Raw genomic sequence first — 71565 nt, 5'->3', positions numbered from 1 at the left:
AAATAATTGGACGGAACATGAATTACTATTATATTAAAAAATATATATTTGTCCAATATCATGTATGCGTAAACTGTGTAGTACTCACTCAAGTATTTATTTTACTTATGTGAAATGGTCCTACGGGTACCCAAAAAAATATATAAATATATATTTTCACCTTTGCATCATTCTCATTATGCTATAAGCTGTTTAGTTGAAAAAGTTTACTGCTCCTGTCTTGGTCTCCTCCAAAAATTAACACTGGAACATCTTATCATTGTATGGGCATGAATATATGTGTAGCTATATACATATATATATTGATGTACATACATATATCATTCTTCTCCCAACCCTGTTGTTGCAAATAGGCCTCTTTTGGTTGATTCTTCTATGAACTTTATAAATCTCAACATCTATGATGGGTTCATTCGTTTAGTGAATTTAACAATAAAAATTGTTCTCTCATAGTCCATTGTTTCTAAATTTCTAATCTAAAATGCATTTTAAAATGCTCTGATTTAAGAAAACAAGCTCCATTTTCATATAAAATTGCTAATCTATTGCTTATAGCTTGACTAATATATATATATATATATATATATATATATAATCAGTTGCTTTATTTTATTTGGTAAAATTAACTCTTTTGATATTTTGGTGAGCTGTGCAATTGATTATTGTAATTGTGTCAATTTATTCCTTTGGCGAGATCAAATGCATAACTACAAAGAATGCAGAAGTGTGTGTGTGTATATATATATATATTAAAAGTGTGTGTGTTTGTGTGTGAATTTGCATGATTAGAAAATGAAGTATACTGCTACTTGATATATATGTTAAATACTGCTGTTATGAGATTTTTTTGGCCATGTTATCCTATACTTTTGGTTTTGGAGGGCTTGTTCTCCCTGTCAAGGATCAGGAATTGAAAATTGATTCATTGGGACAATGTCAGAAAAAGATTGGTAGCTCCCGGACAATAGTTAATTAAATCTAAGGGCAAAAATATGAATTCATTAGTCAAAGAGTTTTGACAAATATTTTACCAAACACATAGGAAATTATTTGTCATGCAAAGCTCTTTTAAAACATAGTTCCCAAACAGTACGTTTAAAATAAGTGAAAGTAATAGCTTTCGCTTCTCTTTTTCTTCTACATAAAAGTAAAAGTAAAAACTATGTCAAACGAGACCTAAGAGATTATTTAATATGGATGAAGAGTAGAATATACTTAATATGGATGAAGAGTAGAATATACTGTAATTTTAGAAGTGTGCAACCAATATTTTTTGTGTTCAAAAGTTACCCTTGTAATTTTAAAAATTATTTAAATAAGGACTTCTTACCTTCAAAATTGACATGTGTGAATCATGTGACAAAAATAAGATTTTTAATACTAATAAAGCCCTTTTGAAGTACCCAAACTACCCTTTACTCATTTTCTCTTATATATATATATATATATATATATATATATATATATATATATATATATAATAACTTTATTTAATTAATTTTATTTCTCTAAATACTCTATATATGATACACATATTTTCTATATATATTACTTAGTATATTCATATTTCTCTCTCATATTTATATTATATCCCTCATTTCTATATATAATACTTATATTTCTATTTTTTTTTCTTTCTCTTCATTTTTTTTTTATTAATTTTCTTTCTATAAATAATCTATATATAATATCCCTCGTTTCTCTCCAATTTATATTATATCCCTCATTTCTATATATAATACTCATATTTATCTATTTTATTTATTTTTTCTTTCTCTCCAATGCTTTTCTTCTCATATTTGTATTCTTTATTTATTTAATTCACTCTCAATATATTATAATTTTTCTTTTCTTATTTTTATTCCTTATTTATTTTCTATCTCTCTAAAAATTCTCTCTCTATATATAACTGTTACAATTTTGAGGTTAGAAGTCCTTATTTGAACAATTTTGAAACTATAGTGGTGTTTTTTGAACACCAGTGATATTTAATAATTATGAAGGGTATTGTAAAATAGAAAAAAATATGAATAATAAGATTCACAATTATTTTATATGTCATGCTTGATGGACTCAATCTCAATTTTTTCGCATTAGAAGTAAATTCTTTCTATTACAATTTCCAATTTCTATTCAAAAATTGATATGTAATCCATTTTTTTTTTTTTGTTCAACTGTTTAAACATATTTAAATTTAATTATTAGCTATTGGAATTTATTTTATCATTATATATTTTTTAAATGCGAAATAGTTAGTATCATATTCTAAAAGTATAATTTATTAAAAATTTTAAAATAAAAATAGGTGTTAATATTTGAATGACCTTTTTTTTTATAGAATTTTTAGTTCATTGTGTATCAAAGTCAATGGGAAATCTACACAAGATTTCCTCAATTGAATAAAAAATTGAATTAATTATCCTTCAAATATCTATCTATATCTATATCTATATCTTTCTATATCTATTTCTATTTATATCTATTTCTATATCTATATCTATATCTATATCTATACTATTCTAAAAGTGTAGCTAATTTCTTAACATTTTTAGATTTTTAAAAAATAAAAAATTATTTCATTAAATACTAAAAAAATGTAAAAGGAACTATTCTAAAAGTTTAGCTAATTTCTTAACATTTTTAGATTTTTAAAAAATACAAAATTATTTCATTAAATACTAAACATTAAATCACCTTATGATTCAAACAATTTTCAATTTTTCTTTATAAAAATTCCAATGACGTATCATTAAATCACCTTATTTAACTCTCACAACTAAAAAAAAAAATGTAAAAGGAAAATAAAACACACCTTTTTTGTTTCTAAAATATATACATATCCACTCCTCTTCAAACATTTTTGCTTATTTTAAACTTAGAAAAATAGATTTTTAAAAAATATAAAATTATTTCATTAAATACTAAACATTAAATCACCTTATGATTCAAACAATTTTCAATTTTTCTTTATAAAAATTCCAATGATGTGTCATTAAATCACCTTATTTAACTCTCACAACCAAAAAAAAAAAAAAAAAAAAACGTAAAAAGAAAATAAAACACACCTTTTTTGTTTCTAAAATACACATCCACTCCACTTCAAATAGTTTTGCTTATTTTAAATTTAGAAAAATTGTTAACATATATATTAAATGTATAATGATTCATAATGTCTATATAAATGTTATAGCGCTGTAGTTTTTTCTCATTACGTGTAATGATTATGTCTCTTTAAATTTTATTTATTTTTAATTTATTTACAACCCTTCTAAGTCATATAATTTCCAAATTTTATTTATTAAAAACCTCAATTTTGCGTATCATTAATTCAACTTATTTAACTCTTTCAAATAAATAATACTCCTTAATAAGAAAAAAAAAAAAAAAAAAAAAAAACATAAAAAGAAAAAAAAAACTATAATATTCCCACTATTTAAAAATGAACAGTTCCTTTCCAAAAATTTCCTCCCAAAAATTCTAAAGCCTAATTCGCACTATTCCAAACAAAACAAAAAAAATTGTAGAAGAAAAAAAAAATGTACCCTATTTGTTTAAAAACAAAAACCAAAAAATATTCACGCAACAAAATGAAAAAGAAAAAGAAAAACGTAAAAGAAAAAAAAAATAAATTTTTGTTTTTAAAACGCGTGCCCACCCCACTCCAAACATTTTTGCTTAATTTAAATTTTAAAAAATTATTAACATATATATTAACTACATAACTCATAATGTCTCTATAAAAGTTTACAACCCTTTAATTTTTTGTTATTAAGTGCAATGATTTATTTTTTTAAGAATGTTACGATATAAAGATTACAACCCTTTAGTTTTTTGCCATTACATCTGATTTGGAGTCTCTCCAAATGCACCAAAATTATCTTCTAATTTATTTTCAATTCATTTACAACGTACCCTTATGATTCATATAATTTCCAATTTTTCTATATAAAAATTCTAATGATATGTCATTAAATCACCTTATTTAACTCTCACAAATTAAAAATAAGAAGAAAAAAAACATAAAAGAAAAAAAAAAAAAAAAAAAAAAAAAAAAAAAAAAAAAGACATACATTTTTTAAAAAAAATTATAAAGCCCAATTCACACTATTTCAAAGAAAACAAAAAATTGTAGAAGGAAAAAAAAAATGTACCCTATTTGTTTAAAAAAAAAAAATTGAAAAAGAAAAAGAAAAACGTAAAAGGGCAAAAAAAAAAAAAAAAAAAAAAAAAAAACATACATTTTTGTTTTTAAAACGTATGCCCACCCCACTTCAAACTTTTTTGCTTAATTTAAACTTAAAAAATTTATTAACATATATATTAACCACATAATAATTCATAGTGTCTCTATAAAGGTACAACCCTTTAATTTCTTACTATTAAGTGTAATGATTTATTTCTTTTTAAATGTTACGATATAAATGTTACAACCCTTTAGTTTTTTGCCACTACATCTGATTTTTAGTCTCTCCAAATGCACCAAAATTATCTTCCAATTTATTTTTAATTCATTTACAACCCTTATGATTCATATAATTTCCAAATTTTCTTTATAAAAATTCTAATAATGTGTCATTAAATCACCTTATTTAACTCTCACAAATTAAAAATAAGAACAAAAAACAAATAAAATTATTATAAAAAAAAACTATAATATTTTAACAAGGAACCCGTTCCTGTCTAAAAATTATAAAGTCTAATTCACATTATTCAAAAAAATAAATGTAAAAGGGCAAAAAAAAAGTACCATATTTGTTTAAAAACAAAAATAAGTAAATACACGCAACAAAAAGAAAAAGAAAAAAAAAATACATTTTTTTTAAAATTTCTAAAGCCTAATTCACACTATTCCAAATAGAACGAAAAATTGTAGAAGAAAAAAAAAGTACCCTATTTGGTTTTTAAAAAAAAAAATCACGCAACAAAATGAAAAAGAAAAAGAAAAACGTAAAAGGAAAAGAAAAAAAAAAAAAAAAAAAAACAATACATTTTTGTTTTTAAAATGCATGCCCACCCCACTTCAAACATTTTTGCTTAATTTAAATTTAAAAAAATTATTAACATATATATTAACTACATAATGATTCATAATGTCTCTATAAAAGTTATAACCCTTTAATTTCTTGCTATTAAGTGTAATGATTTATTTCTTTTTAAATATTACAATATAAATGTTACAACCTTTTACATCTGATTTGGAGTCTCTCCAAATGCAACAAAATTATCTTCCAATTTATTTTTAATCCATTTACAACCCTTATGATTCATATAATTTTCAATTTTTCTTTATAAAAATTATAATAATGTGTCATTAAATCACATTATTTAACTCTCACAAATTAAAAATAAGAAAGAAAAAAAACACAAAATGATAAAATAAAAAATAAAAAAACTATAATATTCCCACTATTTAAAAAGGAACTCGTTCCTTTCCAAAAATTCTAAAGCCTAATTCACATTATTAAAAAAAAAAAATGTAAAAGAAAAAAAAAAAAGTACCATATTTGTTTTAAAAAATAAATAAATAAATACACACACAAAAAAATAATAATAATAATAATAATATTCTCACTATTTAAAAAGGAAACCATTCCTTCCTAAAAGTTTTCTCCCTACAAATTCTAGAACCTAATTCACATTATTCCAGACAAATAAAAAAAATGTGAAAGAAAAACAAAAATACAATAGCATTTTTAAATTATGTGACGGATCATTATTCACAAAGTTTCTTAACAGGTATAATTATGTGATGTCTCATTATCACAAGGTATGTCTTGTGAATTACCCTGAATCTAAATAGTTATTTCCACGGTTACCAAGGTGATGAAACACATCTATTTAGATGAGATTACAATCTTGTTAAAACGATACATTACTGCCTTCTATAACAATGGTGGTGAGAGAGTGCACAAGGTGGGCATGACAATGACAAGCAAAGCAACAATGTTTACTATAATGAATTTGGCATCCTCATTCTTATTCCATTTTTCATATTTCAATTCCGACAATTTCTTTATATATATATCTACCAAGTTATTCATTTTTTATTAACTTAATAATATTTGTGCATTTTCATATATTAATACTAAAATAAAATATTTCAGTTTTTTCCTTCTTTCTCTTTTGGCAGAAATAAGTGACCCTCCAATGCAAATTCTTCCTCCATGACTTCCTAAGGTATATGATTTAAATAATACACACATATTCATATGTATCTCCAACTAATTTGTTCCTATCGATAAAATTATTTTATTTAATTATATATAGAAGTTCTGTTACCTGAATTAAAAAATTAAAAAATATAAAATTTTATTTGTTGCAGGAAATTCTTGAAGATAATTGGATATAAAGGCGTCAAGTACTCTGGCAGCAATATTGGGTAAGTTGACTTTCCAACTTTAGCAGCAATATTGGATAACCTTAAGCCAGTTCTTATTTTCTTGTTTGCAATTATTTTCAAGTGAGTAAATTAGTCAATTATAATTAATTGTCAAAAAAAAAAGAAAGTAAGAAGAAATATTAAATACTAAAACTCTTCAAATAAGAAGAAATATTATTTATGGAGAAATATTGACATGCAAGTGATTGGTGTTTGCATTTTTAATTCATGATGGAATTTGTGATAGTTATATGTTACATATTAAATTTTTTTAGAACTGAATAAATTAATTCTTCATTTTTCTCATAAGCATTTAGGAAGTCAGGCTTCATTTAAGGTGAAATATAATCCTTCTCACATTGAATATGAATATAACAACTCAAATCTCTTGTTTTCCCTTAAGTAGATTATGTTGTGATGCAATGGACTTTCCATCATTCGTTTTCAAGAAAGAAAGAAAGAAAAAAATACACAATGTTTTGGCATTTTCGATGGGGTGTTTTTTGTATTAATTTTATTTTTATTTTTATTTTTATTTTTTAGGTTTCAACAATTTGGGGATTGAAATGATTAAGTATTAGAGTTTTTCTAGGATAATTGATGAGGAAATTTGTGAAGAATAAATTACCGAAGAAAATTTGGAAAGAATATGCAAGTTGTGACAATTATATTTTAGACTTATGATTGCAAGCCAAGAATAATTAATATTTTCATAATTGTTGTTTTATTTTTGAGATGTGAACTTATTTGTACAAGTTCAAAAAAGAAATTTTTAAAAGACAAGAAAAAAAAAATAGAATAATTTATGGTGCGTTACAATATTACTATGTCTCTACAAATATATATAAAGTGGTTTATATGATAACACATTATATCATTTTTCATTTCTAAATTTAAATTCTTCAACTTATTATTTTTTATAATTTTAAGAAATTTTAATTGTAATTTTTTTCCAAGAATTTTTTTTATCACGTGCATTATGCACGTGCACTTTTGCTAGTATAATGAAATATTTATTGATTTTCTAAAGTTTAAAATAACATAAAAAATAACTTTTAAAACAAAAAATTCAATTTTTCCCTGGCAAAATTTGTTTTGGGGGGGGGGGGGGGGGGGAGGATTAATTGTAAAGTAACAATGGAATGCTTATTCCAATAATTCATTTGTTTGGTATGTAATTTAAAGTGGGAATGGCTATTCAATTGTAATGAAAATCCATTCTACAACTAAACCTATGGAATGGTCATTCCATTACCAAGTAAATTTTTTGAAAAAAATCAAGTTCCCAAAAAACCCTCATGCTCCAAGTCCAAAAACCACCACCGCCATAACCACCGCCGATTTTTACCATCACCACAACCTCCATTGCCTTCTATCACCGTTACTACCACTGCCACCAACCAACCCACCTCCACAATCTTTAACCACCGCCATCTCCATTATGGCCACCACCATTATTGCCACCGCCTTCCACCACTACTATCGTCACCTTCACTATCATTCACCATCGTCATTGCCACCACCACTACCATTGTCGCCGCCTTTACTATCACGGGCACCTTTGTGATACCCCTCGAATCCGAGACACGGGTTGATCAAGCCCAGGCCTAAACCCGAGGGAATATCAAACAATTAAAGTATTTTAAAACGAATACAGAATAGAAATTTAGGAATTTAAATAAAGAACCAAAAGAAATATAAATAAAATCCTCCAAAACTTTCAAGGTGACAACTTGGGAATCCATCTAGTGGACCCCTAAAGAAAATCTCAACTGAACTGAAACTGAGAATAAATTAAACTGGAATCTTCGAGAGAAGTCCTACATATATAGATGAATATGAGACTGTCCTCAACAAGCACGATCAAGCTCTAAGGCTGGAATTGTCCGATACCTGAAAAGAATAATAAAGGAGTGGGTTAGACCCACGAGCAAGTCCTAATCTAACTGCAATCCATACAGTGACCCGATATGCAGATACACCGCAGACACCTCACAATATCTATCTAGTCCATACATATAAATATAACCATACTAAGGGACATTCACTGGTCTATAATAGGGGTCTCAATCTGAATAGAAGGCAATATACGAAAATGCACCCAAAGGTGGGCATGAGTACCTAGACCTAACAGGGTACACCTCAACCTATTATAACCAGCTACGCATCTACTACATATACGCATCCTAACTAACGAGTCTGAGACTCAAGCTCATCTTGTGGTACCATAAACATATATATAAAGTCCGTCCAAAACCAGGGTATATAGTTCAAATATTTATTAAACTGACATACAAGAAACCAACTAGTTAGTCACTCAACTTATTCAGTTTATGTGACTTAACTACCATCCATTAATCCAAGAAGCCACCCAACTTAGTTGCAGTTGATTTGACTTAACATAAATCGGATTCAATATTTATAAATCCATTCCTTTAATCCATTAGGTTAGGTTTAGACGTTTTGAGTTAAACCATCCCCAGTATGTCACCGTCCCATACCGGTGCATACAATCCTCCATATCCATGTAAATTACTGCACATATATAACAATGTAGCAATTTATAATCCAAAACCAATATCCAAATAATTGCAGAAAGAAGATTACAATCTAGCAATTAAAACCCAGTATTAATCCATGTATTTGCATCAAAGTATTTAATATTCTAACAAATAACATCAAAAGCATGCATAGTTCAAATCTTAAATGTAGAATGACTGTTCATGCATCCAATGAAAGATTTATAATCTTATTATACTCCATGATGTTGCCCAAAATTAAGCTAAGCAAATTTTATCTTTTACAACAGTTAACAGTATGCACAGTTTGTTACTTTCATTCTATTCTATCCTTTAACATAGTGACATAAAACCATCCAACAGAAGCTTAATTAACACTTAACATTTGAATTAAGAACTCCAGTATACTCTCAACTCAGTTCAGAAAAATTAAAACACCCATAATCCGAACAGTAATCCAAAAACAACCCTGTATGCATCGAAATGGAAGAGCCTGCTCTAAAAATTTGGAGCAGGCTCTTTTTAGAGCATGGAGCTGGCTTTAGACATCCTAGAGCTGGCTCTTTTGATGGTAGAGCTGGCTCCTTCCTCTATGGAGCCGGCTCTCCTCTTCTCTAAGAGCCTTCAGTCCCCTGTGTTGCGTTCCAACTTCTCTGCTCCTTCTCCAGCTGATTCCAATCACTTTGTGGTATTTAAAACTGACCTTAGGAGTTTTATTTGAGTCTAAAAGCATCCCCAAGATTGGTTTACAATAATTTGAAAACAATTACAGAGTTTAAACTAAACCATTAAACTAGCACACTTGAAGAGTAACACTGAAACCAATTTGCAATATCAGTTATGATCCAACCCCTCCGTTCCTCTTCACCCCTGCACTTAGGAGTCTTATATCATCCTAATAACATCCCTATGATCCGTTTACAGAAGATAAAAACAGGTACGGTAACTAAAACTACAACAGATTTTAACACGCCTTAACGGATAGAACTGGAAACAAACATGCACAAATTGTAAACATATTTGATTTTAAAGTAAACAGATCATCAACAAAGCATATAATAAACATGTAAGTTTCAATTACCGATTTGTTCAACCCTAGAGATTATCTAGATGCACAGAACACGAGCTAAGGGAAGAAGGAAGATAAGAACTTGCCTGCAGTTTTGGACTCAAAACTTTGTCGCCGTCTTCCTAACTTCCGGCAACCACTGACTACCTTCCAGCCTCCTTTGGTTCTGGTCTAATCCACCAAAATTCTCCCTTGGTACTCACTGTTCTTCTCCTTGACAATTCTCACATTGCCTCCATTCACAACCCTCTGTGTTATGAACTAACTTCACGTTTATTTATTATGAATTATGATTGTAAACCCTAGGCTAAAGCATAATGGTTGTATTTATAGGTTTAACTCTAAAACCCTAATCCTTGTAATTTTAGAGACGGAACCCTAATCTTAATTCTAGTCGGCCCATATAACAAAACCTACGATTAAATTCTATGTCGGCTACACTAGGTGATGTCCAAAAGAACTGTGAGTCAATTAATGTATTTAAAAACTCACGTAACTTAACATTACAAGAATTATAGTAAGTTAATTACCTAAGTTTAAAACATTGAATTACAGATAATACAATTAATAATTTACGAAAATAGACACAATAATTAATAATTTAAATAAACCAAATAATGCACATAAAACCAATTTAATTCAAATTTCAAATAACCAATTAAACACAAAAAAAAAAAAAAAAAAACAATAAAAGAAATAAAAATGCAATACAATAAATATTAAAAATGCCGAAACTATCCTTTTAAAATTAGGGGTATTATAACCTTTCACTACCATTATAGCCTTCCACCACTGTTACTGCCACCACCACCACCGTAGTTGCCTTTTACCGCCATCACACCACTGCCGCCTCCACTGCTTTCCAGCACCACCTCCACAACTACCACCACCGACTTCCATCACCACCACCGCCTCCGCCACCTCCATTTCCATCACTACCACTACTCCCATTGACTCCACCACTACCACCACCTTCAACCGCCACATCCATCTCCACGTCCATCACCACCGACTTCCCATCATCATGACTCCTGACATATAGTAAAGTGCATAATGACCATTTTACCCTTGTGTGTTCCAGAGTCGGGTTAGGATCCGGTTAGCGATCCGGACCCCCGAGTTTGGGTCGTTACAAACCATCTGTGCGTACAGATGATCCTATAGCTTGACATCCTCACTAGAATTACCATATAAACGATATGATGGACCATCTGTGCGCACAGATGGTCTAATATTCACTGCTTGACCCCAGCTTTTCTTATAATTACCTGATTACCCCCAGACTTTGCCCAAAGCATAAAAAAGTCATAGAAAATGATAATTTTACCCCTGATGAGTTTAAAAACTATAATGAATGTACTAAATGACTATTTTATCCTTTTGATGTTTTAAACCATTGTTTAATCACGATAAATCACAGTTATACCCCTATGGACTCTAGAACCATTATAGTGAAGTAAAATGACCATAGTACCACTGTGAGTCCTAAGGTTCGGATAAAGACCCATTAGTGTTCTAGATTTAGGTTGTTATAATTTACGATGTAAACAAGAACTTTGAGCGCCCCTGTGCTAGAGTTTGCCTTGTGTGGGGTATGCCATGTGGAACTTTTGGACTAGATGGACTACGATCATTGCTGACAAGCTCGATCTTAACCAATGCCTTGGGGGTGTGCCACATGGATTTGTGAGATACATATCCTATAACCAGTACCCTGGGGTGTGTCATGTGGATCCGTGGGATACATCCCTTACAATATATATATGGGTCGAGTGCAGAAAATACTCCTATAATATATTTACAATGTGTATTACACCTCTCATGTGCAGAAAATACCCTTAAAGTTTCAATTTGTGCAAATATGTCTCTCTTGACATATTTAAGGTAGAGTTTACCCAAATTTCCCTTATATACACATTTTACATATTATTTAAAAATATATATTTCGTGAAAAGACGAAAATAGATACAAAGCGAAATGACGTTGTTTAGCACATAAGGGATGTGATACGCACCCTAAGCATACTATAGGGGTGTTTTTTGCACTTTATCCTAAAACCTTTTGTTATTTTGAATTCGAACACTCATTTTTTGCTATGTAAAGAATTATATATATATATTTGACCAGTAAAAGAAATACATATATTATAAATTTCTACTTGGCATTAAGTCCTATAAAAATATATAACTCTCAACTCATACAGAGATAATACATTATTAGGGAAAATATGTAGAGATAAATTTTGTATTATTTTTTTTGGAAAGGTGAAAGAAAAATCTTTTAAAGTGGGTTAAATGTGCACATAACACCCATATAGTACGAGATTATTAGCATACACATTGCATTGGATATTTTGGGAAGAGTAAAAATGCAAAAAGTGTATTACATTATTATTTTATGTCATACTTCTGTTTGAGAAGTATTTTCACATAATATTAAAAGTACAAGAGGATTATAAGCAAACGTTTTCAAATGAGGATGAAATAATATGCCGAGTATGCATTAGGTTGTATGAAATATATATATATATATATATATATATATATATATATATGTATATATATCTATTCTATAGTACAGAGTATAAAACATAAAGAAAATATGCAAGGTGTATGAAAATTGAAGATTGATGTATCTTATCTATTGGCAAAATACATGTAAAATATATTAAATAACATTGGACAAAAATCCTCTCATTTGCACCTCTCACTGGAAACTGTCCATTGAGGGGTAAATTGTTGGCAAACGGGTTAAAGGAGTATTTACTATACTGTGTCTTATACATGTAATTTATACAATTCTTTATACATCGTATTATTGCATTTTTCCAAAACCGAATTTGAGTTTCAATTTTCAATTTTTCCCCAAAAGAAAGTTGACTTTACTCCAAAACTTTGCTATATATACTGAGTCTGAAATATCAAATAGGAAATTCATCTCTGAAATTTGAAATATCCAAACTTAACTCATCCAAGATCATTGGTACCGATTTAGACAAGGCAACCAAGAGAGTTTCTTGCACACAAACATAAAGATTTTCAAGAAAAAGCAGAGCAAGTCAGATTATCCGGCAAAGAAGCTGAACTGAGGATGTACAAATAAGCAAAAGGCTCTCCATATTCAAAGAAGGTCCGTTCCTGTTTTGAAACAAACAAAAGGAGATCTAGTTGGAAAAATCACCATACATTCCGGCGAGAAGTTAAAATTTTCGAGAAGGAGAGATTCGACAGTCCGACGAGAAGCTAAAGCTTTGGATCATTTTAAATATTAGATTGTTATTTTGAATTTCTTATAACTTTATTTATAATGATATATCAAAGTTTATCTTATATGGCGGTAATTCGGTGGTAATTATTGGTAATTAAAAATTTTGAAAGCTAGCTTCATCACCGACGTTTTTAAAAAACATACAATACAAAAGTTGGGCAGATTAATTTATTATGCTCATAACTTATTTAAACATTTATTATGTATGAATTATTTATTGTATAAACATATTTTTCTAACACGTTAAAAAAATTAACTTCCACAACTCAATTTCATAATTTCAAACTCTAAAATTTATATAATTAGTCAATTATTTTAAAACTCTAAAATCTCAAATCAATTTACATTTGGAAAGTAAATAAATAATCAATGTTTAAGATTTATAATTTTACTAAAAAGTTAAAATTAAATGAAATATAATATTTATATATATATAATGTATAAGTTTATATTGTATAGAGATATGAGTACATGTGATAAAATATATATATATATATATATATATATTAAAAATTTTGTTGATTAAATTGCTAATTGACGTTGAATTGAAACTAATTAGATTGTGACGTGGCAAATAAACTGAAGTGATTTCACATCAACCCTTCAATTCTTAGGAGTCCGACAACGTTTGCCATGACAGGACATTAGCAACGCGTATAATTATTATTTAGTTTTATGTCATATCTCATTAATTTATTAGTTGCTCTGGGACATATCTCATTAATTGGATAGCTGCTATGTCGGTGGACTCGGTACTCAAATTGATTTTCATCATTACCGCTGCTCTGTCGGTGCTCAAATTGATTTCCATCACTGGGTTTTTTAATTTTTTAATTTTTAATGTTTAGACTAATCGTACCTAGACATGAGATTTGTCAATTTTTTTAAAAATTTATTTGCTCTCATTATTATAATTGTTAAAAATAATCAATATATTCTGAAAATTTTATCCCCTATACTTATCATCACAATTCCTACGCTTCGTCAATTCACTGAGAAATTATTGTATGAACCAAGTCCATCATTTCATTTTGCTAAGTTAGTGGGTTACACCAATCAATTGTTGACGGGTGTAATAAAAAAATTATATTTTTATTTTATTTGCTAGCGCACAGATGAGTGAAGAGATGGAGAGAGACAGATTTTTTTTTCTCTTCTTTGGGTTTCGTTCCCCTGCTTTTGTTGTCGTTGCCGTCGCTCCATCAAAGCCGAGCTTCGAGAAGCTCACAACCGAACCACCATGGACTTTGTCGGCGGTGGCAGAATCGTGGCGGAGAGCTCGAGAATGTAGCGTCACATCGACGACAGTTATGGAGTTGGTCATGGCTGTTCCGGTAGTCGGAACGGAATGACGAGCACTCCATTATCCCCCGCTCGATGTTCCCGCTACCATCGTCGCTTTCACTGGAGTCTTCCCCTATTGTCACTAACACCGATATCTGTTCAATGCCGATCATTGGCTTCGTAGTCTAGCTCCGCCATCGCCCGATCCCAAAATCGACGAAGTGAATCTTCATCGCTGTGTAGGCTTCGAAGATTGCTTGTTTGCCGTCAAATGGGCGAATTTGGAATACGGTGAATTGGAACGGGGAGGGAATCTGCAATTACTTGAGAGGGCTCAGCGGCGATGACGGCTGTGACTTGGAGAGGTGCTGCCTCAATCAAATTTTGTTAGTTTGTTTTATCTTCTTTGTCTGCTAATGGATTTCGATTTTCAGATTTTGCTTATGAAAATCAAATCCAGGATACTAGCAAAAGGCCTGTCCCTCTCTCCCTCCCTCTCTCTCTCTCTCTATATACGCGCGCGCGTAAGTAAACGTGTGTAGATTACAGTTTCTTCCTTCAAAGTTTGGAGATAATTTTTGAGCTTACTCATCACTCTTTTCTAATGTATATTGTCTGTGATTTTCTTTGACGACGTCCATGGTGGTTCGGCTGTGAGCTTCTCGGAGCTCGGCTTTGATGGAGTGCCGGCATCGGCAACGAAAGTAGGGAACGAACCCCAAAGAAGAGCGAAAAAGTTTGTTTCTCTCCGTCTCTTCACTCATTTGTGCCGGCCATTATAACACCAACCAGCAATCGACCATTCCGAGGCTTAAAAATGTTGGTAAAATATATGTTTAATGTGACTTTTAAGATATAACAACCTTTATACTAATATGTCATGAGATAATTAACAATATGCTAATAAATCATTAATTAAATATGCAACTTTATATTTAATTAAATATTCAAAATAAAGTAATAAAATAATAATAATATTCAAGGAATGAACCTGGACCGAGGCTAGTATTGGATACTATGTCCTTAAGACAGATTCGCCCCGCTATGGTGCTAACGGACTCAGTGGCGTCTATCTCCCAGGATACAACGGTCTACATCCACCAGTAGCAGCACTACAAACTCGTGGATACGGCGAACCTCTTCCGTGTAATACTCTCTCTGACTCAAAAATGCATCTATATACTATATAAATGCTGAATTGGGTGTAATCCGAACCAAATGGTTCGGACCAATCTTAATATAGCTCAATGAAATTGGATTAGGATCGAAGTGGCTCGAACCACTTAACCTAAGGTTTGAACCCACTTGGGTTGGGTTCTAGTCTAGAGAGGGAGATAGAAGAAAATGAAAATGAATTAATTGCAAATGATCCAAAGGGGGGTATTTATAGAAACAGAAATGCCTTTTCGAATGGAGTGCGTCTTTTCATCATTGGACACAACCATTGCAATAGGTTGCAATGGTTCACATGGTGTCTATTCACCACTAGACACATCCATTCCAATAGGTTGCAATGGTTCACATGGTATCTGTTCACCAATAGACACATCCATTCCAATAGGTTGCAATGGTTCACATGGTGTCTGTTCACCAATAGACACATCCATTCCAATAGGTTGCAATGTGTCTTTTCGAATGGGTGCAACCATAGGTCATGATGGTTTGAAAAAAGGTGTAACCTTTTGAAAAAACTAAAAAGTGGTTTTTTAATTTAAAAGGTGTAACCCTTTAGAAAAACTAAAATATGGTTTTTTTAATTTAAAAGGTGTAACCTTTTAGAAAAACTAAAAAGTAGTTTTTTTAATTCAAAAAACCAACCACCCAAAAAAACCTACTCATTTGTAAAACCCATTTAAATAAGCCTAGCCTAAAATTAGGCCCAATCTAAAATTCCAAAAAAGAATAATCTGGACTTTACAATTAGGCCCAAGCCCAAGCCCAAATCCTAAACTCGGCTTATTTAAATTTCAATTTGTTTCAACATTTTTTCCATGTGGGACAAACACTTCCCACATTTTGCATACCTATTTAGGCTTATCAAAACACTACACTTTGGAGCTAATTTCTCATTCATTCAGAAACGGATTTCAGAAAGTAAATATACCACGTTCATCTCCTTGCGGAGAGAAACGTGCTTGTCTAGAGATCCGTAAAAAATTAGTAGCGGAATCTATTTCAAATCTCATCCAAAGTTTATATTTTTAATGCCCCCGTTTCCAACAATCCCCCACATGAATGGAAATTTGCGTAAAATGCAAAAGATGATCATGCAGACACTAGAGAGAGTATAATCGAAAAGTTACTGCATCAGGATAGGTGGCTTTTGGCTTTGAACCTTCCCTAGTGTATTGCTATCGGATTTACTGGCTAACCAGTGAACGCGATGTCTTGAACTGTTCAGCCGTTTATGTAAACCAAGACAATAACAAACACACAGTAGCTTTCCTCACAAAGTTGGTTCTCATTGTTGTGTTCATTTTAGCCCTGAACAAGTCCTGGTATTCAATGAGTGCTCTAGAAAACTTAGCCTTTATAGTTCTCATAGAAGCGGCCCCACTTCACACTCACATAGGTGACTTCTTATTAAGAGTATCCTACCAAACCCCACTTGAATTTTCAAGGTATAAGAGTCATTAAAAGCGTAGCTTATCCTGATCATCGCTGTAGGTAGCACTGTCTCATCATAGAAATGGGTAGAAGATTTATATCTTCCTAGTGCTTCTGGTGAGTCACTCAGAATTTCTGTTGTCCCTTTGAACCTAGATCTTGGGATCTCCAGTCAACTAGGTTGGGTTTCCATTAAGGTGACTCGTTAGCTTTCGGCTTTAAACCCCATTCCCCTCGATGAACTGTACAATTGCTCTCTAGTACAACCTTCAATTTTATATGTGGCCACAAGGTTGCGTTTAGAAATATTACACTCTGCAGAGATTTCTCCAGGTGAGAGCAACTGTATACTTTGTGCTCTAAAATTGCTTATTGTTATCAATATCATTTTCTTTAGTGGCACAGGTGTAGACTTACTTTGAATTATCCTCTAGGTGAAATCTATTGACTTCCCTATTTGATTTATTCAAAGTTTCTAACTTTGAGTTATATTAACAACATAGAACTACATCTTTAATATAAAAGACATATCCACTATTGGATTTGAAGTCTTTAATATCCCATATCCAGATTGTATCACTGTTACACCTCCAATTTAGTTAGATACCTCGATCTATGCAATATTGGATTTAGGGTGTATCTCAACTTACCCAATTTATTGTTTTTTAGTGATCCGATCCTGGATTGAAAATGTGCAATTAAACACAATTATTAAGTTGCCTTGCAATCTCAACCAATGATATACTTTGGTTAGTATATATATTTGAGATTTACATCTACAAAAGTTAACTAGGCTTTTGTTATCATAACTAGTATTATCTCAATCTCACTCTATTGAGAATATACTATATTATCAGATGTTAAATCTTTCATATCAAATATACCAATCAGTATATCATTTATATTTTAAGGCATACAATGACTTACGCATCACATTTATGTCATTGTCTCGGTAGTAGCTTTAATCCATTCAAGGACTTATAAGCTTACACACTTGACTTTTCAACTGGAACAAATAACTCAGCACTTCAACTGAAAAAAGAACTCTTCTAGTTGTTCCATAATATTTTCCTCGTAGAAAATAATATGCACGTACTATTGTTATAATAATATAAATGATTTTTGGTTCTATCCTAAAGCTCTTAGGACTTGGAACCCCCCACATTTATAAGTATTTCTGTTAAGATGAGTGACTCGTAACAAATTTCATCTATGGATAATATCTCCCCACAACTTTGGGATAATCCTGAAATTTTATCTCTAATGTATTTATTATGATTTTTCAACTATGAAAGTACCATATATTAAATACTTCACCTCATCTACCTTTTCAAGGTTCCATATTCGCTTCTCAACAAGCATATATAATAGTCTCTAGTGCATATGTACTCACTTTATCTTTAGCATATTCTTATAATAATTCACCGACATTACCGTGAATTAATGCTAAAGATATTAATTACAATGAGTTCTAATTAATATTTGCTTTTACTTCTTTTATATTTGTAAATTGAGTTATTCATGTTTAGGTTCATGTTAAGTCAGTCATATTAACATGTTATAACCTTTCATGTGTCACACATCACATAACTCAATCATTTAAGCAAATAATTATCTTATTATTTAAGCTTTGGATACAATCACCACAGAGTGAGCACTCACTTCTTAGCTATCATTACTAGTCAAAAGTGAGTTCTTAACTATCATTACTAGCTTAGATTAAGTACACTATTCTCATATTTCACTACTAGGTTATGATGAGCACCCAATTTTTAGCTATTACCGCTAGCTTGAAGTTAAGTTTGTTTAGCTATCAATTCTAGTAGTTCATAATTTTAGTACATACTTATCTAAGTAGTCTACCTTGGTAGTAGAGTAATTTGTTTTAAAGAATATTCTTCAAAAACTACTACTTTATAAGTAGTATTATTCCCTCCTACATGAGCAGATATGATGAATAGCTCAAATAGCTTATGGCTAAAATAGCTACTCATCACCCTCGTGTTTTTTACTATCAAGTTGAGAGCTAGAACCAACTAACAGATTTTCCATCTTCCTCTTAGGTTTCGTGTACCTCATTAATCATTTTAGCTTATAGCTAAGCTACCTTGTTTGCAACTCAGTAACATTTTAGCTTTTAGCTAAATTGTACATTAGAGTTAACTAGTTTGATTTAGCTTGTCTCAGTGTACTAGCTTAGTGTATCCATAACATTAAACTCTTTAGAGTTATCGAAAAATCTTTTCTTATTTAGCCCATTCACAGCTATACGTGTCTTAGACACTAGTATAGATCTTTCTCCCTTGACTATTGGAAGAATTGACATACTTAGACTAATCAATTTTTGTCTGTTGTATTAAATACACAAACCAGTCATGAACTCATACAAAATTAATAATATCACACATTAAATAAGCTATATTGTAAAATTAAATTACTACGCACACTAAGTAATTCAACCACATATCTCAATATTATAATTTCAAATAATAAACTTTTGTAAAAATAATATTGAATTTGCATAACAATATAGTTTCATATTATATCACATGATTAATTATATCACATAATTAATTTAAGAAAAAAAAAAAGATTTGTGGCTCATTCTCCAATAAACATACTAGAAAATTAGGACCAAAAGATGTAGACGTTCTAGCCTACAAGAAAATGATATGCACTGATGTTATAACCTATCAAAGGTTTTATGTAACGATCCACTCCATCACATAGTATGATATTGTCCACTTTGGGATCAAGCCCGCACGATTTTATTATTGGATTTTATCTCAAAAAGCCTCGTACCAATTGGAGATAACACCACTACATAAAATCACTTTACCTTTCCCTTACGTAGGTGGTGTGGGACTGTGCACCTGTAACTTGCTCAATGTGATAACATGTCAGTGCCTCTTGCACCCGCCCATGGCACACCCACCCACAAGGTTGCCACATTATAGGTCTCACTTTAACTTTCTTAGGAGAAAGTACAACCTTAGTTAGACACCCCCACATTTTAAAGAATTTATAAGAAGGTCTTCGAATTTTTTATAATTCATATGGTGTCACATTTCTAAGGTTTCATCTTTGCTTCGTGGCAAATACACATAACGGTATCTTGTGCAACCAATGATAAAAGTAACGAAGTATCTTTTTTCACCTCTAGTTGATACATGTTTAAGGTAATGTCATATACTTCATAATATCATATTACAAAAGTAAATAATTCAACCAATATTGAATAATTCAATAATCCACTTATATAACATGCTTCAATTTCACATAATATTGAATGCATTAATATTTAACATATTATCATATAATAATGTATATAACATTATTTTATCATATCTCAACTATTAGTATAATATCTACTTGTTTATATCTTAAATAGAAACATATAATAAAATCTACGCAAGGAAGGAATCTGTCTTAAGATTGTTGGTAAAATATATGCTTAATGTGACTTTTAAGATATAACAACCTTTATACTAATATGTCATGAGATAATTAACAATATGCTAATAAATCATTAATTAAATATGCAACTCTATATTTAATTAAATATACAAAATAAAGCAATAAAATAATAATAATATGCAAGGAATGAACCTGGACCGAGGCTAGTATTGGATACTATGTCCTTAAGACAGATTTGCCCCGCTATGGTGCTAACGGACTCAGTGGCGTCACGGTCTACATCCACCAGTAGCAGCACTACAAACTCGTGGATACGGCGAACCTCCTTCGTGTAATACTCTCTCTAACTCAAAAATGCATCTATATACTATATAAATGCTGAATTGGGTGTAATCCGAACCAAATGGTTCAGACCAATCTTAATATAGCTTGATGAAATTGGATTAGGATCGAAGTGGCTCGAACCACTTAACCTAAGGTTTGAACCCACTTGGGTTGGGTTCTAGTCTAGAGAGGGAGATAGAAGAAAATGAAAATGAATTAATTGCAAATGATCCAAAGGGGGGTATTTATAGAAACAGAAATGCCTTTTCGAATGGAGTGCGTCTTTTCATCATTGGACACAACCATTGAGTGCGTCTTTTCATCATTGGACACAACCATTGCAATAGGTTGCAATGGTTCACATGGTGTCTATTCACCACTAGACACATCCATTCCAATAGGTTGCAATGGTTCACATGGTGTCTGTTCACCAATAGACACATCCATTCCAATAGGTTGCAATGTGTCTTTTCGAATGGGTGCAACCATGGGTCATGATGGTTCGAAAAAAGGTGTAACCTTTTGAAAAAACTAAAAAGTGGTTTTTTAATTTAAAAGGTGTAACCCTTTAGAAAAACTAAAATATGGTTTTTTTAATTTAAAAGGTGTAACCTTTTAGAAAAACTAAAAAGTAATTTTTTTAATTCAAAAAACCAACCACCCAAAAAAACCTACTCATTTGTAAAACCCATTTAAATAGGCCCAGCCCAAAATTAGGCCCAATCTAAAATTCCAAAAAAGAATAATCTGGACTTTACAATTAGGCCCAAGCCCAAGCCCAAATCCTAAACTCAGCTTATTTAAATTTCAATTTGTTTCAACATTTTTTCCATGTGGGACAAACACTTCCCACATTTTGCATACCTATTTAGGCTTATTAAAACACTTTCATTCAGAAACGAATTTCAGAAAGTAAATATACCACGTTTATCTCCTTGCGGAGAGAAAAGTGCTTGTCTAGAGATCCGCCGTAAAAAATTAGTAGCGGAATCTATTTCAAATCTTATCCAAAGTTTATGTTTTTAATGCCCCATTTCCAACAAAAAATGCTTTAATTGCTTGCTTCAGTAGTTTTTTTTTTTTTTCAAAATTATTATTATTATTTTTTATTTATAAAAAAATCAACTCTCTGCTGGTTACGACTTTGAATTGTCTATTTATAGATTGGGCTGAAGATTTCGTCAATGGCGCTGTCAGTTCCTATCCAAACACCTCCTCACCGACGCTGCTCTCTCCTCCACTGCTTCGACGACTCCAATGGCTGCCTCAACTACTTCTCTCTCCATTTCTCTATTGTTGTAACTAAGCTCTCAGCTCATCTCAATTTGTCCCCCAGTATGGGGTGTTGTGACTTTCTTAGCCCTCGGAAATGGAGCTCCGGACGTGTTTGCATATCGGTCACCGGTGTTTGCGGCGGCCAATTGAGGACTGGGTTTGGTGCGATTGTCTGCCGCCACCCGTTTTCCCTTCACAAAATAAAATCTGAACTTGTGTTTCCGGTGATTTGTGAAATTTTTTTCTAGGGTTTGGGCGAGGGGTGCGGGTTTGGTTCAATCGGAAACCCAAACACCAGCTAAGACACCATACTTGACGTGTTTTGACTTCACCGGGAAACCAATCGTCGTTCACTCACCGCCGGGTGCTTATACAGAGCCGATTCCACCTCTACGCTGCTCAAATTATCGCCGTTACTGATGATTACATCCTTCGATCGGTCTTCGATTCATTCTAGGCCGATGCCGGAATTTCGTTCAATCGGTCTTTGATGGGTCGTTGTGGTTGATACCAAAGATAGCCATGGACGGCGAGCACGAAGTTTTCGAATTGTAGGTTTGGTTTCAATGTGGGTTTGTTTGCAGTGAAGGTGGCTGCCAATGGAGCGGTGGTGGCCTTTGTTTTAAAGGTATTAATTGAGTAGTCCCTCCCTTCATAATAAGATCATATGTAAAATGTCATTTTTGCATGTCAATTTTATATTTCCAGAGGCCTTATATTGTCAAAATATTTTTAGCAATTTTGTTTTATTAATGTATTTCATCTAAAATATTTTTTTTACACAATTACTATTATTTAATTACCATTTTCAATTATCAATTTTCAACAATTATTTTTTTAGTTAATTTAACTGACAATTCTTGAGATTTGGTCAAATATCACTCTCAAATATCTTTTCAAAATAATTATTACCTAGGTCCATTTTCACTTTTTCATCACAGATTCCGTTAAAATTTTGTAAAAGACAATTTTATCCCTAAATACTCTTTGACTTAGTTAAAAGTGCTCTCTAACCTAAAAAAAAATTAAATAAAAAGATTACAATACCCCTAAATACACTACAAATTTACAATTATATCACAACCTTTCCTTGTTCGAATACTTGAGAACTCTTGAGTGGAATGATTGATTGTTTCTTTTTCAGAGCAATTAAGGCTAAGGATTTTGATATCCGGAGAAAGAAGAAGAAGAACAAGTATAATAACAAGAAGGTCGAGTGGATAGCGGCAGAGGAGTGGTGGTGGCCACAGATTCGTTCGAGCTGGAGCTGGAAGTGAAGTAAGTCCGTCGCCGAGTCAACTCGGACTCGATGTGAGTGAACTTCTTGACACCATCGTTACCATTCTCTGCAACATACCCTTTTAATCAACTGGTTGTTCTTTTCGTTATAGATGGTTTGCTATGAGGCCAATAATTTGCGAGCGAGCTTCTTTGCGGATTAAAGATCGATGAGTTTGGGAGGGTTTAAGAGAAAAGTGTCACATCAGTTGAGGATGATGGATTTGAGGGCGAGATTGGGAATGAGATTGGAAAAATCAGGGGTAGAGCCGTCAGAGAGAATGGGTTTGAACCCTAAAGTTACGCTCGAAGGTTTGGCCAGAGGAGATAATGACAGGTCGACCATTAAAGACCCAGAAATTAGGCAGATAAACTCGTTGAGAGGTTATTTTTTGATGGTGTAAACACTAAAATTTTAGTGGACTTTGATTTGGACAAATGGATCTATTAAATATGGGCCTAATGTCTAATTAAGTTATTTAATTGGCCTAAATTTGGTCCACTTAAATTATTTAATTAAGCTCAGTTCAGATGGTTAAATAAAAAGAATAATTATTCCTAATAAAATATATTTGGAATAATTATTTTTAAGGATAATTATCATAATATATCCGGCCCGGCCCAGTTATGATAATTTTCTTATCAGAGAGGACACGTGTCATCATCCTATGGATCCAAGAAACCTATAAATAGAGGCCTGGAGGAAGGGAGAAGGGGTACACACAAAGTCAGAATTCAGAAATCTAGAATTCCAGAGAAAAATACAAAAACTCTCATTCTCAACATCCAAACCCAAAAGCGAAGAACACTAAACATCAAATGGTGCCGTTCTTCACCAAATTCCATGGTGATCAACAACAAGCACAGCCAAAGACGTGCCGTTCTTCACCAAATTCCACGGTGATCAACAACAAGCACAGCCAAAGACGTGCCGTTCTTTATTAAATTCCACGGTGATCAACAACAAGCATAGCCAAAGACATGCCGTTCTTCATCAAATTTCACGGTAATTCAAGATCAAGCCTGTGCAGCCCTTGAATCCAACCAACCAACAAAAAAAAATAGATTTAATCAGAGGACCAGTTCTTTCTTTTGTAAAGAATATTACAGAGGATTGTACCTCAATTTTTCAAATTAATAAAATTATATTATTTGCTCCATGTTTTGTTTCTATTGCAGACTTACAAAATTTGTGTATACAAATGGACGACGAAGAGCGGTGAAAGGAGATCTTCCAAGTCATAAGCAAAAGAAAAACAGTTGTATGCCCTTGAAAGTGAAATGACTTTAGGTCTCGTATACTCCATTGGCACGGGATTTACTTCTGAACTGTAGGACGAGACGGAGTTTTTGGTGGTGTAGATTTTAACGCTTCTTGCTGGAATCTCTCGCGTGAGGATCAGTTGGACGTGTCCTGGACTTAGAGTAGGAGTCAACACTGGTTTACCTAACTCTTAAAAGATTTGAATTAGGAGTGGTTGGTTAACTATTTTCATAGAAAGGGGAATGCACAGACTTGAATATATGTATATGTATGTCTGTGTGTGTGTATATATATATATATATATATATATATATATATATGTATATATATATATAATTTGTAAATTTACAATAAATTGGAGGATATTTTAGTCTTTTAATATAATTATTTATGTTAAATAGTTGTTTGACAAAATCAAAGGGTATTTAAATCATTTTACATCGTGTCATAACTGTTCAACTAACGACTGGGGTGTAAGTGAAAAACGGAATAAAAGTTTGTAACGTGAGTGATAGTTATTTTCGAAAGATATTTGAGTGTGATATTTGGCCAAACCTGAAGGGGTGTTAGTGAAATTAACCATTTTGAGTGTTTGTATTTTATTTAGCTTATTTGCCTCATTAAAAATAAATAAAATATAAATTATATATTTGATTATATTATTAATAACTCTAAACAAAACACAAAATATATTTCAAACTACAAAGTACAAAATCTACAAGAATCAGAAGTTCAAAACCTATATATTTCAGTTTGGCAGAAACAATAACAATAGCTATATTTTGTATTATATTTGGCACAAGATTTGGCAAAGTTATATTTTGGCAGCCCATTTAACATTTCATTGGAGAGCCCATGTTAAACTCACTTGCTATATTTTGAGATTGGCAGCCCATTGGAGTTGCTCTAAGGTTCTGTTTGATTATTCAATTCATTGCTTAATTCTGAATGGATTAAACGCTTATTCAATTAAATGCGTTTGATAACGAAATTTGAATACCACTTAAAACGGTAAGTGTTACTTAAAATTGGATAAAATTTTAAGTGAGTGGGACATCATTTATCACTGAATGCTGAACACTGAAAATTCAAAAAAATATCAAAAAATATTTATTTTTTAATTACTAGTTAAAAACTTCAGCACTTAAAATTCAGTCCTTAAAATTTTCACTACTTTATTTTCAGTTTTATCAAACAGCACCTAAGTGTCATGGATTTTTATATATGACACTTATTATGGGACGGGGAAGTATTATGAAAAAAAAATCCTAATTAGGGGGTAGTTTGATCTACTTATGCATAATTTTTTTGGTTCTTTCATAACATTATAAGGGTAATATAGTCTATTTATACTTAGTTGATGGGCATTTTAGTTACTTCAACCAAATTTTATGACAAAAATGATTGAATTTTGTACAAGGGGAGGTCTTTGCAAAAAATGACAACACTCAAAGGGACACTTTGCAAAAAAATGATAAACCTCAAGTTTAGTTGTAATTAATCCAAACCTCAGGGGAGGTAATTACAATTTAACCTAAAATAAATCTTGGTATATATCTCAATACTTTTTTTTAAAAAATAAAATTTAAAAAAATTCTGTTCTGAGCCCACCGCTTTATTTGGTGTTTGGAGCAAATCAGACAAATGCTCCAATGCTGGATATTGTTCATCCTCAAGCGATATTACCGCTTTTGCCTTTGCTTTTCCACGGTCTTGCCCTCGATTGAGTTGTCTCATGAACCTTGTAAAAATTCACGAGTTAAAAAGTCAGGTAAAGAATTAGAGTGCCTTTAATATACTCAATTGTAAAATCAAAAGTAGATAAATCTGCTTGCCATCCAGCAAAAATCTATTTGGAAGCTAAATTCTTTACATATTTTTTCAGTACTTGTTCAGCAATACTTCAATCAATGCGTAACAAGAATTTCTGATTTAATAAATCATCTTGGAATTTATAAATGCATTTAATTAGAAAGAATTTCTTTCTTGATAATTGAATAATTTAATTGTGCATTTTTCCAAGTTTGAGAAGTAAAACGAATTAATTCTTCTGTTCCGATATTGGGATTCTTTTGTTTAAGAATACCACCATATCCAATAATAGATACATCTATTTCAACAATTTTGAACCAAGAAGAATTAGCTAAAGATAAACAAGGAATCTGTTTAGCTCTTAATTTAATCTTCTGTACTACTTTGGTATGTTCCAAAGTACATGGCGGAGGAGATTTTCCCAGCCTTTTATACAAAATTGCTGTATCCTATGCAAGATTTTTGTAGTGATTACTGATGCAATTTAAATTACCAAGAAATCTTTGAAGTTGAGTCTTATCTTTAATTTAATTAGGAAATTTAGATCCAAACTCAATACTGCAGTTAATGGGTTAATTTTTCCATCACATATATCATAACCCAAAAATTTTACCTGTATAAGAAATATCTTTAGGGCAGAAACCGCTAAACCACTTATGTAAATAACTTCCTTGAAAATTTTCAAATGTTTATAATGCTGATCAATTGATTTTGAAAATATTAATATATAATCAATATAAACAATAGAAAATTCAGTATAAAGGTTAAAAATGTCATTCAATATATGTTGAAATTCTGAAGGAGCATTTTTAAGCCCAAAGGGCATTACTGTCCATTCATAATGACCAAAAGGTACACAAAAAACAGTTTTATACCTGTCTTCTTCTTTGATTTGTACCTGGTAATATCCAGTTTTGAGATCAAATTTAGAAAAAATTACAGCAGATTGTAATATGTCTAAAAGATCATTTTTATTTGGAATTGGATATCTAATCCAACTAAAGGCATGATTAAGCGGTCTATAATCAATGACCAAGCGAGGAATACCTCGTTCTTTTTCAGAATTTTTATTAACATAAAAAACTTTGCAACTCCACGGGGTGTAACTAGTTGTAACTAGCTTCTTTTCCATTAAAGAGCTAATTTCTTTTTTACAAAGTTCCAAAGAATCAACCTTCATTTGGCTTGGACTAGTTTTGGATGGAATCATTGTATCGTTAAACCCCTTTTCATATGGTACTATCCCAAAAAGCATTAGGAACGTAACTGCATACGTCCTTTAGAAAACTTTGTCTTATTGACTCAATTTTCTGTTACTCGGTGGGTTGTACCAATCTTTGATTTATTGCTAAGTAAAATATTTCCTTTTGCAAATAATCCAGTTATTTTTCTTTAAAGATAATATTATCTTTAAGAGCATTGATATGCTTATTTACTGGTTTGGTCAAAAATTCAAAAATTATTGATTGACCATGTAAAATTGAACATATTCCTTAAGAATCTATTTTCTTAATTGGCATAATCAAGGCTAAAAAAGGAGTGCCTAATATAACTTGCTTTGCCATATTTTTTACAAGTAAAAAGGTGAAAGAAGACAAATACCTTGTTTACAAATATATACATGATTAAGCTTATATTTAATCCACCATTAGTGCTGGTAAGTCCTTGAGTGGGTTTCTCAAAATATTGAGTAGGAACCAATCCTTCCTGTAAACAATTCATATCAGTACCACTATTAACTAAAGCACCACTATCAACTAAAGCAACATCATTAGTGATAAGAAATTCTTGATTTATAACCAAGTTGATTGAAATATATCAACTAAAGCAACATCATTAGTGATAGTAAATTCTTGATTTATAATCAGGTTAATTGAAATATACCATTTCGGATAAGTAACTTGGTTAGGGATATTGAGATAATCACTTCTTTACCATTTTTCTCTGAGTTGGAGGATACAAATTATAATATTATTGTTGTAAAAGCTACATTATAATATTTAAAAATTAAAAAATATATATTTTGACATATCTAAGAAGTGTTACATGGTCAAAATATCAAACAAGTATTAAATATTCACAAATATTCTGAGTTGCGTCAGTATCCAATATTATATACTACTCCATCCTTATTTTTTTATAAAAATTGATTTTTACACCGAGTTGTAGTAAATTACCAGAGGTACTGTTTTTAATTGATCATTTATACAACAAATAAGAAAGTAAAACCCCCAACTTGTATTTTACAATAAATAATCAATCAAAATGTCCTAAAATAATCAATCAAAATGTCTTTTTGGAGATGATGCAATCTATGACACTACTTTAGAGAGAGGGAGAGAGGAGTGCACATGCTCTTTTAATTACAACCTTGTGGACGAGTGCAGGTGACAAGTCCCACCCTTAAAGAGGGTAGGCGACACTCTTGTTTGTCAAGAAAACAATTAATAATCGTAATAACAATTAGTAAAAAAAAATGAAAAGGGGGCAGATGACACATCCAAATTTGCAGTCCAATTGCTGGAGTAGATAGCATCTGATCATCAAAAGTTGTAAACCAGTTACTGCAATGATCAAGTCACTATATTACAAACAAATAACTTTATGTTGCACTCGGGAGTGTACCGAATCGGCGATTTGGTTGCGTTTGGGAATGCTAAATCGGCGATTTGGAATTAGAAGAATCTCTTCTTAGTTTTCCTATACAGTATACAAATACAGAAGCAATAATTATGGGGTACACAATGACAACAGCAACAATGGGTAATCTCTTAGAAATGCTGCAACAGTTTTGGTTTTCTCCAAACACCACAATCTCCTTGTCAATATCTCCATACTGTTCTGGGAGTTAGGCATACATACCATTCAGTGACCAAGATGTGAAGCATACATAATACAACCAGAGTCACCAATTAGGAATTTGCTGCAAGCTGGAACGGAGAAAAAAAAACAACATAATTGTGTTAGTATCTCAACACAGACAGTTGCAGTTCCAAAAATCAAGGATGCACACTGTAGTGCGACCAGAACTAGGTAATGTCCCTTCATAATTATTTAATTTTATTTAGGAATAAACATTATTTTTTTTTTGGAGTGACAACATTGTTTTAATTTAAAAGTAGTATTGAAAGGGAAAAAAAATCAAAAGATTTTTCCATAAGGAAAAATTTTCAAGCTTTCCTAGAGACAATTCCCTTTCGTACTGAGTTTTTGTTCTTACATGTTCTCGCATAGGGTTATTGCTTGGTACACTTGTAAAGTAAGTTTTAGTAAAAAAGAAGCCATTTTGTACAAATAAAGCCCAAGGTTAAGTTTATACCTAGTGCACTCCTCCTACCACCCCATATTAATCGAACCACCAATGCACAAAGGATTTTTATTTGCCCTATTATCACCACAACTTAAGCCAGATCCCTGCTAATTATCTAAAAGTTTAGTAGGCTTAAGCCTAATCCAGGGAAGATACTGTACCAAGTGAAGTTTAGTGGCTCACCGGTTGAGGAACCAGAAATCCAGCAAACAAGTTAAACACTGTGTAAAAGGTTGATTGTAGAATTGCAACTACTGGAAAGCGCGGTGTCATTGCAACAAGCAGCATTCCAAGATGAGCGAGCGTACATCAATGTAAATAATATAGGCTGACCAGTGATGGACAATCATTGGGTATATATGATAATCACAAATGCAAGCGCCTGGGCAAAGAGATAGGGAACCTCAATTGTCACCCACAAAATCAGTACACACATTTAAGCAGGAAGTACTAATAAAAAAAATCTCTTAAATGTTTGTTTGGTATTATTTTAGATGCTTGAAAACTGATAGGGTCAACGGAAGACTTAGCTCTGATGGTATTAGAATGGGTACCCCATGCCCCTGTACCATCGAGTGAAGAGAGGATGAAGACGGAGAAATGGATTGCAAATTTGCTCCTCAACGTGCTTTAAGAAATTGGAAAAAATCATAGTACAGCTAAGCTGCTGTCTAGAGGAAAAGGTGTTGCTACATAGAACCATTCACTCCATAACGCACTACTGTATTTATTCTCTAAATGTCCACCAAGAATCCTCGGCAAGATGACAATTCAACTTAAGCTTTTAAATTAATTGTGAGGTCAATTATTGATCCAGTTTTGACCAAATCAAATATATCACTGAACAAGTTCTTTGGAAATACCTGTGCAAGTGCTTAAGACATGAAGCATACATCCCTGCAAATCTTTCCCGGTACACAACAAATCACTCTGTTTTTACATAGGGTAAAACAGATGAGGAATTATTTATGCCCAAGAAATCACAGCAGTGAACATTGAACCAAGCTGGTTATTTCTGTCAAAAATGAAAAACAACTTCAGCAGAAGTGACTCCAATAACAAATTAATAGAAACCCAGAACCTACAGATGTAGTCATTAGTGTTCAATGGATCCATAGATTGCATTTTGTGGTCATTCCTTGTCTAAGAAACAGTACATAGCCACAGTATTTATTTATTTATTTTTATTTGGAAAAAAAAATCACTTTCTATCATTCGGTGATTACTGATTAGTGAAATGTCAGACCCGCATCAATCTGAAGAAAGTTTTTCAAAGAATCATGCATGTGATTCATCGAATCTAACAGTTATAAAACTAACTTGAAACATTTAAATTTTAAATTATGCAATATATTAGATAATAATGCATCAGTGCTGGAATAAGATGTTTCCCATATGCGACTAGCAAAATGACAATATGTCTCCCTTGCACTTGGTATATGCTTCACTTCTGAGTGTCATACTACATTTTTCCTAAATGTATGATGCTGGAAAGCAAGCTGGAGCGAAGTCAGATACCAGTGATTGCTTCGAGCTATTACTTAGAATGCTGCCTCAAGCAGGAGCAAAATGTCTATATAGAAGGTTCATTTAGCCAAATAATATCAACTACATCTGAAAGGCAAGTTCTGATATAACTTATCATATAACCATATCTAAGTTCAATTAAATTTACTTACATTTTCTTCCACTGATCCCAATTCCCAAAACAGTACACCAAAATGAAAAGATGCAAAAAGCATGCATGGAGCCCATCAAGTTGTATGAAGGACTTCTCCAATAAGGCCAATGTTGTTTCCATAGGCAGGACTTGAACTGTCCCCAGCCATTTTGTGGAAAGCGGGTTGGGAAATGACCAAAGGCGTTGTAGCCTAGTGGTACTTCCTCGCCTTCCAAAGGAGAAGGTCGAGGGTTCAAGTCCCCATAGGGGCAAAAACTGGGTGTGAGCGTGTTTCTTGTCAATGAAAAAAAAGAAAGCAGGCTGGGAAATGCTATTACAAGCTCTTTATTGGTCCTATAGTCAGAATAACCGAAAAAGAGTCATGTACAGGCCAAATGTCAAGATGATTTATTAGATATACAGCACAAACAACAACTTTATGGAAAACAACGGGCTTTCTCACTTTGGTCTTGTTCAGTGGAGAATAATAAGTCATACCACTGTAAAAAGGTCCTCCATTAGTCAATCGTAGAAATTAAATGCACTCTAAATGCACAAAGTATTGAGCAGCAGCAAGCCTTATACAGGGGTCATTTTTTATACTAGCAGCTAAGGATTAAGGCAACTAGCCAATACGAACTCATCTAGAATTAAATTAACTGATTGAAATTTTTTATTTAAAGATGCAATATTAAACCTCAAGTATGAGCTAAGAGTAGATACTTAATGAAAATTTTTGGTTGATGACAGATAGCCGCTCTTTCTAGTCTATATCCCGTCACCTCGTCTCTGTCTCCTGGGCGTCGCCTTGAATTATTCTAAGAGGATGACTGCCTGCAGCTCTTTCGATCTATAGGGAAAGGAATCGGATCGGCAGGAGTTTCACAACACCCCCCGAAACCGACAAAGAACAAAGCCCCGTCAGTTGCTTAGTTTGAAGTAGAATCCAAAGATCTAGGAATAACGGTTATTTAGTCAAGAAAAGCTTGCCCAAATAGGATATATATATATATATATATATATATATATATATATATATATATGATGTCAATCAGTCTAGAGTTTGAGAGTGATGTACTATATATATATATATATAGTACATCACTCTCAAACTCTAGACTGATTGACATCTTATGTATAAAATGGCTCGAATATAGCAGCAAAGCACAAAAGATTTCACACACAACCTATTTGGAATAATTTCATCACATCTAACTGCAATCCAGTCCTATTTGAATTGATCTATATTACAGTTAACTACCTTTAAGTCTTTGCCACAATGATATAGTGGGTGACTTAATGGTCACCACCATCACCTAACTAAGAAAAAGAAGAGGACTATAATATAAGCATTACTCAGTTACCAAAAACAAAAGCTTCTGCGATAGTAGGTTGTTGAGCTACCCCTTTCTGAAAAACAATAAAACGCTCTAGTGCAAAGATAATAGAGTCTTTTAAAACCATGGTTTGCTTAATGCAACAAACAGCAGTTATTTCTTTCTGAATGCCCAATGTCTTCCTTTTTATAATGAATAGGTGGTTTCCATATCAGTGGCCCTAAGGCATTAAACTGAACATTTTACGGGTTCTCTACTAGGCGAAAAATCAAACAATATGGTGTCACACTGTCATTAGAAGCCTTTTCCTTTTTCTAAAAATCAGGGTTAGGTATTCAACAACTTATAACTATCTGATACTGCGGATCCACTTCAGTAAGGTACTTGGATGTATTTGTCTCAGTATTTGAACAAAAATAAATAAATAAATAATTTTTTTGCTTACTTGAGAATACTTTGCTTGTTGGTTGCTTGGGGATGCTTCACCATTGAATATATGTGAAGCCGTGTCTTCACTGTTTATCACCATTGTTGGAGTTGATCAGTCATCTCCTTCAAATACCAAAAATGTGTTATACCCATTGTTTTGTCTAAGGAGGTTCTGAATGACTAAGCTATAACCAATTCAATCATTACCTGACTTGCATATCATGGCCCAACAACGACCTTGTTTGCAACCAGTAACAACAGTCCAGCAACCCTACCATTTCCCCTGTTATTCTTTATTTGCTCCTATGTTTCATAAATTGAACGAAATGCATCTCAAAGAAATAAGAGGTTTGAGGGAGTAGAATGTTAAATGAGGCAAACATTTGCCCTCTGACCAGCTCCCTTCAAAAACCCTCTGAAGACTTGGTGTTTATGCAGAGATAAAGGCAATTCTGGCATATCAATCTTACAATATCTGCTATAGCTCAGAACATCCACATCTGACCATTTTATGGTTTGACCATTAAGGATCTTAAAGAATGGATCTCGAAGTGGCATTCTCCAACAATATTCTATCAATACTAACTCCCCCACTATCAAGATTGCTGACTACTTTGGCTATAAAAACACCCCAAGAATCAGAATCAATTCCTTCTGCACTTGAAGCTGCAATTGAGAGTACCTTAATAACTTCTTCTATCCCCAAATCACAAAGCCCCTCAATCAAGATAGAATAAGTGGATTTGTTTGGAATACAGCCCTTATCAAACATCTCCTCTAGAATTCTGATTCCCTCCCTTGCATTACCAACTTTACAAAATCCCTTGATCAACATGTTATAAGTAAAAGCATTAGGAATGCATCCCTTCTCCACCATGTCATCCCATAGCCTCCCCGCTTCATGCAACTCCCCTCTGTCGCACATTCCTGCAATCAGTGTGTTGTACGTCAACACACTAGGAATTGAACCCCTCTCAAACTCGTCAAATAGTTTCCTTGCTTCCCATATTTTCCCCTTCTTGCAAAGCCAATGTATGAGAGTGCTCGATATGGCATTATCAGGTGTACAATTCTTCTTCAAAAGCTTCTTCCACAAATCGCAAGCATCCTCAACCTTTCCTTGTTCACACAAAGCATCAATTACCTTACAACAAAGTGCAGAACTTGGTACATATTTCTTCTCAAGCATATCATCAAGCAAGTTAAGTGCTTCGCCGGACTTGTTTTCTCGACAATAAGCTTCAATCATCACTCCGTAAGTGACATCATTCGGCTCAACCCCGTTCTCCTCCATATCGTCCATCACCTTAATGGCATCAATTAACCGCCCCAGTTTGCAAAACCCATCCATCAATATCGTATAAGTTGTTGCATCGGGAATCCACCCTCTGTCAAGAATTTCACCAAACACCCTCCGGGCACCAAGCATATCGCCCCGCGAAACATAACCACCTAATATAGTGGTATAGGTAACCACATTAGGTATCATTCCCATAGAGGGCATTTCATCTAAAACCCTAAATGCCCCATCAATATCGTTGCTTTTACACAAAGCCTTGATAAGAATGTTAGCTGTAAACACATTGGGTACAATATCAAGCTTTTCGCGGCAATTCTTGAACAAAGTGTGCACCAAATGGTATCGTTTGTTTTGAATTAAAGCGTTCAAGAGAGTGTTGAATGACCTTACGGATCGTTGGACGCCGACGAAGTCTTTGATGCGCAAGAACGCACGGAGTGCTTGCTTGGGGCGACTGGCGATGCCGTAGTTTCGGATGACGCCGATGAACAGGTTCTCGCCGCATTTGATGTTGGATCTGTGGAGCTGGGCGATTAGGGTTTCCATGGGTTCGAAGGCGCGAGCGCGAGCGAGCTTGTGGATGATGGCGTTGTAGGTGTCGTAATTGTGCTGAAAGCGGGGGTGATATTTTCCGGCGTGGTCGAAGATTTGGAGGGCGAGGTCGAGGTTTTGCTGGCGGGTGATGATGGAGACGAGGCGTTTGGGATAGAGGCGTTGGGGCCAGGGTTGGATTGGGGGAGTGACTGTGTAGGATTTGAGGAGCTGGTCTTTGGATTGGACGGTGGAGAGGTGGTGGGGGTCGACGGTGGAGGTGGAGAGAGAATAAGCGGTGGAGCTTGAACGGAGAATTGATCGCCGGTGAGCCAACATATTCGATTCTTCGAATGAGAGAGAGAGCGCTTAAAAGGCTTCAATGGCGGAAACAAGGGAGAGGGAGCTCGATTAAGCGTGTGTCACTGTGTATTGAAGCATCAGCCTGATATATCATAGTGTACATGTGCGTGTATTTTTGGGAAGTTTTGAGACTTTGAGTTACTGTATAAAACAAGGGTAGTGGTACAAATGTCTTTTCAAATATCGAAAGGGCTAATTGGATTTCAAAATTATTCATTCGTTAGGTCTAGTGTTATTACCAATCCAAGAGTGGGAGGTTCCTTTAATATTGGCAAATCTCAAGGCAGACGAGTGTAAATTTTTTTGACACAATTAACATTCTTACTTGCTTAGATTTTTTTTTTTTTTTTTTTTTTTTTTTTTTTTTTCAAATCAACTGTTGTAATGTCCCTCTTTTTCTTATTTATTTTAGTAAATATTTTTCAAGAAAAATTATTATGGATTCATGTGAAGTACTCATAGGTTAGGGTTGTACTGAATTCAAATCATTCTATAAAAGTGCAATCTCTCAATATATGGATTTTCGTTCAATTTGACTAAAGACGCATTAGTATTCTTTGTGACAAAACACTCTGTACCTTGTCAAGTAACCATCCCACCCTATCCCGTTTAGAACAATTATAGGGGTGGATAAATGATTTGAGGCGAAAATAGGAGGTTAACCCGGACGATTATGAGACTATTATGGGGAAATGTCACCTTGCCCCGTCCCGTTTGTGGTGGTAAATTATACTTTTATCTTTATATTAAAAAAAACATTAAGTACTATCTCCATTCCTTTTTAATTGTCCACCTCGTTAAACGGGACGTTGTGAGTCACAGTATAAGAGGTGGACAATTAAAAAGGGATGGAGATAGTACTTAATGTTTTTTTTAATATAAAGATAAAAGTATAATTTACCACCACAAAGGGGACGTTGTGAGTCACAGTATACGAGGTGGACAATTAAAAAGGGTCGGAGGGAGTAATTATCATATTCCACACTAAATATACTTTTGTTTTGTATTATTCTTATTTGTGAATTTTTATGTATTATTTTGATATTATTATAATAATATTAAGTTTTGAGTTCGAATTGAAAAGTTGAATCTTGCTCTTTATCAGCAATAAGTGAATGAATTATTACCTAATTGAAAATTTGTTTCATTATTTACTTTCGTTAAATTCGTATTATAATTATAAAAATATTATACTAAACCTATCCCCCGCCTCGGCCCGACCAATTTAGTAAACAGTTTTTGAACGGGATGGGAGAGTTATGTCGGTAGTGGGTTGGGGTCCCCTCTCCAAACCCGTTCCGTTGTTATCCTAATCCTGCCCTTGAAGAGAAAAATATAAAAGAGAGAAGCCAAATGACACCATAGATGATTAACAAAAAACAATATGTAAACAAAATTTTAAAGATGCTGGTTGGACTAATTTGTCCAGTTAATCCAAATTGGCAGTCAAATTGCTGGAGAAGATAGTATCTAATCATCAAAATTGCAAACCAGTTACCAACTATACAACATTCATCTCCTCTGGAAGTTAAGCTTTCCTATAAAGTAAGCAAACAGAGAAGCAAGAATTATGGGGTACACAATGAGAACAACAGCAACTATAGGTAATTGATCATGGTGAAATCCAAAGTAATCTTTTAAAAATGCTGCAACAGTTTTGCTTTCTCCAAACACCATAATCTCCTTGTCTATGTCTCCATACTGGGAATTTAGCAAACCATTTAGTGACCAAGATGTAGGGCATAGATAATACAACCAAATCCACCACTTCGGAATTTGCTGCAAGTGGGAAAAAAAAAAAAAAAAATCATAATTGTGTTAGTTTCTCAACACAGACAGTTGCAGTTCCAAAAACCTACCTGTTTGGTTTGTAACTCTAAAAACAGTTCTCAAAAACTCAGAAAATAGAGAACAGTTTTCAGAGAACAATAAAAGACTGTTCTATGAAAACAAACTTTTTCAGAAAATTGAACCAAGCCAAGCAAGCCCAAAGAATTTTTACAGTCTATTAATTGTTGTTTGGCAACACCCTGCAATCTAGGGAAAGTTTTACAACCATTTTAAGTTAGCTCAGTTTTACAGTCTTATATGTAATAATCTTCTTGTCATCAAGAAGTTCAAATTTTTAGTTCATAGAGAATAATATCTTTATCTTTTCATCCATTATCTATGTATAATTTGTGCATATAATTTCTTCATTCTAAACTCTTTCTGAAACAAACTTGCAAATATATATAATCAAGCCACACAAATCAACTTGGAATTCGAAGTCACTGAATCATGTGCTACAAAGTTCAATCACTAGCCTATTGTCCACATCATTACCCTTGAGAAGGTTCATTAATAACCGGAGGAAAAGAAAAAAAATAAACAAAAGGCCTTTGCCTGGTCAGCAGTTTAAGACCTCAATATCAGTGCCATTGTGTTAGTTCAAGTTTCAGAGCAGCACTTTGTGATACATCAACGGTTAGGCTTGACTTGAGTCCTCCTTTTCCAGGTGCCCGCGACAGTGGGACCAATATAATTAAATAAATTTTTTGGGTGTTAAAAGTCACTAGAAGAGATAGGGTTACAAACCAAAATGTGAGAAAGAAATTAGTTACGGCACCTATAAGTGATAAGATTAGAAAGAGTAGACTTAGCTTGTATGGACACATAAACCGAAGACAGATAGATGCACTGGTGAGAAGAGGAAGGTTAATTTGCATAGAGAGTAAGAGGCAGAGAGGGTACCTGGAATTAACATGGGATGGAATCGTTGAAAATGATTTTTAAAAGTTAGATATTAGAGGAGAAATGGCCTGTAATAGAATAGAATGGAAAAAGAGAATTCATGTGGTCGGCCCCATTCTTATGGGATTAAGGTAAGGATGATGATGATCGAAAGGGAAAAAAATGAAGGACAGAATTTTCCATAAAAAATTTTTTTGCAAGCTTTTCTTTGAATGAGTTCCCTATGTCCTGAGTTTTTGTTCTTGCTTGTAAACTGGTAAAGAAAAGTAACCAAACCACCACTGCACAAAGGCTTTTTACTTGCTCTATTATCACCACAAATTAAGCTAGATCAATGTTAATCTAAAAGTTTAGTAGACTTGAGCATAATCCGGGGAAGATCCTATACCAAGCAAAGATTAATGGCTTACCGGATGAGGAATCAGAAATCCAGCAAACAAGTTGAACATTGTGTAAAAGGTTGACTGTAGAATTGCAGCTACTGGAAAGTTCGGTGTCATTGCAACAAGAAGCATTCCAAGATAAGTGAAGCACATCAATGTACATAACATGGTATAAAAGTACCAGAAAACCTTGTAAGCTGACCAGTGATACCCGATCATTGGGTACGTGATGATCACAAATGAAAGTGCCTGGGCAAAGAGATAGGGAATCTCAATTGTCACCTACAAAATCAGGACACATTTAAGCAGGAAGTACTAATAAAATAAAGCTCTTAAAAAATTGTTTGATATTTATTTTAAATGCTTCAAACTGAGAGGGACGTCGGAAGTCTTAGCTCAAATGGTATTAGAGTGGGTGTGTTTGGGTGGCTTTAAGTCTCAAGCTGCTGGTACGGAAGGTGCTACCCCGTGCCCCTGTACTGGTGAGTGAAGAGAGGATGGAGAAAGAGAAATGGATTGCAAAGTTGATCCTCAACTTGCTTTAAGAAATTGTGAAAAATCATAGCACAGCTAAGCTGCTGTCTAGAGGACGGCGTTCCTACATAGAATTATTCACTCCATAAAGCACTACTGTATTTATTTTCTGAATGTCAATCAAGAACCCTCGGCAAGATAACAATTCAGCTTGACCTTGTCAAGCTTTTAAATTATTCGTGAGGTCAATTATTGATCCAATTTTGACCAAATCAAGTATATCACTAAACAAGTTCCCTGGAAATACCTGTGCAAGTGCATAAGCCCATGAAGCATACATCCCAGCAAATCTTTCCCGATACACAACAGATCGCTCTGTTGTCACATAGGGTAAAACAGATGAGGAGTTATTTATGCCCAAGAATATCACAGCAGTGAACATTGAACCAAATGTATTGAACAAACTCTGCTGGTTATTTCTGTCAAAAATGGAGAACAGTGTTAAGACTTCTGTAGAAGTGCCTCCAATAGCAAAATAACATAAACCGAGAACCTACAGATGTAGTCGTTAGTGTTCAATGGATCCATAGACTGCATTTTGTGGTCATTTTTTGTCTAAGAAACAGTAAAAAAAAAAAAAAAAAACACTTTCTATCATTCAGTGAGTGAAATGTCAGACCTGCATTAATCTGAAGGAAGTTTTTCAAAGAATCTTACTTGTGAATCACCGAATCTAACAGATTATAGAACTAACTAGAAACTTTTAAATTTAAATTATGCAATATATTAGATACTAATGCATCAATCCTGGAAAAAGATGTTTCCCATATGTGACCAGCGAAATGACAATATGCTTCCTTTGGACTTGGCGTATGCTTCATTTCCGAGTGTCATTCTACATTATTTCTAACTGTATGGTGCTGGAAAGCATTCCAGAGTGAAGTCAGGGACCAGTGATTGCTTTGAACAATTACTTCGAATCCACTGCCTCAAGCAGGAGCAATAGATATTGACTATATCTGAAAGGTACTAATATAACTTATCATATAAGCAGACCTTAGATCAACTAAATTTACTTACATTTTCTTCCCTTTATCCCAAAACAGCACACCAAAAAGCAAAGATGCAATAAGCGTATGCATGGAGCGCATCAAGTTGTATGAAGGACTTCTCCAATAAGACCAGTGCTGTTTCCATAGGCAGGACTTGAACTGTCCCCAACCATTTTGTGGAAAGCGAGTTGGGAAATGCAACTCCTTTAAACCAGGAGGTGGATCACTCAACCTCTTTACAAGATCTTTATTGTTCCTATAGTCAAAATAACAGAAGAAGAGTCATGTACAGGCCAAATGTTAAGTTGATTTTATTAGATATATAGCGCAAAAGAAAAATTTAGCATGTTTGTCAGTAAATATAACAGAAGAAAAAGAGGACTATAATATAAGAACAATATGGTCGTTCTAAAACCACAGTTTGCCAAATCAGTGGCCCTAAGGCATTAGATTGAACATTTTACAAGTTCTCTACCAGGCGAGCAGCCTGTTTTAATGTATCGACGAATGTGATTGTACTGGAAGACATAATGTGACTGTTAGCATGCAGATGGTTAACATCTTCATTGTTCATATGATAGAAGTGATTGGAAGTTAACTCACTCATATAAAGCAGAATTCTTGTATATCTGGGCAAAATCTACACGAAGTTCAGCTTCCGCGGACGCAGAAGTGACCTCTAACATCCATGTTGCTGGATTGTAATTATTTCTGATCTTTGGCACGCCTGAGATACCCTGTTAAAGAAACATGGTTAAATGGAAATACTAATTAACAATACTTTATTTTCTAGAAAATTAGATGCAAGAAGCATATTCTAAATAATAAGGAAAGATTAAAAAAGAAAAAGAAAAAAGAATTAAGTAAAAAAAAAATTAACTGGTGCGCAGATTGCTACGCAAACTAACCTCAAAATATTCAATGATGTTACTTGAATCCCGACCCAATGGTCCAGAATAGATCATATGTCCACCAGTCTTCAAAAGAATTAACTACAATGAATGCAAAAGGAGGTGTTGGACAATAGCTCCTTAAATTTAAGTCACAAATATGAAATTGCATCAAAGAAGTTTTTTAAACTGCATTTTCTAATATCTATATAATCTACTGCTGTTATTTGTTAAATACAGGAATGGATCTGAAAGATTAGGTGGTAAGGCACATCCAACATCATCAAACTGTAGGAATTTTATCGCTCAGGTGTAGACAAACTTAATTTAACTACTGTCCTTGGAACATTCCAATATGAAGCAGTTGGCAGTGATCCGAAATTAAATCGACATCGTCAAATGCTTTAGGTAATTTCCTAAGCCAAGTAACTAACTAAAATTCAGTACCAAAATTAACTTTTCGGTTCCAAATTTTCCCTTGAAATAGTTGATTAGTAGTTTTACTACCTCATCAAATGCTTCAAATATGTCAATACTTGGTTGGTGGATGGTGCAGACAATTGTTCTTCCTGTATCAACCACATTCTTCACAGCCCGCATGACAATTGCAGCTGCTCTTGCATCTAATCCAGATGTTGGTTCATCCATGAAAACAATAGAGGGGTTAGCGACAAGCTCCACAGCTATTGTGAGCCGCTTACGTTGCTCAGTTGATAGACCACTAACACCGGGCATGCCAACCAATGCATCTTTGATTCCATCAAGCTCAATTGTCTCAAGGACTTCTTTTGCAAATTCCTATGAAGACATGCCAAAGCAATTTAATTTAAATGATAGAAATGAAATGGATGCAAACCTTGACTTCTACCGATATACGTCTTACATATTTAGTTTTTGAATCAATCTGAGGATGCAAACGCAGCCAAGCAGAATATAAAACTGATTCTTCTACTGTAAGTTGGGGAGAATGTATGTCAGTTTGCTCACAGTAACCCGAAATCCTAGCAAATGTCTCTTGAACTCTAGGATACCCTCCGATTTTAATTTCTCCTTCGACAGTGCCACTAGTTTTTCTTCCAGAAAGAACATCCAGAAGAGTTGTTTTCCCAGCACCACTGACACCCATTAATGCTGTAAGAACACCAGGCCTGAATGCACCCGTAATGTCACAAAGAAGTTGGAGTTTTTTCTGAGTGAAGCCCAGTTCTCGCATTTGCTGAAACCAAAATATGATATAACTACCTAATGTAATCTGAACAGCAATTTAAGATTTATATGATATTGATTTCTGTGATTACCGGAGGGCTGTCAATATAGTATTGCACATCTTGAAACACTACTGTTAGGGGTTCAAAAGGTAAGACCATTCTGCCTACAAAACGAGATAAGACATCCTTAGTTAATTGCAGCAAAAAATTATTTATAACAAATAAGCAGGTGATATAAAGCAAGGCCAGAAGAATTATAAGAACGGGAAAGAAGAGAAAAATATTCCCAACCTTTATGAGGTTCTGTAATAGTCTTAGGATGAGAATTGTCGGAGTTTTCTTCCACACGGGCACTACTAAAGGAATCTCCACTTCCACGTAATTGAGACAGCTTTTCATTTGAGATAATAGTCCGAGAACCAGGAGCTGGATGCATCTTGAAATATGAATAAAGTTTTGCCAATTTTCAAGTTGAATTTTACATTACAAAGATGAACTTACGCTTTAAGAAACTTAAGGCCAAGGTAAAACCAATGTTGAAAATTATTGCAAACCCAAATAAGGCACCAAGTGATATCCAAAAATAGTATTCATTGAAGTTTAGCCCACGGATTTCAAGTGTTTCTTGTCCAATTGTTGTGTTTGTAGTCAACATCTGCATGAAAGAACAAAGACGAGAGTAAGAGAGCAGCGCATAACGACGAGAGTAAGAGAGCAGCGCATAACCATTTCTTCGGATGATTCATTCAAACTATAAATAAAAAATTTCTGTGACATACATTCATAAGTGAATAAGTTCTTGAGAATATGTAATTAGATGCACAATCTAACGAGAACTGTCATTCTTGATTAGTGAAATCGAGAAATGGATTCATATTGCCTGTCCAATTAGTTATACAAATATTGTTGATGACTTGGTGAAGATCAGTGATATAAAATTAAAGAGAGAAATCACTGAAAAAGGTGGTATGTTTAAGTTAGACAGTTGAGTTTCAACGTGTATTTTCTCACACAGACCAATGACCCACATTTTAGACATTCACCTTTTGCCATCGTGGTGCACGAAATTCATTTACAGCAAGGCCTATCTCACCATATGTAAGTGGGCATAACCAGAAACCCCACTTCAACCATGCTGGCATAGAGGCTGCAACCAACAACACAGCTTAAGTTCAATCTTTAGGTCATTATACTTGAATCAAATCGGAAGGAGTTACCGAAAACTTACATTTTGGAATAATGAAACCACCAAATAATAAGACAAATAATATCGACAAACTACCAGCCGTTGTAGAAGCAACCACAGTCTGGCAGACTGATGCCAAGAAACGGAACATGGATAATGATGTTAAGTGCATTGCAAAAAGTAGAATGAACTGCCGGAAAAACCTAGAAGCACAGCCAATGTTAGAAGTTAATTCAACATTTCCAGTTAGTTCAAAAATGTGTGCGTGTCTGAAGAAAAACAAAATCAACTATCCGAGGAATGATAAAGTTAAAGCCTTGTTATGTGACACTCACCTGCCAGCCTCAGGACTGTATCCAATGACATAATAAGTTAGACATGTCCAAATTAGAGCTTCCAACAATGAAAGTGGAACCTTGAGAATGGCGGCTGGAATTGCATAGGCCCAAGCTGGGTAGAAGTACAACTCTTTCTGTTTATGGAATACTGCAAGTCTTGCAACAGTCATTGACAACTCCGGGAATCCATCAACTAGAAGAATGAGGAGAGCATAGAACAGAGCACCCAAGAAATAGTTTGCATGAGCAATATCAATGCTCATCCGAGTTCGCAAAAATACAGTCATCGTGATAGATGCGATTATGACAAGCTGCAAAGAAGACATTCTTCTATTATCAAAGGGCTTAAACACAGAACTGATCACATAAGATCAACAATTTAAGATTAATAGAGCATGAATGAATAAAGTATGAATTTTAGCAGGTAGGGATTTAGAAGTGGTAGTGAAGAAAGAACAAGAAAGTACTGATCACAACCTGAATTGATTTGAATACATAAATAAAAGAATTCCTTCTCATGAGAAGAAATTCCCTTGACATGCATGCTCTAAAGAGTGCCCATTTAGGAAGAGAATACATGCTAAAAGAAATTGCATCCTTATGGTTTTCAGACTTCATGAATGGCTTGGAGAGCTCCTCATCTAGCTTCTTCCCGAAAGGAGATTCCTTGAATTTCCTAGAGAACATATCGACAGAAACAAAACTGTGAGTTTGTTCAGTCCGGTGCCAATATTGGGCTTGATCTTTCATTGATATAACCTGCCAGGATATTAATATTTAAGTTTTACCACCTTGAAGATATAAGAGCACAAAAAGGAACTAAAATGAGTCATGATGAACTTACTTCCTGGAGAAAGTCAGCTACCCCTTTCCTTTCAGGACACCTAAACCCGCAATCATAAAAAAAATCTAAAACATGACTACGATATCCATGATACACAATCTTTCCTTCGGCCATCAGTATAATGTCATCAAATAGTTCAAAGGTTTCCGGTGCTGGCTGAAGAAGTGACACAAGTATAGTAGCATCTGTGATATGTGCCAGCTGTTGGAGGCAAGCGACAATCTGATATGTGGTGGAACTGTCTAATCCATTTGATATTTCATCCATAAACAAAGCTTTTGTGGGACCTACGATCATCTCCCCTGCATGAAACCAATAAAACTGATTCTTCAAGAATATATACAAAATTAAACGATATATATATATATATACACACACACACACACACATATCATAATATTCAGTTCAAGTCCTTGGAATCAAAAGATTGGCAGATATTGCGGATTAATTTCCAATATACCAGTGCCAAGTATGTTGTAGTAGGTGAGTAATACTATCTGCTAATAGTCAGACTTATGCATTCAGACTACCTGTAGTTAATCTTTTCTTCTGACCACCAGAGATACCTCTTCTCATGGCATCTCCCACCATCGTGTCAGCACATATATCGAGTCCAAGAATCTGAAATCATGGCAAAAATGGGGAAATCATCAACAAGCATAGCATTTGTCCGTATGTGACATATAAAGAAGAACCTCATTATCAGTTCTGCTAAAAGAGAGTTACTTTTAAAATGTAGTCTGTCTGAAGGGTTCTCTTCAGTCCTTCAACTGTAATTGCCTGTTAAAACAAAGGATAGTTATAAAATCACAATACGTATGCTCACCAACTCAGTGTTAACCAAGGCCCAAGGTGCACTAAGGCGCTAGAGGTCCTTTGGAGCCTAGGCCCAAGGTGAGGCTCACGCCTCAGTGAAGTGAGGCACACAATTGAAAAATTAAATTACTATTAAAGCATTCAATTTCTATATTAAAGGCACAAGTGTTGTCAAAGGCGCGCTTGGCACACAACGGGCGTAAGTGTTATGCCTGTATGAGCATGGAGCCTAGGCGCACCTTTGACAACACTGCACCAACTGCATACTAGGAATGTTATAAATACCTGTATGTGCTGCACAGTGATTTGCATCAACTAGCATTCCAAATTGCATTCGTTTTGAGTTGAAGTGATTTCAAGTACTCAAAGCCTTTAATGCATCATATTTTTTTGAGGATTGGATTTTTAAGACCAATTAAATTCCCAACAAAAAAGCGTTAGATGCCAGCACGATAATGTGCTTCATTTCGCTTTTTAGATTTATTCATAGTCACTATTACAGTGATTTAGATTCATAGTCACTATTAATGCAACAAATTACCCTTAGATACACCAAAAAATCTGAACCAATTTTAAATATTTCATGGGTTAACAAATTCCAAAACAAAAGACTCAGTTGGAGATCAGCATTATGCTTTGATTCATATCATAAAATTTTGGCATGCACCAATTAAAGAAGTTCCCATCAACAGAATCACGTAGATTTATGAAGCACGTACAACAATCTTGTTTTCTCCTTCAATCTGTAATTTACTCCTAATTAAAATATTATGGAGAACACATTTGTGCTCTATCGGTTACTCTGTTCTGTTTGTGCTGATAGAATAATCAAGAAAAGGTTCTCTCATAGATGATCGGCAATTCTTTATTTTTCAGTTGAATAGCTTGCAAGTTTTCATCGAATCCTTTTTCTGAAGTAGTCCAATATTCTGTCATTATAGTTGGAAATTATAATTATAGAAACTCAAGTAGAAGTTGATTTCAAGCTTCTTGTAAGAAGTAACAAAAAAAGCATGTCATTCAAAGTAGTATTTTTTTAATACATAGCCAAACCTTTGATCAGAAATGCCGCACATACAAAGGAAAATATTCTAATAATCATTTCCAACAAACAACAAATATTCCAGACTATGGCAGATTCTATCCCTTATGAAACATAAAGACAAATCCACAAACATGGAAAGACAGAAGATCAGAGATTCTAAAAGTACCTTCATATAAGTATCTATGTCTGGATCTGGAACAATTCCAGCCTGCTTCTCCCTTCTGCTGACCTCAATCATAATCTCTTTTCAGGCAGAAAACAAGTTAGTTTATTTACGAAAATACCTTAATAAGGTGTCCGCAACTAAAACAATCTGAGTTTTGCCCTCATCAAACTAAGTATACCTGTTCGGCTTCCAACACCCTGGCAGCGGGCTGAAAAATCAAGTGTTTCTCTAACAGTCATCTCAGGGATGTGTAGGTCATACTGGCTAATATAAGCAGATGTTTTCTGGGGGACAAACTCTTCCAGTTTGTATCCGTTGTAAGAAACTTCCCCAGTAACCTGTTAGGAAAACACAGACAAAAACCATGTTAAAGGGTAGGAGATACATATTAAAGTAGCTTCTGATGACTGATTTAAACAAAAGATGAGATTCCATTAAAATTATGTATAATGTTGAAATTACACTAGCAAAAAAAAAAAAAAAAAAAAAAAATAGAAAAAGAAAAAAAAAGTATAATGTTTACTTATACTCACACTGCAAGCACTGTAGTAAAGTATTCAATCGTATTAGGGTGGTAATCTTTTCTACCTTAAATTATTTCAGAAGGTAGAAAAGATTTGGTCAGTGTTTGTAAGCATGTACAAATGGGAGCAACAGAATCCAATTTTTACAAGAAAAGTACCTTTAGATAAAAAAACATGAAAAAGGATACACATATTTTAATATATAAATATACATATAGAAGAGAGAACTTTTATAACGCTGGAATCAAGAATAAGTGACACATTCTTAGCATAATTTGCATGTCAGATGCTTGGGATCATATGCAAGACAGAGACAGTTTAATCCAATTTCTTTTATGAGAAAAAAGTAGTGCTAACTAAACATAGAAAAATGTAAGTAAGATTTGCTCTATAACTAAATCCAATTTCTTTTAAGGTCTAAACAAGTACCCTTTGAGCTTATTTTGTGTATTCAATTGTGCAGATTTGCTCTATAACTTATTTTGCAGTATCATTATCTGATTCAGACTAATGTTTGTATCAGACGATTAGATCTTTCACAAAGTTACAAGAAAATGAAGCATAAAAAACTGGAGAAACCTTGAGAGATTTGTCTAGATTTCCGGAAAGTGCTTTTAGTAAAGTTGTCTTTCCACAACTTGGAGGACCAAGCAGTAGAGTCATTCTGCAAAATGAATAAATAAAATGAAATAATGCGTAAACTATTAAAAAACCAGAACTCTGCCAAAAAAAAAAAAAAAAAAAAAAAAAAAAAAAACTTAATGAAAAGGATTCCATTTTTCTTGCTTAGAGAACTTCAAGAAGAAGAATTTTCCTCTCAGAAACGAAACAGAGAAATAGGAAACCATTTCAAGGCAAACGTCTACTTGTACACACAAAAAAAATAAAGAACTAAATTGGTACTTCTATAGCATAACGAACTTTGGTTGAGAATTTGAGATGAGTAAAACTCCTCAAATATGCAATTTTGATGGATGAAGTTGAACCATGCATACAGAAGTATAAAGGATTAAAATGTCCAACAGTAGCTAAAATTATTCAACTGGATTTAATTTCTCATTTCGAGAAGGGTAAGGATGGACCGAAGAACAACGGACTTTCCAATTTAAAGAAAAAAAATTAGTATTGCCACAGTTAAAGCATAATTAGTCTAATTCCTCGTGATAAAGGAGTTAAAATTGACCTGAGTCACCTAAAAAGCTTTGAACTTTCTGAATTCTATGTGATTAAAAATGATTATCCAATTTAAAGAGAACACATTACTGACCATCAGGCCTGTCATTTTTTATGGTGCAAGATTGTGGTCAGATGGGAAAAACTTGCTGCAAGGGCTGGTGAAATGCCACAAAAACCAATTAGCAAACATTCACTGGTATATGAAGCATTTTGAATCAAGTTAAGGATGCTAATGAGAAAACAGGAAATTAAATATATATATATACATTCACTGGTATATGAAGCATTTTGAATCAAGTTAAGGATGCTACTGAGAAAACAGGAAATTATATATATATATATATATATATATATATATACATATCGTAAGATGAGGCTGTAAGAAGGGACATGATGACCTGCAATTAAAAAATAAACAAATAATAAATAATCGAGTTAATTAAGAAAAGCTTTGATTTCCCACCTTCCAGTTTTTATAATGCCACTGACATCATTGATGATGCTTATCTTAGCCTCTTGCGACTTTAAACCAGGCAGCTTGACAAAGTCCTGTTAAACAAAATGTTCCAAACATTAGAAATTTATAAGCAAAATCAAGGAGCTGCTATCATACTAAAGATTGCTTTTGGATACAATGTATATGAAACATCGAAAAACTTATCAAAATTGCAACCAAATGGCAAGTGAGACGAAAGATATATCATGTTTTCCTTTTGGCAGACTGATTGATTATACACAAAATGTTTATTTCCAACTCGTATAAATTAAAACCCTAAGCTGAACTCAAATGCTCTGCCAGATAATAAATGTCTCATCCCCGAGCAAATATGCATACAATTATTGATTAAGCTTTAAAATTAATTCAAGAAAATGGAAATACTTACGAAAAACATGCCTTTGAGAGAATTCCATAAGGTCGGTAGGGGCTTGCCATGAACTACCTCACACTCTGCTTCCACAACCAGATTCTTATACCTCACCTCCACAGTGGGCAATTTCACACCAACTCTACAAAAATCAGTTCATTTATACATTTCATTAAATAGTCAAATTGATGGTAGATTATGTGTAGAGAAAATTAGAGATGAAACAGTGAGCCATTAGCACATATGAGTTGTTAAAAATTTAAGTAACAATTAAAAGTGTGATTGTACTATAACAAGTCAAAATTCAAGACCATAAACTTCATTGCCTGGTTCAGAGAAGTTGAACCATCAATGCCAGTAAATGTTATACATGGATGACAATACATACAAGTATATGCAGATGTATGTGCACTTCAAGATTCTTATGCATATATACACACACTGTGCACTTCAAGATTCTTATGTACATGCGCGCGCGCGCGCACAGTGATATAGAGTCAATCTCTGTATCTTAAAAATAAGGGAAAAGTGCAAAAAACCCCCTTATACTATTGAGAAACTTGCAATTAACTCCCTAAACTATCAAAATTGCATAAAACCTCCTCAACTATACAAATTTGTTGCAGATCACTCCATCCATCACTGTTCCGGTCGAATCCATCACTGTTTGGGTCGGATCCATCACTGTTCCGGTATACACTATAATTTTAATGACCATAATATCTTTATGAGGTTGAAAAGACACTAAAACCCCTTATTATTGAAACAATTAAACCCAAACACCCTTTAAACACGTCCTTATCCTTATGTCTATATATAAACACACACGTGTAGTTACAAATTACTGTTCATCTTCTCCAAAATTTATGTTCACTGTAGAACTTTATTCAATCATACGAGATCACATTTATCAAAGTTCATCAAGAAGTAATATATACATATAAAGTCAAACTTCTTGAACCAATTAAAGAAATCAAATGTTTCAGTGGAAAAGAATTTTGATCAGTATAAAATTTCTCTTACATTGAAATATGTAGATGGTGAATAATTTGTAAATTTGGTGATTGTACCAATGGTCGTGATCAGAATCATTACACCCATTACCACAATCTACAGACAAGCCAAAAGAATCAAACGCAGAACAATTCAAAGATCCAAACTAGACACTGAGCTTTGAGTCCTAGTCTGTGTCCAAACCTCTCGAAACATCTCCACCATCATTAACCTCATCGATGCCTCTCACCCCTTTGAGCGCGTGACACTTGAGAGAGAAAGAAGAAAGAGAGATGGAGGGCAGTGGTGAGGTGAGACTGGTGGTGGGTGAAATCAAGGGCAGTGGTAAGTGGTGGTGGGTGAAATTGAAGGTGTGGTTTTTTTTTGGGTTGTCTTCAATTAGGTAACAGGCGGAGGTTGGGAAATTGGGTATGGCGGCGTCGATGAGGATGGTGGAGGTTGTAGTATGAAGCTGTTGCTGAGAGCAGTGGTGAGAGTGGTGGTGGGTGAATTGTTGCTGTAGTATGAAGCTCACCGGTATTAATGGAGATAGTTGTGTATTCTCTTGCTCGCCGGCCGCCGGCCGCCGTCCGAAGCCCCCTTGCTCCCCGGCCACAGCCGAGCCCGTCGCTCACCGCTGCACCAGCCGTCGCCCACCACTGCGCCAGTCACGCCGCCGCGAACCGCCATCAGTTCCATCCTCGCTACCTTGCCCACTGCAGTTCCTCATCACAGCCGACCATCGCTTAAAAATTAATAAAAAAGACTACAAATTAAAAATTAGATTAATAATTTTCAATGTTTATAAAAATCAGAATAATTGAGTTACGACATAGTTCGCTTAAATTTTTCTAAATTATTTACTCCCTGCAATCAATATATTGTTGTTTGTAATATCAGTATTTGGATCTTCAACACTAGACATTGTTGAATAACAAACAGTTACAACTAATTCACGTATCACGGTCAATGACCACGCATCTCCATACTCGTGGTCACCGGTAAATTCCACCTCCGGCAACGTAAAAACTCCAACTTATCATGTTCTGCGCCTGCCGGATTTGGGTCGACGACGGGTCTTGTCTGGTTTCATCTTTCTCATCCCCAATTAAGGGTCCGTCCACTATCAGCCCCTAAACCCAAAATCCGATTGGGAAAAAGCTTTGTTGAGTCAAAATGGGATTTGGATGGGACATCTTGCGCCAAACAATCCATCTCGTGTTTTCAGACGAGGTTGCTGCAGGTGTACGCAACGAGGAGAAGGCGCTGGGAAAGGGTACCAAGGCTGAGATCGACGAAGTACCCGAACCGGTGGAGCGCCAGAGATGAGGGGGAGTTGGGGGGTTTTACGGCGGCGCAGGGCAGAGAGGCGGTGGGCGTCGGAGGAGAGGGCTTCGGATCCGAGCTCGTCGTCGTCGCCATCATCCACGGCCGACCATCTATCCCTTCTTCTCTCTCTCTCTCTCTCTCTCTCTCTAAATATATATATGTATATATCAATGCTTGTATAATTCTTCAAACTGTGTCGTTTTAATTGAGGGTAATGTTGTCTTTTGCTTTTCCGGCACCATATTGTTAATTCAAGGGGGTTAAATGCAAAAATTTGTTAGTTGAAGGAGGTTTTATGTAATTCAAGGGAATTAGTTGCAAAACCCTAATAGTTCAAAGGGGTTTTTTGCACTTTTTCCTAAAAATAATGATACGATTGATTTATAAATTTTTCAAAATTTGATTACACAGTACTAGTTCCGCCTCAAATCAAAAATTTTGACTCCCCTCTTGTGATGTCCCACGTCATCTCGAGAAAGGTTGTTCACACTTATATTAATAGATGCCTTCTAACAGACGCGTTTTGAGAACCATGATATTCAAAATAGACAATATCTATACAGTGCAAGGCGGGGCGAGTTGTAACAGATATTAGCAGATCCCCATCCCAAAATGGAGAACGTGCACAAGGGTCATGACAGCAAGTAACTGTGTAGACGCAGTTCAAGATTCTTATGCATGTATGTGTGTGTGTGTATAAAGTATTGGGTACAAACTACAAAGAGGAAGATAACACTTACTTGTCTATTCTTTTTCTGAATTTGTGCAACAAGCGAAGATTGTCATTCTCAATGTGTTTAATAAGCCTTTCAATGAACAGATGGCGTTCAAGAGCACCAAGCTTGGTGACATCTATCACCCTTTTGCCTTGAACCCCATTTTCATCATATTCTTGATCAAACAGAGATGATCTCAACCGTTCAAAAGTGGGTAATCTATCAATCTCGGCCCATTGCAATGTGCATTCATCACCAACCTCATCACCCTTTACAGAACCAAAACTAGAACTGCCTCGATAACTAGATGTTTGACGCCGAAATGATCTTCTTAGACTTCTTCCTAACTCTGTCAGCTCGATTCTCAGTGATTCTATCTCTTCATTACCCACCAACTGAGCCATATTGATGAACAAACTCAACTCTGTTCCAAACTAGAACAATGGGAATGTTGAGAGAGACAGAAACAAGCTATATATATAAATATATATATATATACACACGCACACACACACACACACTGACACACATTGATATGAAGTCTTCTTCTAGATTTTAGTATTTTAGATTATTAAAGTTTGTTCTTTTTTTAATGAATCTGAAATATTTATTCGAGAGAGAGAGACCGAGGGAGTGGACGTTGCTGCAGACCACTTGCTTGAAGTTATATCGCTAGTAATTGTAGCCTCCTCTCCCAAGAAAAGAAAAGATTTAAATTATAAAAATAAAAAATAAAAAATACAAATTGATTCAATATCTTACAAATAGACTTTTAAAATCGGGAGTTTTGACCAGCTAAAGATATTGCATCATTGTGTTCGTTATGGTTGATAATGACATATTTATCATACAGGAGAACAAATAATTCATTATTAGTACGTAAAATTGTTCTCGAATTGTCCAATTGTGACTTAGTAGTTTGTACAAATAATGGAATTTACTAGGCAGCAATCACTTACAATAATATGCTAAGAAAATTTGAATCAAAATAATAAATAAGAAAAAAAGGAATTATTCCTGAATTTTGATTCTTAAAAATTTTGGGAGGCCTACTGAACGAGAAAAGACATTTTTAATTTTTTAATTTTGAAAATAATGTCGTTCAATGACTTAAAAAATGAGGTTGTTTTAAATATAAACAAAAAAAAAAGAAAAAAAAAAAAAGAAAGGTTTTCTCAAGGCCGTTTGTAAATATTTTTTAGGGATTTAGTGGGGAAAATTTTTATAATTTAATTTTTTATAATTAAATGAATGAGTAAGTTATAACCATTAGTGGTGATTGTCACTAATGGTTATTAAGAAAGAAAGAAAAAACTAATGGTTATTGAGATAATTTAAAACACTTTTAATATCTTTAAAAATGTAAAGTATATGTATATTTATAGAAGTGTTATAAATTTGTAATATGATACAATGTCTTGAAAGTTTATGGCTCTATCCATGTTACAATCACTTGGCTAATAAGATAAAAAGTCAACCCATCCTTTGGCCAATTATCAAACCAAAAGTCAACCACGAAAGATAGATATAAAAGAGTAGATCAAACTACTTGAACAGCAAGACAAATACGAACGGTAAAAACGATACTTTTGTGTTTAAAATAACAGGAAAGGGACCTTGATTGAGGCAAGATAACATCATCTACATTATAACTTAGAGAGAGAGAGAGAGAGAGAGAGAGAGAAGAGTATGACTTTGCTTGCGAGTATAATTTATTATGTATATAATATCGAAATTAGATCTATACAAATAATATCAAATAGTTAATTGTATACTCAATCAGGGATGATTTTAATAATTTTTTTTTTTTTTTTGTAATTTCAGGGATGGTGGCAAAGTGAAAATTTCATAGGTATCTAATTAAAAAAAAAATAAATAATGATATATTATAATTTTTAAAAAAATTCACTCAATATATCACTTTAATTTTAGTTTATGATGTCTTTCTCTCTCTCTCTTTTCTTTTCTTTTTTAATTAACTCAATGGTGATTAAATTAATAATTGATTAGTCTAATTAATCAAGTACTCCAACCATATGTCCAATAGCTTTTGCCCCTATCCATTATTTAAATTATAGTTTTAAAAAAGTCCCTATCCTTGGCACATTAGCTTTATGTACGCGCATGACAAATGAAGGGACGAGAGTTGATGACTTTATGAAATTTAATTACAAGATTAATATAATATTTTAGTAATCCATATTTGCTCTAAAAAATTAGAATTACAGACAGTGATGCTTATAAAAAAAAAATATTGGTTGGGTGGTATATGAAAAATGTATATATATTTCCTAGTCCAACTTGCTCAAATCCTTCTTTTTTCATGACGATGGCTTCAAGATCCTTATCAATTAAGTAATTAATCCAGATCAGCATAATGATCCATTTTCAACAAAGATGAAATTAGTTATATTATCTATTAAATATTATTGTTCAAACAAGTAGTCTTGATGAAGAAGCAATGCAGTTGAATTAACTTACCCCAAAAAAAAAAAAAAAAAAAAAAAAAAAAAAAAAATAGCAAATTTGGTGCATTAGAATTGAAATTAGAAAAAATTTAGTTCAAAGTATAAATTAATATTTTCCCCATTTCTAATTTCAAATCGCTAATTCCGAACATAAGTTGTGTTTGGAGCACCGAATAGGCGATTTAGAATTGAATTGAAGGTAATTTAGTTTAAAGTTTAAACTAAGGTTATGTTCGGTGGTGTAAAATTAAAACTTTGAAATTAGAATTGGTAAAATTTGGAAAAAATAACTTAGAAATTTAATTAATTTTTTTTCAAATTCCACTAATTTTAATTTCAAGACTTTAATTTTATGTAGCCGAATACAACCTTAATTTCAATTCCAAAGCACTGATTAAGTGTTCCCAAACATAACTAGCGAATCCTATAATTATGCAGAGTTAAAAGACACTAATTTTATACTCAAAGAATTCTATAATTGCGTAGAGTTGTATAGGATTGTGTGCATTATTTTAGCATGTAGAATATGTTAGATTATTATGGAGTTTTGTAGGTTGTATAAATAATGTAAGATGCATATTTTTCCTGAATAATAATGTAAGATATATTCTGGAATTTTTCATTGGTGGATGCCTATATAAAGGATAAAGGATAAGTGTTAATTGGTCGTACCATGCTAATAGTTTCTAACAAGGATTTTGATGGTTAAAGATCAATAATTTAATATTAACAGAACAGGAACTATTATTAAAGCAAAATAGATGTGGTGTATTAAAGCAAAATAGATGTGGTGTAGTTACAGCAAGCATAAGATTAGAGAGTGATATGTCGGAAATTTTTATATATAAATAATAAAAATTATTTTATGGTCATATGCATTACGTTTTTTAAAATAGGATTGTAATGTGATTATTGATACTTGATGGATTGGGTTGTACTCCCCAATTTGGTGGTCTAATTGAGAGTATGGTTTATAACGTTGAATTGTGGTTTTCCAACTTATTTGGTATAATTTAATTCTAACAATTTATATTTAAATTTTCATGATGGGAATGGAGACTTAGATATGTTTATTTGTATTTGTAGAGAAGCCGTTCCCCTGCTGTTGTTATATATAAGAGTTTTAAAACCCTTAGCCCTATTGAAGGACAACTCTTAGAAGGGGGTAAAACACTCTAATGTTTTGCAGGATCACAAACAATCCTAGGGCTATCATCCAAAATCTAAATTTATATGTGTAGTAATCATCATTCAGGTATGCTAAATTATCTATTTAATTAATTGTAGTGTTCTTGATTTTTATATGTAAATTATTTGATTAAAACCCAACAATTGGTATCAGAGTCATGATTAGGGTTAGGATTTCTTCTATAAAAATCAAGATGAAAGAATTGAAAGTATATTATATATTATATATTATTTGAATTTGTGGGCACGAAGGAATCCTGCTAAACTAGGGGCACGATAATATTTTAGTCGGTGTCCACTGATTTTATTATCATAGTTGGTTGATTAGAAACTTGCTAACGTAGGTTTATGTTCTTGTGCCTCCACCTGCTTGGACTTTAATATATAGTCAGCAGTAATATTCACGATTGAAATTATGAACAGACCCATTTGTGTTAACTTGTTGATCAGTCAGGTATGCATGAAAGTTTACTGATGTTAAATTGAATTGTTAGGGTGAAATCTCCAATGATGTCTGTGTATACAAGTACATAATATACTATTGACACATAAGATGAACTTGTGCATCTTTGTTCATGATTTTGGATTGTAAAGTATATTATGGGTCGTTGAATTAAATATTGAATGGAATCATGTCATAAGATGACAAGACTAAAGTTTTAGTATATAATGGAGACCACACGGTTGCATGTGTCTACAATATAAGAACTAAAAGCTTTTAAAGACAAATGCTTGAAATATAACTCGTTGTGTGTGTGTACAAATTTGTATACTTATATGTCAGTATCTAATATGCAAATTGAAAAATTGAAAACTATCTTATATGTATCATATTGGTAATTAAATTCAATTAGTTTCATATTTCTATTGAATTGCATATTAGAATTTATATATTCCAAGTTTTGTGGCTTCCTTTCTCACCAATGCACGCCTGCACGGCGATATTGTAAAACTTGATTTATGTACGCCTAATTGAAAGGATAAAATAATATATATTATTTTATATTGGGGTTGGTTTTAATTGCCTTATAAATCTCTGAATACCCAATGTTTGTGTGGTTGATTGATCGACTTTGCTAAGTAATATTCATATATTGATATATATGCAAGATTACATATACAATGGAGTGCGATTATGTTCTTTCATGATTTTAAAGTGGGCTTATTTATTTGAATGTTTTTTTTAAACATACATCAAATGTACACATGTACATTGAGATTGAAATTCTTTTCAAATTAATGTACACTGAGGTAATAAAATTTGATTTGCATGCACAATTATACATATGCTTCTTGAAGTATTATTTGAGATCTATGTTATGAGGTATATTTGAGATATCTTTTATGAGGTATATAACTTGAATTACATGCGCAGGTGATGTTTTAGTTTAATGTGAAGTTGCGTGGTGATTTAGCCATACATTTAATATTTTTGAGTAATTCATTATACTTATTTAATATTTTAAATTGAATGACTCATGGGACTTGCGTGCCATAAGCAAACAGTAATAACCTAATTGATTTAAAGATTCAAGGGTTTTAAAGTGTTATCGGATATATAATATACATGCATCAAGTTTTTATTATTTTCTTTTAATTAAAGTATATAAAGAATTGAGATTTTAAATCTTGATAGATATGCATGTTATTAATATATCATTCACTGTAATTTCTTGATATATGTATGAGGGGACTTAATTTTATTTGTGTTAAAGCCATTTATTTTACAGTGAAATCAAGTATTTCATAATATTTGAGTTTAGTTTATGTGTATTATAAAAAAATTGTTAAACTTAATTAAATGGAACTTCTGCAGCCTAGGTTCTTCCTTGGAATTTAGGAAGATCGGTAAAGTGACCGTTTCAAAAAGGGTAGCCAAAGTGGGTGATGCCTATCAAAAGGTGACACGCTCACGGAGGTTATTACTATTTTTTGAAATTTTAAGGCATTAATCTTATTGATGTCTTACAGTGTACTTACCTATATGAGAGCATTTGCTCTGCCAGAAGGCGGTAAATGTCTTAGTGTGGGATACGTGAGTATAATATTTGAGAGTGCTTGGATTATAACGAAACAACCCTCTTGCCAAAAGGTAGTGGAAGTGTTTAGTAATAATTCAAGTATAATCAAATAGGTCTATGTGTGATTTTATCGTAGGCATTGGGGTAAAGTAAAATCTAAAATTTTGCCAAAAGGTGATTTTAGATGACATTTTATTTGTTCCTACAGGGTGGATGGTTTTTACACATAGTAAAACATCCTGAGAAATTCGGCTTAAAAACCCCAAGCACGAATTAAAGTAATAATCCCTAAAGTTATGATATATTATTTTATATGTTGTTTATATGGTGTTATTCAATATAACATTTATTCAGGTTATAGACGCTTCCGCAATTTAAAGATAGCTCATAGGGATTGAACCATTGAATAGTTAAAATTATATTGCCTAAAAGACAGGTTTTGATATTATATTGGGTTTCTTAGACTACAAGTCTGTATTTTTTTTTAAGAAGAAACTCATATGCCCAGTGTCTGTCTTCTTAGGTAGAAAAGTCATTACATTTTTTTTATGTGGACTAAAGGTACTATCATGCCATTAGGTTAATTTATGCTTCTATTGGTGATATTATTCTGGGTGGTATTCTGGTTTTTGATACTGCCAATGAGCTTCTTGATTTTTATCAAGAAAGCGTTAATGGGCATTAAGAAACAACTACAATAGTATTATCTGACATGGTTTATGTTAGTCAGATTTGATGGCAATGGTTCAGTAAGGGAGTATATCTATATGATCTGCAAGCTGGTTAATGATCTGAGGGAGTAGGGAATCATATTTGATGATACGTTATTAGTCCACATGGTGATCTATTCTTTGCTTAGGTTTTTTCATCTTTTCAAAGTGAATTATAATTCGCAATAAGTTAAATATGGGATTAATCAGTTGTTAACACTTTGTGTGATTGAAGAGGAGCGACTCAAGGGTGTTAAAATTGAGTCGGGTCATCTTGCCGTGACAGCAAAAAATCGTTTAAAAAATAGACTAGGCGGCAAGAAAGTGAATAAGGCTAAACAGAATAAAGAAAAACAGAACAATACATGAAAAGACATTGATCATGGAATGATAAATGTTGATCCTGTAGAAATAAAATGACATAAAAAAAAAAAAAAAAAGGTTATTGTGGTGAAAAAGAAAAACAAAGCAGGAAAGAAAATTATTATGTTAATATTTGAGTCTAACTTGGTAAAAGTATAAGTATAGACATGGTGGATAGATCCGGATGTGATCCTACCTGCTTCTTGTTTTTCAATAGACTCGATACCGTCGGAATAAAATCGTGTTTTGGTTAGAGAGGATTCATCTATGTTATGCAGAGGATATTGGGGAATGCCTTTCAAAAGAGATTTGAACGCTTAGTCAAGGATGAGATTATTGGGCCACAAATTTTATGCGTTGGTTCTGTCAAAGGACAGATGCAGAGAAACACAATTTTTGAGGCTAGTCGATCATTTGGTCTTTTGGACTATATTTATACCGACATTTGTGGTCCATTTCTTATTGTAACTCGTTTGCGGTAAAGGTATTTCATTGTCTTCATTGATGGGTTCTCAAGGTATGATTGTGTACTTAATCCACCAGAAGTCCGAAGCACTTGATGTATGTAAAATTTACTAGACTAAAGTTGAAAATAGTTGGTATAAAGATTATGGTTTTAAGATCGGACTAATGTGGTGAGTTTTAATAGGAGAATGATAAGGAGGGTATAAATCGTAGTACTTTCAGTACATATTTAAAGAGCAGTGCATTGTACCACAGTACACCACTCCTAATTTTGCTGAACAATATAAAGTTGCAGAAAATAGAAAGTGTAGGCATATCTTATAGAGACAGAGTTAAATAATGTAGATATCAAGGAGCTTGATACTCACACTATCAATGATTATTTTATTGGGCATCTTGAAAGATTAAAGGATTAAAGATTTTTACTGTCCAGTATAACTATGGAGATTATTGATATATATTATACAAATTTGATGAGAATGGCGAATCCTGTGAGAGTTTAGAATACTGTAGTTTCTTTTTTGCAGAGGAACAACTTTCAGTAACTATTCCATTTTATTTTAGACTTCATTCCATTTTATTTAGTGGTTTTATTTATAGTTCCTATTTTCACTCTTTCAGTTATTCCCATTCATTTATTTATTTCTCCTTTGCAGGCCTTTCTTTTAGTTTCCATTATAGTTCCTAAGCCTGTTTAGCTTAGGAGATCTTCTAGAGCTTGGAAGTGTGCTATAGTTGGTGATTTTGAGGTGTATGATGGATATAAGACAAAGTTGATGGCTAAGTGCTTAAACAAAAGTTAAGTGTTAATTTCTTTGATTTTTTCTCTAGTTTCATTAAAAGAATTTTTTAAGAGTCATTATTTCATTATCGCTTATTTATGGCTTAAGCAAGTTTTACAGCAGTGGTATTTGAATTTTGATACAGTGATTACTAATTGTAGGTTCAAAGCGAATGTTATGAATAAATGCATATACCTCAAGTTCAGTGGGAGTCATTTTGCTTTCTTTGTCCTATATGTTGATGATATTTTGCAAGGTAACAATGACATTCATGTGATGCATGATATTAATATCTTTTATATATAGAGTTTGACATGTAGGATATGGCATGTCATTGGCATTAGGATCAATAGAGATTATGCTACTAGAATACTTGAACTTTCTCTAAAGACTTATATTAATTAAGTATATAAAAAAATTTAAGGGTGACCAAGTGTGGTAAGTCCATTGACATAAAGTACATTTTCAAGCTTGAGAAAGTTAAGGTTTAAGTACCAATAAGATTTCCCCATATGGTTACAGAAAGATTGTTGCATATCCTCTCACTAAAGGTCTTTAGCCGAAGATAATAAAGTATTTATAAAACACGTGATTCAGATAGGTGTTTGAGAGTCATTATGTTATGATGTCCAGTATTTCTTCTATATATGCTACATTACAGTTAGTTTCTTTACACCTTGTGGTGACAATTATTTTTCCTCCAGTTTACGTCTTATGATGATAGTTATTTGCATCCAAAATAAAGTTATGATGCATCATTATTATTATCTTGATATATATGGTTTATGCACGTGCTATTATGTTTGCCTGGGAATGGTATTTCACTCATGAGGTTGTTTGGGCTATATATGATATTGGCACCACATCGGTAAATCCAAAATAATTATTAAAGATTATCTGGGAGTGATATTTCACTCATGCGGTTGTTTGGGCTAGATATGAGATTGACACCATATTGGTAAATCCAAATATAAGATTTGTCTGGGAGTGGTAATACACTCATGAGGTTGTTTGGACTAGATGTGAGAATGACACTACATTGGTAAATTCAAACATAAATATTAAAGTTTGACTGTGGGAGTTCTTCATACTTCATAAGGATAGCTTGGGCTAGATATGGGATTGGCTCCATATCGGTAAACCCTCACACTGAACAGAAGGTTGGCGGTTTGCTGTAATATGTTCAGGTGACATACTGCGATGGTATGAAGTAGGACGGATAGTGAGGTGTGCGTTTAGACCACATGCAGTTTGCACTTCTCATGAAATACAGTCGAAACCATTATATTTGCTTGAATCCTAGATGGAATCGGTTTTGAGATCATGGAACTGTTTAAACTAATATATTACTTGTTTACGCATTCATGATCAACTATTAAGGAAGTCTATGGAGGAGAGTGTTATAAAGTATCAATCCATCTATTTTGATAATTGTATTTTTTATAAAACAAAAATGAGTGGCCACTCGACCTTTTTTTTTTTTTTTTTTTTTTTTTTTTTTTTTTTTGTTTTTCTAAAGTATGTTGCAATCCATAGTGTCATTTTTATAAAACTTTTAGTGCATGGACCAAGTACGAGATTGCTGGAAATTTTTATATATAAATAATAAAAAATAATTTTATGGTCCTATGCACTACGTTTTCTAAAATAGGATTGCAATGTGATTATTGATACTTGATGGATTGGGTTGTACTCTTCAATTTGGTGGTCTAACTGGGAGTATGGATTTATAACGTTGGATTGTGGTTTTTCAACTTATTTGGTATGATTTAATTCTAACAATTTATATCTAAGTTTCCATGATAGGAAGGGAGACTTAGATATGTTTATTTGTAAAGAAGCCGTCCCTGCTGTTGTTGTTATATATAAGAGTTTTAAAACCTTTATTTAGCCCTATCAAAGGACAACTCTTAGAAGGGGGTAAAACACTCTAAAGTTTTGCAGGATCACAAACAATTCTAGGGCTATCATTCAAAATCTAAAGGTATATGTGCGTTAATCATCAATCAGGTACGAGACTAAATTATCTGTTTAATTAATTGTAGTATTCTTGATTTCTACATGTAAATTATTTGATTAAAACCCAACATGATAGGGTTAGAGTGAAATATTTTTCTTGAATTAGCCTCAGTCATGCTTAGTATATTGCTTCTCTATCTTTAAGAGCGTGCAAGGACAAGACATATTAGTGAACGAATTAGGTTGGACACCAATATCTAAAAGAAATTAATAATAATAACAACAATAATTAAATAAATAAATAATTTTACTCAAATTCTGAATATATATATATATATATATATATATATATATATATATATATAATGTTTGCATGGGTTTCGCATTTGTCAAACAAAGTCATTTGATAACAAGAGAACGAAGAACTACTGAGTAATAATTTTTTTCTCACATAAAATGATTTGCACAAAATAAATTGGAAAGTAATTAGAGATTAAAAAAAAGAACAATAGTTATATTGAGGAGATATGTAGGTAGGGCTGCAACTTTGTAATACCCTTAATTTTAAAAGGATAGTCTCGGTATTTTATTTATTGTTTTCATTGTGTTTTGTGTTTTGTTTCTTTAATTGATTTCTTGGCTATTTGTTAATTATTTATATGAATTAATTGATTATGTGTTTCTTTGAAATACCTATTTAATAATGTGTATTTGTTTACTTAAATGTTAGGTTTTGAGGTGTAATTGTTTATTTAAATGTTAGGTATTTTTCTTTAAAAACAATGTTAGGAATTAAATATTTTAAATGGTTATTTTATTTTTTCTTCATTTCATTTCATTTTATTTTAAGGGTCATGGATAGTAGTCATGGGCCAACCAATCGGGTTCTATGGACTATTTAGATAAGGGGTTTAATAGGTGCGGGTAAATACTCATGGATAGGGTATATGTATATATATATAATTAAATAATATATATATATTTAGGAAAAGTCCTTTGGAAATAATCTAATGTATTTATTTTAATTAGATAAAAATAATATACATAGATTATACGTAAATTATATTTTTAGTTACCTTTTTAGTTTTTTTTTTTAATTTTTTTTTCTTTATTAATTGGATGTGGATTGGGAAAAGGAATAGAGTTAATATATAGCCTATAAATATATCTCTATAGGGTTGGAAAAAGGGGCTAGAAATTATATCACGTATATTTTAGAGAGAGAGAGAAGAGGGAGGAAGAAGAAGAAGGAGGTTAGGGTTTTAGCAAATCCTAAAGGCAAGTTCTTTGTTCTACACTTCTTTCTTAAATCGGTAATCTATATATCTCTAGTATAGCTTTAGGGATGCTTAAAGGATAATTAAAATTGGAATTTATGTTTTAATTACTCTAGAACTAGGTTTTATAAATTATTTTGTTCATGTTTGTTCTTGTGTATAAATTGATAAATTTATGATTTGATTGGATTACTTTATATTTAGTTACATGTTGTACATAATGTAATTTCATATCTGTATATTGATGAAACAATAAAACATGCCTAGGATTCCTGAAACGAATAAATAATGAATGCACAATGAAATTCTGGGTTGATTTGTGTAACAGTGCTCGGATCGCTGTTACGGTGTTCAAGCCTTGGATGAAAAGCTCGAGCAATTGGTTGTAAAGCTCAAGCAATTAGTTGTAAAGCTCGAGCCTGAGAATGAAAGCTCGAGCAATTGGGTGAAAAGCTCGAGCCTGAAGTAGGATGCTCGAGCTTGAAGCAGGGTGCTCGAGCAATTGGGACAAAAGCTCAAGTCTTACCTGATGAAGTTTCGGAAACAATGTTGTATTACCTGTTATTGAAATTGAGGAGTCCTAAACATCAAATAAGGACTAGGAATGAGATTAAATAACTATTAAACAAACTTAAATTTATTATCACATGCTATTTGATTCTTTGAGGAATGAATAGACTTAATATTTTAATTGGTTTTAACAATTAAGATTAAATGTATTAGCATGAATGGTATGAAGAATGCTTAAGTGATTATGTAGTAAAATATCAATTTGTTTAAGATTCAGTCTGTGTAGGATGTGTGAAGTAAAAGGCTTAAATAAATAATAAGCTGTTTCTATTTTGTGATAGAATGATATAATATTATTATGTTTAACTCTAGATTATTTGATGTACTTCTGAAACTTTTACATCAACTGTTGGATTGTGTGGATTTAGTGCACCAGTATATGATGGTGGCACTCTAGAGATGGATTAACTTATCAGTCAAGTCTTTCCTATTTTATAAGGGAACGGATTAACTAAAATGTTAAGTCCTACTTATATTTGTGTTAGGTCAACTGAACCAGTTGGATGATACATAGTGGATTAATTTAGATTGGATATATTTTATATATAGACATATGCCATGATATGAGCTTGAGTCTCAGGATCATGTTAGGGTCGTATATTGCCAGGGATGTGTAGCTAGATATAGTGTAGTTGTTTCCCTAGTAGGTTTAGGTATTCGTGTCCACTATATGTGTGTTTGCATGTTATCTATTATTCAGGTTAAAACAACCTTATAGTCTAGTGAGGTTCCTTTAGTGTGTATCTATATCTGTATACGGACTACTTGGATATTGCATGGCTTAGCTATAGATATATGGTTTCTTTGGTCTCTATTTTGGTTGTCGTAGAAAGAACTTGTTCGTGGGCCTGACCCACTACTATTATTTTTCAGGTGCTCGTCAGTTCCAGACATAGAGTTTGTTCATACTGAGCAGAGACAGTCCACATCATTCTTCCAGTTCTATGTAGGACTCTCTTTATGTTTTAGTTTCAGATTATGGTTATTTTAAGTTGTTTCAGTTGGAATATCATTAGGGGTCCATTAGATGGATTCCCGAGTTGTAATGATAATTTAAGATTTTGGATAATTCATTTAGAGGATTTATTATTTAGTTTTCTTTTCTGTTATTTTATTTATTCTTAGTTATTTTTTTTGTATTATGTGTTCATTTACATATTTAATTGTTTGGTATCCCTCGGATCTATGCTTGGATTTGATCACCCGTGACTCTAGAATTGAGGGGTATCACAAACTTGGCGCGCCAGCCCAAATTAACCTGAGCCCAGCCCGAAATTTTCAGGGCTTGGGCAATGTTTTTCTATTCTTGGTCTGGGCCTGAGTTAGATATTCTAAGCCCAAATTAAATTTAGTCTGGGCTTGGGTTGATATTATATGAAGCCCGAACCCTAGCCTGAGCTTGGAAAAGATATATTTATTTATAACTAAGTTATATCACAAGTGTATGGTAGCCTAGTTGATAGCGTGTTTAAGACTTTTCTTGGAGATATGTTGTTTGAGTCCTTGTAGCTGTTCTGAATACCGAGGCTTGGGTGGCTGGGCTTGGGCAAAAGATTTTGTGTGAGCCTAAGTTGCAGCTCTATATGTAGGCAAGCGACATGTGGCAACAATTTGTCACATAAGTGGTCGTTGATGGAGGGGTGGCAAATTACAACACGACACAAGATAAACGGGCTTAGGTTGACTTTAAACGAGTTCGGATTATAAACGGATTGACACGATTAATCCATTTACTTAACCGCGTCGGGTTAGGGTTGAGGGGTTTAACCTGTTTAACTCAACATGTTATAATTGTGAATATTACCTGTATAATATGTTACCTGTTTAAACCCAATTACTATGGATAGTTAAGTCATTTGAATATAAACATTATCTACGCCTTATGATTTTTCTTCTTATTTTAAATATTTGAGTTAATTGTGACAATTTTTTTCTATTATTTATTATTTGATTAAATATTAAATATCTCATTAATATGCCCTACATTCATCCCTAGGTGGAGGCATTAAAGGTTTGACCATTTACCACTCAGACAATATTGCTACACCTTCCTATAATTCATATCCTTAACTTTGCAAGATATAAAGAACTTTCCATAATCAGTTGACACATTGTTTGGTACATTCAAGTTAAGTTTCCAGTCGATTCTAGGATGCACATCATTCAAGGTTGAAATGCCAAGATTTTTATAGTCGCGATACTATTTTACATGGTTAGGGCTCCATGGTCCCGATCACAACGTGACACGCAAGTAAAATTATTTGTGTCAAGTTATGATTGGTCAGGACCATATAAATTTACATTTTGAGTTATAATTGATCAAGACCATGTAGTTTCAGACCGAATCATATAATAACTTCTCCATACACATTTGGCCATGCACGAACGAATGCATGACTCATTTCAAAGGATTAAAAATAGGCCTTAACAATGAAAATATGTAGCTTATCCTGGTGTCTTATGAAGTGTTAGGTTTAAGGTTCGACTTCTCTTGAATGCAAACAATTCCTTCGAGGGGATGGGTGAGTACCAACTAGAAAAAAAATATTGTAATTTACTCACTTTTATGTCATGGTAAGAGTGGTTTACGGCCAATGGTTCAAGATGTTATGACAGAAAAGTATGAATAGTATTATTTTTAGTCATTTATGGTACAAATATTTCAATTACCATCTTCGGAGGACCGAAGTATTTGAATTTAAAACTTTTTATGTGTGATATCATGTTAATTGGCCATTATCTACGTCAAAAGCTTAAGCTGTGTAGACTTAGTTATTTATAGAAAACACTCCTAAAATAAGCTTACAGTGCATATCACAATTCTCACGTACAAAAAATATTCATAAAGTTTCAATTTGCTATAAATAGGTCATTCTGATAAATTTAACCCCCAAGTTGACTTTATTACCCTTACTGAACCATTTTATAAAATATATAAAAATAAATAATTTTATAAAATGGCCGAAAATGATACTATTGGATGACACCCCTCACGTGCAAAAAACATCCAAAAAGTTTCAATTTAGTGCAAATAAGTCCCTCTCACAAATTTAAACCCTAAGTTGACTAAACTACCCTTACTGAACCATTTTATAAAATATATGAAAATAAATAATTTGGTAAAATGACCGACAAAGACACTATTGGAGAACGCAGGCAATGGACAAGTAAAGATAAAAATAGAAAATAAAAATTGAAAATAAAGTGCAAACTAAAGAAAACAAATCTACTCCAAACTCCGAAAACCAGTGCACACTGATATTGAGATTATTTATTTATATGTTTATTTTTTATTTGTTTGTTTAACAATATTGGTACGAAAAAAAAAAAAAATTAATATGAAACAGAAATCTCAAAAAATTTAAATCCTTGTTATGCAAATTTTCAAAGTTAAAAAAAAAAAGGTTTATAGATATATATAGAAAAAAAAAGTTTCAAAAAAAAAAAAGGTAATGTGCACATAACACCCCTATATTATGAGATTAGTAACATATATACTCCCTTGGGCATTTTTAGAAGAGTAAAAGGGCAAAACGGGTATTGTAGCAGTAATTTATGTCAGATTTACGATTGAGGGGTATTTTTGCACAATGTGAAAAGATTAATGGTGTTTTTTGCACACTTTTTAAAATAAAGGTAAAAGTGATACGTGGATTATACTTTAGGAATGTTTTCTGCACTTATTCCTATTTATGTACACAGAATGCTTATAAAACTTACTAGGAATTGATTCTGGGAAAAAGAAGAAGATGGTGCATTGTAGATTCATCACAAAGACGACTTCTGCAAGAAGTCCCATTGCTAAGCAACAACATAACTTGAGGATAGAAAAGGGAACCAAAAATCATATAAGGTTGTTCGATATTGAACTGACACACAAGCTCTAATAATAAATAATAAAAAAAAAATCATCCACACTGCAAAATTTCACCATTATGAACTTAACCACTTTAAATGGTTAATTTCACCAGTTTTATTAGTGAATAAAAATTAGTGAAAATTTATCATTATAGTAATAAAATTCGTCATTAAAATAGTGTGAATTTTAAAATAAATGTGATAAAATGTACCAGAGAAAATTAAGACTAAAATAGGGACATTTGGTCTGCTTACTTTCTTCAACCTATCTAGCAGATGGCCCTGCTTTTTCTCTCTTTGTTTTGTTTTCTTTTGGACCATGTTTTATAGGTTGAGTTGTAGCAAGAGCGAATTCAGGCACAAAAATTTATGTGGTCTACTACATAAATTTATGTAGGTTGAGTTCATCGAACTTTAAGCCTAGTCGATTTTAAGCATATTCATGACACTATGGAGATTTGAAAAATTATTATATGATTCTGGACCATTAATATTTGGTGGATCAGATCAATCTAGAGATTCTAATTTAAAGAGTAATCCCATGAAAACGTATTAATATATTATAATGAAATCTTAACATTAATTTTCATTTGATTAGTTCACTCAAATGGTCCGACCAGTTAATAATTTCTTATAAAAATTCTGGTAAGAAGGTTGATCCACTCATCCACATCAGCATAATGATCCATTTTCAACACAGATGAAATTAATATTATTATTATTATTATTATTATCCATTAAGTATTTTACTTCAAACAAGTAGGTGATTGCATTGCTGGTACAATATTAATTTTTGATAAAGTAACATAGATGAATAAGTAGAACTTGAAGAGAGTATGATAGATATGCATCGAATTTGGGAAATGTTTGATTAATGGATGAATGGTATGTATGAGGATACAAGAAGGAAACTCTATGAAAGAGAAATAAAACTAGGCCATTATTTTGTTAATGAATAAAAAAATATTACTCATTTTTTTTTTTTTTTTCCTCTCAACTAGCCTAATGATGTGCATGCTTATGTTTGGTGGTTTATCTTTGCAATAATTTGGTAAGGTGTGTCATTTAGGGGACTTCAACACGGGCACATCTGTTCGGGGAGGTGGTTACTCTATCAATTAGGTTTGACTAATTTTGGGAAGATGGCGCATTAATTAGAATTAAAATCGGAAAAAATTTAGTTTAAAACTTTAAAATAATTTTTTTCTTAGTTCTAATTTCAAAGCACCAATTCCAAGTGCGATTTGGTACTCCCAAAATAGAATTATTAAATGGGCAAAGTAAAGAAAACCCCCTCGACTTGTAGCCTTTTTCCAGTAAACCCCTTATCTATTTTTTTTACCAAAGCCCTCGACTTGTAGCATTTTTCCAATAAATTTCCCTTGTCTAATTTTTTACCAAAGAACCCTCCTCAACTATCTAAAACGGGTAAACGAGTAGATATTTGGACCAAAATGCCCTTTTATTTAAATCTTAATTATTCTGAATTCCAAAAATTCATATCTTACAAACCATACATTTAAAAATTGTAAATAATATATGCTCGGAAAGCTTATGAAATAACTATCACTCTGTTTTTAAGGTGATATACCCCTGTGTGTGTGTGTGTGTGTGTGTGTAAGGTGATTATATATATATATATATATATATATATATATATATATTCAAGTTGGGGATTTTGTTATTAAGGTGATGCATTTTGTGATTAGGAAGTCTGTGATTATATATTCATCAGATTTTAATGGTGGTGGTCCTTATGGAGGTGGGATGAGTCGGATGACAATGGTGGTTGTGGAGGTAGAGATGAGGGGTATAATGGTCATTTAAGTAATCTGATATTTGGTGATAAATGTAATGTTTATAATTTATTTATATATATATATATATGAATTTGTGGTGTGTGATTATATATATATAAGAAAATGTGGGTGGGATTTTTAGTGGTGGGACCCACCACTAATTTGAATTAGTGGCCAAGAGGCCATTTTGGCCTTACTTTTTCTCTCTCCCCGTAAAGCTTTCTTTTCTTCTCTTCTTCTTTTTCTTTTCTTTACAAATTTTAATCCTAGATTACTTTCTCAATTTTGAGAATTTGTTGGTGCCGTCTGCAGCAAATCAGAGAGCTGATTGAGATCTACGTTTTGATAGGAACAAATCGCACTTTTGGCTAACCTTGGAATTTCTAATTAGGGCTTAGATTTGGGGAAATTGGGGGTTTTTGCATCTAAGTGGAGGTAGGGGTTTCTAATACGCAACTTCTTGCACTTTTGTGAATTTTTCTATATGAATTGTTGTTTAGCATGCTAAATTGTGTTGATTTCTTTTTTAAAAAATGATTAAAATGTTGTAAATGAAGCATGTGACTATGTGTATAAATTGATATTGTGTAAATTAGTATGCTTAAGTGGTATCATTATGTTTAAATTGCTAAATTTCATAATATGGAAGCATTATATTTCTTTTAGGAATTCTTGTAAATTATGCTATATGATTTGAGTTTGAAATAGATATATGATAATGGACATTGGCATGACACGGAAAAGCATGATGCACTCATGCATGGCATTGGGTAATGAAATGGGAAAATTGTTTTGAAATGAAAAGAAAAGGATTTTGGGAAAAAGTTTTGATAAAGGGTTTTGTGAAAACCCGGGCGCCTAGGAGTTGTCTAGGGTCCGTGGCGTTAATGTGACCTAGAGGGAATTAGGGAGACCGCCCTAGCGTGGTTGAGTTATTTGGGCCCCAAATGATGCCATGGAGTTGCCATGGGTCAGGGGTAGTAACTAATCCTTTTCTCGTGCCGCCATAGAGTTGCCATGGGATGGGTTATGTTAACGGTTTGAAAAGTGATGAATGAAAGGGATTTTTTTTTTTTTAAATGGGGAGTAACATAGCATGTCATTGCATTCCATGGCACGACATTATTTATTTATGATCTTGAAATTGTGTTGAATTTTTCCCGGCATGGCATGATCCCGCTTTCTTTTATTCCTATTCATTGTTTGGATTCACGGGGTCACAAGAGGTGTGTCTTAGGCACCACTTACTGAGCAATTTACTCACCCCTTTATATTAACATTTTTAGGTCACAGAAAAGAGGTGGCAAACGACGATCCACCACAAGTTTAGACGGGATCGAAGATCTACTTATTTTGCTATCTTTTGTATTAGAACTTTAATATTTTGTAAATGTAATCTTGACTATCTTGTGAAACTTTAGTTTAATTAGTATAATGTTGTAAGTTATGGACTTTTAAATTTTAGTTATATTTCATGGACTGTAACTTGATGTAATTAAAGTGCGTTCCTTGTAAAGGACTATGGGACTAGGTAGTGAACTGGTGATTCCTTGTTTGGATGTGATGGAGGAACGGAAACTTTTTATATGTATGTAGTTATTTTGGGAATGTGGTATATTTTTTTGCACTGTGTGTTGGGATATGATAGATTAGTTTTAAGGCCAAGTGAGACCATTGCATTTTTATGTATTTCAACAGGTTGTAGAGGGACTTTTTCTACGGAGGTCATGCCGAAATTTTATATATTATTATTATTATTTTTATTATTATTATTTTGGTATCTTTTTGGGTTGTTAAAAATTTGGTATTAAAGCGATGGTTCGAAAACCCTTAGGACAACGGCTAGATGCCTACATAGGGTTATATGAGAAGTCATTTGCATTGTTTATATGGCTAATTGCTAAAGTGTTTTGTTATTTGAAGAGGATGCTTAACTCTTTA

General features: G+C 33.0%; 2 protein-coding genes and 1 long non-coding RNA gene across 10 annotated transcripts; 1 reads left to right on the top strand and 2 right to left on the bottom strand.

The window, feature by feature from the left end:
* The first annotated feature begins 22033 nt into the window (after nucleotides 1-22033).
* On the top strand, nucleotides 22034-24929 carry LOC132299539 (uncharacterized). Its single transcript, XR_009480145.1, has 3 exons — nucleotides 22034-22769; nucleotides 23286-23452; nucleotides 23533-24929. It is a non-coding gene; the product is annotated as an uncharacterized LOC132299539 (long non-coding RNA).
* Nucleotides 24930-28750: 3821 nt separating this feature from the next.
* On the bottom strand, nucleotides 28751-35888 carry LOC132299537 (pentatricopeptide repeat-containing protein At5g16420, mitochondrial). 8 transcript variants are annotated; one of them, XM_059796230.1, is made up of 5 exons: nucleotides 33439-35888; nucleotides 33248-33354; nucleotides 32189-32315; nucleotides 30669-30820; nucleotides 28751-29425 (listed from the first exon to the last, which is right to left on the bottom strand). In XM_059796230.1, the coding sequence occupies exon 1, from the start codon at nucleotides 35399-35401 to the stop codon at nucleotides 33764-33766; it is 1638 nt and encodes a 545-aa protein (XP_059652213.1). In that variant the 5' UTR covers nucleotides 35402-35888; the 3' UTR covers nucleotides 28751-29425; nucleotides 30669-30820; nucleotides 32189-32315; nucleotides 33248-33354; nucleotides 33439-33763. The 8 variants fall into 8 exon arrangements, with proteins under 8 accessions (XP_059652213.1, XP_059652210.1, XP_059652212.1 ...); XM_059796227.1 differs by having other exon boundaries at nucleotides 33248-35888; XM_059796229.1 differs by lacking the exon at nucleotides 32189-32315 and adding an exon at nucleotides 29989-30187 and having other exon boundaries at nucleotides 33248-35888.
* A 906-nt stretch (nucleotides 35889-36794) lies between these two features.
* On the bottom strand, nucleotides 36795-51582 carry LOC132299536 (pleiotropic drug resistance protein 3-like). The gene is made up of 24 exons (XM_059796225.1): nucleotides 50150-51582; nucleotides 49145-49268; nucleotides 48724-48809; nucleotides 47664-47748; nucleotides 46739-46898; nucleotides 46561-46637; nucleotides 45260-45313; nucleotides 45064-45154; nucleotides 44534-44835; nucleotides 44167-44448; nucleotides 43687-44000; nucleotides 43394-43554; nucleotides 43209-43312; nucleotides 42667-42820; nucleotides 42457-42591; nucleotides 42256-42329; nucleotides 41841-42173; nucleotides 41465-41755; nucleotides 40976-41059; nucleotides 40671-40804; nucleotides 40096-40323; nucleotides 39323-39494; nucleotides 38569-38823; nucleotides 36795-37204 (listed from the first exon to the last, which is right to left on the bottom strand). Exons 2-24 carry the CDS (start codon nucleotides 49151-49153, stop codon nucleotides 36938-36940), a joined length of 3852 nt encoding a protein of 1283 aa, XP_059652208.1. The 5' UTR covers nucleotides 49154-49268; nucleotides 50150-51582; the 3' UTR covers nucleotides 36795-36937.
* Nucleotides 51583-71565: the final 19983 nt, after the last annotated feature.

This window comes from Cornus florida, unplaced genomic scaffold (genome assembly GCF_030987335.1).
Source record: "Cornus florida cultivar Cherokee Brave unplaced genomic scaffold, ASM3098733v1 CherokeeBrave_3.0.0_Hap2_Chr03, whole genome shotgun sequence".
In the NCBI taxonomy this organism is placed as follows: Eukaryota; Viridiplantae; Streptophyta; class Magnoliopsida; order Cornales; family Cornaceae; genus Cornus; species Cornus florida.
This window is presented reverse-complemented; position numbering and strand designations above follow the sequence as displayed.

What these genes read in the sequence shown, in the direction of transcription:
- LOC132299536 (XM_059796225.1), bottom strand. An exon ending in ACATAGATACTTATATGAAG is followed by an intron (nt 45,314 to 46,560) that starts GTACTTTTAGAA and finishes TTGTTTTAACAG; the next exon opens with GCAATTACAGTTGAAGGACT. An exon ending in GGCCTTAAGTTTCTTAAAGC is followed by an intron (nt 42,592 to 42,666) that starts GTAAGTTCATCT and finishes AGATGCATCCAG; the next exon opens with CTCCTGGTTCTCGGACTATT.
- LOC132299537 (XM_059796227.1), bottom strand. Translation starts at nt 35,401, where the DNA reads ATGTTGGCTCACCGGCGATCAATTCTCCGTTCAAGCTCCACCGCTTAT.